The 69,318-nt window shown below is 59.7% G+C and overlaps 1 protein-coding gene across 1 annotated transcript; it reads left to right on the top strand.

The window, feature by feature from the left end:
- Window positions 1–16,305: 16,305 nt before the first annotated feature.
- Window positions 16,306–52,098, top strand: FOXO6 (forkhead box O6). The gene is made up of 2 exons (XM_014881334.2): window positions 16,306–17,198; window positions 47,524–52,098. Exons 1-2 carry the CDS (start codon window positions 16,770–16,772, stop codon window positions 48,937–48,939), a joined length of 1,845 nt encoding a protein of 614 aa, XP_014736820.1. The 5' UTR covers window positions 16,306–16,769; the 3' UTR covers window positions 48,940–52,098.
- The last annotated feature ends 17,220 nt before the right edge of the window (window positions 52,099–69,318 follow it).

Below are 69,318 nucleotides of genomic sequence, written 5' to 3'. Positions count from 1 at the left end.
TGGGCAGGGTGTGGTGGGCACACAGGGCACTGCAGGGAGGACAGGCAGTGTGTGCACAGAGAGGGAGAAGCTCTGGGGAAAGGCCTTCCCCTTCCTGCCCCTTTGCTCCCAGGGTGATGCTGAGCGCTAGGAAACACTTGCACTTAATAAAAAAATAAATAAAAATCAGTAAGTGGCAGAGCAGGCTGTCCTGTGCTCCTCTGTCCCTGTCCCTGCTGTAGGGGGCTGCTTGGCCTCGAGTGTGGCTCCCACAGCTCTGCCAGGGCCAGCTCCCCCTGCTCCCTCCTGTGCCCGCCTGCCTGGCACGGGCCAAGAACCACGGCAAAGTGAGGAGGTGCCCAGCTCCAGCCTCGTGCCAGGGAAGCCCGTTTGACTAAACAAGTTTTCACTGACACCTTTTTTTTTTTTCTTTTTTTTTTTTTTTTTTTTTTTTTTTCACTTCAGTGGAAGCCTTCCAGCGATTTTTCAATTGCTCTCCGCCGAGTGGAGTGCAGCCAGCTCCCTGCCCGCTCCTGGCTTGGAGCAGACAGCTGGCTCCTGCCCTGAGCTGGCCTGCCAGGCTCGGTGCCAGGCAGGCAGGACATGTGTCCCACGCTCCCATGCATGCCCGTATGGCCAGCGGGTGCCAGGCAGCTGCACAGCTCTGGCATTGCTGCCAGCCCCAGCCCCGGGACAGGCACTGCTCTGCACAGACAACAGCAGGGTCTGGCCCACACCCTTGGCTGCAGCTGCCCTGGGTGCCCTCTGGGAGCCCAGAGGGCAAGGAGATCTCGGTGCCAGGTTCTGGTCACCTCCCTGTTCTGCTCTGCTGGCCCAGCACTGGGGGTCTGCATCCTTCTGCCCACACATCCACACCCAGCACTGCCCCACAGCCCCATCCCTCACTGCAAAGGAGTGTCCCAGGACCTATCCCTGGGATTAAAAACTCATTTTCTAGAGGAAGATGGGTGGGTGGAGCAGAGGTGAGAGGAGCAGAGGCTGCATGGAGGAAGGCAGAAATAACTCTAACACATCTGATGGTTTCCCTTGTCAGCACAGAGCTGGGGGTTCCTGTCCCGCTCATGCCAAGAGTGACACAGGATCCTTCTGCCTGGCTCAGCACAAGGATGGAATAGAACTGGACAGAAGGAATGGAACACCCTGATGTGGAAGGGACTCACAGAGATGATGGATTCCAACCCCTGTCCCTGCCCAGACCCCCCAACAATCCCCCCTGTCCATCCCTGGAGCTCTGGCAGCCTCGGGGCCGTGCCCATTCCCTGGGGAGCCTGGGCAGTGCCCAGCACCCTCTGGCTGAGGGAAGAACCTTTCCCTCATCTCCAGCCTGAGCCTGCCCTGGCCCAGCTCCAGCTCGGGTCCTATCAAGGTTTGGACGTGCAGGATCCTGTGATTCACTGAACGAGCACCAAGGAAAAGAAAGTGTTGAACAGCTTTGTCATTCCAGACACATCATTCCTCCTCCACCGAAGCAGGCAGGAGTGCGTGCTGATAATCTGGGATCTCGTAATTAAATACCCTGCAGCCTGAATATGGATAAGAAGGCACAGTTATGGTTTTGTGGGCTGTGTCACTTGTGGCATTTCTGTGGGTTGGAGTTGCTTTGCTTTGCAACTTAAGTGCTCGTGTAGCTGCTGCATGTGGCACACTATCAATCATGGGTGTGAAAAATCCCCCAAGCCACCAGAAAATGGAAACAATCTTGAATGCTCCTGAAGTGAAAGCGCAAAGCCATTCCCAAGACATTCCTTCAAGAGTGAAATGGCTTTTTAAGGAATTCAGACAGAAGATATAATAAGAGAAAAACTATACAGAGAAAGAAAACCACCCCACCTGCAGCAGCAGAGCACGACAGGAAAATTGAGGGTGGAAGAACTCTGAAAGTCTCTCATTCAACCTTCTGCTCCAAGCAGGATCAGACCAGGCTGCTCAGGGATTTTCTTTCATGATCAGTCAGGTCCTGAAGGCCTTCAAGGACAGAGGCTGCACAGCCTCTCTGGGCAACTTGCTGCCAGGTTTGACCTTCCCCATGGTGAAATATTCCCCCATATCCAGTCCAAAGTTGTTGTGGTTCATGTCTGCTGTCTTTGTTCTCCTGCCGTGGAGATCCTGGCTCTGCCTTCTTGAGATTCCCCCTTTGATGCTTTCTCATCTCCAGTCTGAACAAACCTCACTGCCTCAGCCTCTGCACACTGTGGAACACACTCCAGCCCATGGAACACACTCCAGCCCATGGAGCACACTCCAGCCCATGGAGCACCTCAGTGGCCTGCTCTGGATTCCCTCTGCTCTGCTGAAAGACCCAGACCCAGAGGAGGAATCCAGCTGTAGTCAATGAGTGAGAGGGGAGGGAGGTTTGAACTCTCCCAAGCACCTCCAGCCCTGTGGTCTCCAGGAATGCTCTCTCACCATGTGCAGGTGAGGATGTGACCACAGAGAGCCAAATGGGAGATCCTGAGGACAACTGATGAAAATCCTGGTAGGAGAGAGCTAAAAGCACTATCCTAGAGCCTGGACGAACAGAGCAGCAAACAAAGGTGTCAATGCCACTTCCAAAGGAGGTGACAGCTTTCTTAGAGCTCCTCCTGAGGGGCATTGGAGGGGCAGCTCCGATCTCTGCTCCCTGGGACAGGGACAGCAGCCAGGGAAGGGCTGGAGCTGGGCCAGGGCAGGCTCAGGCTGGAGATGAGGGAAAGGTTCTTCCCTCAGCCAGAGGGTGCTGGGCACTGCCCAGGCTCCCCAGGGAATGGGCACGGCCCCGAGGCTGCCAGAGCTCCAGGGATGGACAGGGGGGGTTGCTGGGGGGTCTGGGCAGGGACAGGGGTTGGAATCCATCATCTCTGTGAGTCCCTTCCATATCAGGGTATTCTGTGATTCTCTGACAGTCCAGGGAGATCATTTGTCCTCTCTGGGACAGCACAAAAACCACAGCACCTGCCACCCCCTGAAAAAACGCCCTGGGGAAGTGGGAGGAGGCAACACCATCCAGGGTGGAGATGCTCAGTGTGGGGAAATCATCTTGGCTGATTTCTGTGGCAGAGAAAGTGCAGCACCACCCTCCCGTCCCTGGGGCCAGCACATCCCAGTATGAACAGGCAGCTCCAGCACAGGGCTGGGGTGTTCACTGGGGGACACTGCTGAAAGCACCTGAAGAGCTTCCCAACCCTTTTGCACCTCCTTAGAGGTGTCTGCCACCCCTGACATTGCACCCAAGGGACCGTGCCCGCTGTGGTGGCCGGGGACTCCAACTCCAGTAGAAGTGCTTGGGGCAGTGTCTGCTCCACGGTCCCACAGGTACTGCCAGGACTACACCTGCAGCAGCTGAAAGGGAAGGTCCGGGGGGTCAGTGAGCAGCCTTTGTCATCAATTTAGAGTTAATTCAGAGCTGCTGCAGAGGTTTCAGCAGTGGCTGCAGGGGGTGTAGTGCTTGTCCCCCTCCTCACTGTGCTATAGCCATCACTGTTACAGCCCCAGTGACAATGTCCCCCCGAACCAGCACAAACTGGGCTCCTGTAACTCTGCTGAGTCTGTGAGCAAAGCCCCGGGAGTCTGACAGCAGCTGAGTGCACACAGGGGCTTGGGGGGTATGAGCAGAGCTCTGCAGGGTGGAACACACTACAGCACTGCTCCTATCCCTGTCTGGGGGTTTGGATGCCACCTGCAGCAGGTACTCTGGTGTTCCTCTGGTCCTCTACACCTGCTGAAGGCCTGCAGACACTTGCAGAGATTCCCACTGCTGTCCTTCAGAGCCCTCTGAAGTGTCTTTGTGCTCCCTGTAACCCTCACATGATGAAGCAGATGATCTGCAGGACCTCTTGTTCCCAGTGCTCACCATTTGGACCCATCAACTGGTTCTGACCACGTTCTGGGATCTCCTGGGAGTGGGGCAGGTCCTGCTGTATAGGGACACCACACAAGTGTGAGACAGATTGCAAGGGAAGAGGACAGTACCTGTGGTGTGGGGCTCCTCCTCAGCTGTGCCAGGAACCCTAAATAAGGCTGCACTGGCTCAGTCAGACCCATCCTATTGTGAGAAATAGGGAAATGGGTGGGGTTTTGCTTTGCCTTTTGTGACAGAAATGTGGCAGTTCTCAGATTGTGCCAGAGGATGTTCAGGTTGGATACTAGGAAAACTTTCTCCATTGAAAGAGTGCTCAGGAACTGGCACAGGATGACCAGGGTGGAGTCACCGTCCCTGGAAGAGTTCAAAACACCAGCAGATGTGGCACTTTGTTACATGGTTCAGTGGGCATGGTGGGATTTGGTTGAAGGATGGACTTGATGGTCTTGGAGGTCTTTTCCAACCTTAATGACTCTGTGGCTCTCCCCGGACAGGATGAGTGACCTCTTGGCATGTGCCACCAGCTGGGGGCTGCCCATGCCTGAGCCCTGAGTTTCCCCTGAGTGAGGACACAGTTCACAGCAGCCCTGTTCATAGAGAGGGATTTTCCTGTGGATTCCCTTCCTGAAGTCTGACACAAATGAGGGAGCATGTGGGCGTTGGGGTGGAGGCACAGGAGGTGCAGGAGAGCTTCAGGAGTGCTGTTGAGAGTAGGAGTGGGGATGTTGGACCTGCTTGGTTCAGGGCAAGACCTGCAGAGCAGGGGCTCAGTGCAGCTGGCCCAGGTGCTGCTACAGGTGCTGGAGAGGGCAGGAAAGGCTCTGGGGGATGCTGGGGCAGGGGTCCTGGCATGTGCCTTCCCTGCCAGCTGCTGAACCAGTCTGCCCACAGCAGTCCAGTTCCTTCCTCTTTATCCTGGGGCAGAGGTGCTGCAGTGTTTAAATCCAGATTTACCTGGCAGAGAAACAGTTCATCCCACATTCGCTGGTGCTTAAAGAGTTCATAGAATCACAGAATCTCAGACTGGTTTGGGTCGAAAGGGACCTCCAACCCCCTGCCATGGGCAGGGACACCTTCCACTATCCCAGGTTGGTTCAAGCCCGGTCCAACCTGGCCTTGGACACTTCCAGGGATCCAGGGGCAGCCACAGCTTCTCTGGGTACCCTGTTCCAGGGCCTCCCCACCCTCAGAATAAAGAATTTCTTCCCGATATCCCATTTAAACCTACTCTCTGTCCTGTCACTCCAGGATGATCAAGGCCACCTCAGCAGGGCAGTGACTCCATCACCTTCCAAACCAGGAAGAGTTCCCCCATGGCTGCACCCCTGGAAAGAGCCCCAGGCAGGGCAGGAAATGGTGACCATGGCACCCACATTTCCTGGCCCTTGGCTGGAGCCCATAACCCCAGAAATACCTGGCCAGCAGCCCTGTGCGTGGGAGAAGGGCGGGTGAGAGAGGAACACTGGCTCAAATCCAACAAGAAGGATTCCATCCGAGTCTGGCTGGAGGCGGCGCTTCCCAGAGGTTGGGTCAGGAATTCTGGGTCCTTCTGACCCTCCCCTGGGCTGTGAGATGCTCAGGGTACATCTCCATGTGCCTGGGTGCCAGGGGCTCACCAGGGGATCGAATGGGGCTGGAGCAGGTGTGAGGTGAGCAGGAATTCAGGAATTCTGTCACCCCTCTGTGCTCCAGCAGAGCCCTCCTCACCATGGCCCTGCACCCTCAAACGACACCAGGCTTAGGGGAAACTGAGGCAGGCAGGAAAGCAGGGGCGGGGGATGGCAGAGGGTCCGAATTGCTGCAGGTTGGAAGCAAAGAGCAAACAGCAGGAGCTGCCCCGGCTGTCCCCTCCCCACAAGCTGTCAGGGAGCAGGTGACCGCATCCACCGTGTCCCTCTGGGCAGGGTGGGACCTCCCTGCCGAGGCCGGGCTGTTTGCAAAGAGGAGCTGGTGCTGAGCTGTGAGCCACGTGTCGGCCGGGGCTGGCTCCGGGCTGGGATTTCGGCACATTTTGGGAGGGGTGCCTCGTTCGCGGCTGGAGCAGAGGATGCTGCTGGGAGCGCCCGGGGAGCTGAGCTCTCCTCCGGCTCTCTTGGACAGCGCCGAGGTTCCTCCTCCCCGTGGGCAGAGGCCGGGAACGGCACGTCCTGGCTGGCCGACCCCTCCGGCCGGGTCAGCAGGTCCCCGCTGGCCCGAGCCGCAGGAATGCTGCAGCACAGGCTGTTCGGATCCCGCGCTGCTTGACTTCAGCTCGTTTAAAAATATCCTCTGACAAATACCTGTACAAACAAGGAAAAAAAACCCACAACAAACCCACCTCACACTTATTAAAAAGGGAAAAAAATAAATATCTGTAATTTTCCACACAGCCTTTGGCCTCGCAGTGCCTTGCCCAGCGCCGTGGGGGTCGCAGCCCCCTGTGTTGGAGGCTGGAGCGTGTCCTGCCCATTGGGGTGAGGCTCCGGAGATGGGAGCATCCGCCTAAAGCTTCCCGGCAGGCTCTGGCACCCGGCTGAGCTGAGCTCAGCCTCACCCCGCTCTGCTCCTCGCTCGGGGCTGCTCGGCAGTGCCGGCCCTGGGCACCTCAGCTCCCTCCCATTCAGGTGCAGAAACCACCTGGATGCCCTGGGAAAGGTGGGCTCCCTGCAGGAGGGCGGCCCTGAGCCCAAAGTGGGGCTTTGGCAGGTGAGGGATGCTCCCCGGCTGGAGCCTGAAGCCCAGGTGAGTGGTATGGAAACAAGAAATGCCTTCCAGCACCACTGCTGCCTGCTAAAGCTCTGGCTGGGTTTCACAGCAATGGCAGATACAGAGGAGAAACTCCCAAAACATCCACAGGCTGCCCACCCAACAGGGAAAAGGAGGGGAAGGAGTGACTCAGCACAGGGGGAGAGTGCAGCCCAGGTGGGGACCTGGGACAAGGCTGATCCCCCTTGCTCTGGGCACAGGACTCAGCTCTGTTGGCTGAGCTGGAGGCAGCCCCAGTGGGGAGAATCTCCTCTCTCTGAACGTGCAGCAGGCAGGGCTGGGCTGCACACAGCAGCTCGATGGGATGGGCCCAAGGGCTGTCCCTGCCATGGAACTCCTCACAGAGGGGTCCTGAGGCACTGGGAAGCCCCCAGCCCTCCCACACCCAGCACTCTGTGGCCCCAGCTCAGGCCCATCCCTGCTGCAGGCTTTCCTGGGGCTGTGGCCTCACTGGCTGCATCTTTGCCACTGGAAGGACTCCCCCACCCACGCCCTGTCCTGCCAGGAGCTCCTGCTTTCCCATCAGGGCTGCCCAGGGAATGCTCAGCACCCACGGGGGGTGTGGGCATGGGCACAAACCCATTGCAGGGTCCCAGGAGTGCGCAGACCCTGGCCAACCTCCCCTCTGCTTCCCTGGGATCTGTGCAGTGCTGCTACAGGGATGTTGTCAGCTCTGTTACCTCGGGGGTGTCAGACCCACCTGGGTCTGGTGCTGTGGTCGGGGGGGACTCCCTTGGTCACTGCAGGAGCCAGGTTTGAGCCTTGGGTGGCAGTGACCTGCCCTTTGCAGCACAGTGTCACCTGGTCACACCGGGAAATGCCCCAAAATGGCTGGACACTGACCATGCTCATGTTGTCCCCACATCTTCCCCCACCCCTCACCCCTCACACCCCATGTTGCCCCACCACAGAAAGTGGCAGCTCTACCTTCTGCAGGAGCTTCATTCCTGCCTGGAGCCTTTCCCTCCAAGGGGCACAGGGACATGGCTGGGCTGTGGCTGGCACCGTGTGGCACCTGGCCAGTGCTGAGGAGCAGGGGCAGCCCAGTGCACTCCTCCAGGGCTCTCCAGGGAAGCCTTGGTCCTGTGTGAGTGGCCACAGGACTGGCTGTCCCCATGCAGTGGTCAGCTGAACACTGCAACTGGGTGCTGGGTGCTGGATCCCAGCTTGTGCAGAGTTGGACAAGGCTGGATGGCTGTGGAAAGGCACGGCAAGTTCTGAAGTGAGGGTTCTTTGCGGGTCTTGCAGGATTTGGGACATTCCTGTCCTGCTGTGGGGCACAAGATGCTCTCTTGGAGCCCGTGGACGGGAGGGCTGTGCTTCCAGAGGGGGCTTGATGCTGCTTCCAGAGGGAATTCAGCTCTGTTTTCAGAGCAGGGGTGCCTGGGGTGGACAAGCAGGACATGCTGGCTGGGGAGTGGAGCCTGTCCCAGCTGGGAGAGCTCTGTCCTCGGTGCAGGTGTGTGTGAGTGCTTGCATGAAGCATGGTGTCCATGTGCATGGACAGGTACGTGAGTGACACCTGAGCCCGTGTGTGTGTGCCAGCAGGTGTCTGTGTGTGTGTTACACTTATGGCTGTGCCTCTGCCTGTGCTCCTGTGTTCTGCTCTCCTCCCTTCTGGGCAGGCAGGGTGAGATTAACCTCCAGATCCTTCCTACCAGCATGTGCTCCTGCTCTCTCCCTTGGAAATGTGGTTATTTATATGAGAAAATATGGAAGCGCCTTCAGTCCCTGCTCAGTGACCTTCAAAACCATCCAGCAAATTGGGCTTGGACGCCGAGCCCAGCCAGATGGCCCTTGTCAAACATGCTGGCCGTGCAAACGGGGCTTTACTCCTGGATCCTGCTGCAAGGCAGCCTCGTGAAATTCAGTCTGTGCTCTGGGAAAGCAGCCACGACGGCCCGTGCCGAGGAGGAGGCGCTGGGGCTGGGCCAGCCTGGGCTGGGGAGGGACAGTGCTGGCAGCCCAGGGGCTTCGGGTGGTCATTGGTTTGTGAAGAGTTAAGAGTTGAGTGGGGAAGGGGTCCCAGACTGGAGGGGAGAGGGGTGGATGTGAGCACCTGGGGCTGTCAGTGCTGTGTCTGACTGGGATGGCTGTGGAGCTGGAGGGTGCTGGAAAACACCTCTGGTGCTGGTGGAGATGAACCTGCAGGAGTGATGGGATGGCAGGGAATGGGCCCAGGCCAGCGGGGACTCCTGAAGGCCAGGAGAGGAAAAAGAAAATCAAAATAAAGTCAGGGAAGGGAAGGGAAGGGAAGGGAAGGGAAGGGAAGGGAAGGGAAGGGAAGGGAAGGGAAGGGAAGGGAAGGGTTAAAAGCCCTGTCAGAGCTGAGCCTCTCTGGAAACAAGGGAGACAGCTGGAAAAGATTTAAATATCTCTTTTCTGTGTGTCTGGGAGCTGTGGGTGCCAGCGAAAGGTAGTCTTATTTCTGATAATATCTGGTCTGACACACTCAATGTGTTTAACAGTTTTCAGTTCACTCAGGCAGATGAGCCTAACGAGGAAGCGACCACGCAGGGATTCCAGGATGCTTCATTAGCATGCAATCTGAGGAGGAGTGCTCTGCCTCTACATGCAAAGGGAGGCTGAAGCTATTGCAGAAGCTGTGACTGAGGGATCCATCTCCCAAATTCAGGGCTGGCCAAGCCTCTGGCACGGATGCCATCCTGCAGGGATGTTGGGGACCCTGGTGCAGTGCCTGGAGGGATGCTCGGGCTGAGGGTGCTTTGTCACACTCCCAAATTGGTGACCAACAGCACCAACCTCCCCAGGGTCACCAGCAGCACCACCTGCCCCAGCCACTCCTGGTGTCTCACCAGTCACCTCCCTTGTGTGTCCTTGGTCACCAAGGAGGGGCACTGGGGGAGTGGGATGATGCTGGTGGCTGCCTCCAGGTCAGCAGCACCATGAACATGGGGCAACTCCTCCGCAGAGACCTGGGACATGGAGAGGGGTCCTGAAGGAGCTCAGCTGCCAATAAATATTTTCCAATGGGATTGGCATGGCCCTGCTGCTGACCTGAGCCTCTGGGTCACCAGTGCCAGGAATCAACCACATCCCCTAAGGGCTCTTGCCCAGGAGGTCCTCCCTTGGCTACTGGGAGGCTGGGGACTGTGACAAGTGCCTGTGAGCTCCCAGGGTGATGCTGAGCTCAGAGGAGCTGCTGCAGCCTGTTGGTGTGGAGCAGGAAATCGTGTGCTGGGCTGCAGATTTCCCTGCCCTTGTGCTTGGCCATGGTGGCTGTGCCAGAAGGGGAGATTAGAGGGTGAATGAACTTGTTGCACGACATGCACGATTTTCTATGCAGCAAAGGTGTGTTTAATCACATGGAATTGCTGCCAAGAATTAGCATTGAAAACTATTATTAGGCATTGCTATTATTAAAGAACAGATTTCCCCCTAAATGCTGTTCTGGAGCAAAATCCAGTACCTAGAGTGTGCACCAAAGGTTGATCAGAAATTTTCTGCCAAAGGTTGGTCAGCAATTTCCCACCCCACCGATGTCACATGAGAAATGAAGCCATCAGCTACCTGAGACTATTCCTAAAGTTACCTGTCTGTTTTTCAGCAAAACTCAAAATGCAATGTGATTTGGGTTTTCAACTAAAAAAAAAAACAAAAACAAAAAGCTCTTGAAATTTTCCCAAATGAAAGTATGAAAATGTAATCCCACTGTCATGCCCTTAGTTTGATCGATGTGACCTTGAGTGTGTCCATGAAGAGAGGACAAACTCTGCTGTTGTTGGGCACCTGTGCCTCATGCATGGACTGAGGGTTCAGCATCAGTTCTTGTGTAATGGTGCAGAATCCAGCCCTGAGATCCATCCCATCCCATCCCATCCCATCCCATCCCATCCCATCCCATCCCATCCCATCCCATCCCATCCCATCCCATCCCATCCCATCCCATCCCATCCCATCCCATCCCATCCCATCCCATCCTCCCTTTCCCAGCAGGATAAAGGCAGACTGCCTTCCCTGATATGTTCTGGGGAGCCAGTCAGGTGCTGGTCTCACCTGGAAACCTGTTCTCTGCACAGGGCTGAAGGGCTCCCTGGGATGGTTTTCCATCAGAAAACAGGGGTTTATTGAAATCAAATCTTTCTCTGGGAACTTGTCGATCTCGCTGCCATTTTCCTGGGAAGAAGCCTCGCAGAATCACTTTGACTTTCTTGTTTCAGCAGTGTCAAAATGTTTATTCCAATAATGTCAAAACATGAAGTTCATTTCAGGAAAGTAAAAATATTTCATTTTGACTTTATCATTTCCTTCACTTAACTTCCACTTTATGTTCTGTGAAAGTACTTTTTAATAGGCGCTGCTTGAGCTCTCCTCACACCACGACATCCCGGGGAGGAAGCGATGTGGGAATGTCACACGTGGAGTTTCTGAGGTCTGAATTAGCATTTGGGGGAATTTTCATTTCACATGACATGCTGCACGTGTGGCTCTGCCTCCCAAAGGTGCCTCACGCGCTGCTGGGGCTGTGTTGGTGCTTCCTCCTCTCCCAGCACTTTCAGGCACCCAAAAGCTGCTCTGCTGCTTCCCCCGAGGTTCTGCTCTGCACCCTGGAGCTGCTGGGATGGTGAAGGGTTAGGGGGCTCCAGGAGAGCCCCAGGTGTCAGTCAAGGGGGCTGGGAATGATAGAAGGTGTCAGCATGGGATGTTGTGGGAAACAGTCAGATGGAGATCCTGCTGGGCTGCTGGGGTGGGATGGGAGGTGACACCAGCACCAGGTGAGGACACCGAGCCTTGGCTGTGCCCAGTGGTGCTGGGGGAGAGGGCCTCAGTTTGCTCTGCCCTCCTGGGACCAGGGCTGTGAGGAGATGCCTGGAGCAGAAACTCTCCACATCTCGTCCTGCTCCTCCTCTGGCTCCTTCTAATTGAACAAACCTCTCCCTTCAAGTAGGGGCGTGTGATCCCTCAGGTCAGCCCAAACCCTGCTCTTCCAGCTCCCCCTGCCCCCCTAACCCTAACCCTAACCCTAACCCTCACCTTAACCCTAACCCTAACCCTAACCCTAACCCTAACCCTAACCCTGACCCTGACCCTAAGCCTAACCCTAACCCTAACCCTAACCCTAACCCTAGCCCTAACCCTAACCCTAACCCTAACCCTAAACCTAACCTTAACCCTGACCCTAACCCTAACCCTAACCCTAACCCTAACCCTAACCCTAAACCTAACCTTAACCCTAACCCTAACCCTAACCCTAGCCCAAACCCTAAACCTAACCCTAACCCTAACCCAAACCCTAACCCTAACCCTAACCCTAACCCTAACCCTAAACCTAACCTTAACCCTGACCCTAACCCTAACCCTAACCCTAACCTTAACCCTAGCCCTAAACCTAACCCTAGCCCAAACCCTAAACCTAACCCTAACCCTAACCCAAACCCTAACCCTAACCCTAACCCTAACCCTAACCCTAACCCTAACCCTAACCCTAACCCTAACCTTAACCCTAACCCTAACCCTAACCCTAACCCTAACCTTAACCCAAACCCTAACCCTAACCCTAACCCTAACCCTAACCCTAACCCTAACCCTAACCCTAACCTTAACCCTAACCCTAACCCTAACCCTAACCCTAACCCTAACCCTAACCCTAACCCTAACCCTAACCTTAACCCTAACCCTAACCCTAACCCTCACCCTAACCCTAACCCCAACCAACCCTGACCCTAACACTGGGTGGCAGATGCTGAGGAGCTGGAACTCCTCCTGTTCACAGCACTCTGATACCATTCAGACCAGTTTTGCCAAGATACTGGAGCATCCACCATCCACAGGCACTGGAGCATTGGAGCATCCACCAGTCCATGCATGCACTGCTGGTGGACACAGCTCCAGTGCTGTCTGGGGTAGAGACAGGGCAGATCTGCCCCCCCTTGCTGCCACGCTCACTGGCAAGGAGCAGGATGTGTTGGATCTGCCCACTTCATCTCCCCTGAGCTTCCTTTTACCCTTTCAGCCTCATTCTTCCCACCATGGAGGTGCTGGGCCAAGGTTGGGCACATCCATGTCACCCCTTCCCTCCCTCTCCTGAATTGTGAACTTCACACAATAAACCAAAGTGTTGAATGGCTTCATTGTCATCAGGAGCAGAGTGGTTTTTGCCCCAGAGCTGGGGGACAGAGGAGCCCCATTTCCTGGCCAAATGGACAGAGAGGGTGAAGCACAGCACTCCAGGGACCTTTGTCCAGGTGCTGCTGGAAACCACCAGGGAAAGGATGGAGCAGGGAGTTTCATCTGGCAAGGGTTGCCCTGGCATGGGAAGGATCATAGAATCCCAGAATATCCCAAGTTATGGACAAGGAACCTACAAGGATCATCGAGTCCAACTCCTGGCCCTGCAGAAAACACCTCAACAATCCCACCCTGTGCCTGAGTGTTGTTCAAATGATGTTTGAACTCTGCCAGGCCTGGACTGTGACCATTCCCAAGGATGCAGGGGATTTGTGTACCCAGACCCTGCAGCATCAACTGCCCATCACCTCCTTTACTGCTTCTGCTGCTGCCCAGCCACCAGCTCTGCTCTTTGCCCCTCTGTGCCCATGCTCATCCCAGCCTCTGGAAAAGGGCTGCAGCAGCAGGTGAGAGGTGTAGGAGGGTATTGACTCAGAAAGATCTCTGCAATTCCAGGTCTTACCCCACAGAGCTTCCCCAGTGGGCACTGGCATCTGGGATCAGGCAGCTGGCACCAGGGTGACCCTGGGCTCTGGGGGACAGAGATGGCAGCTTGGTGCCCCCCAGCTCTGCCCCCTGGCCTGTCTGTCCCCAAGGGTGGTGGCTGAGGCCCCGTGGCAGTGTGCAGCTGGCTGGTGGAGATGCTCCTGCCTGCTGCCAGCAGGTTCGGTGATAATGAATTATTCAGGTGCTTGGGAAGGGGTGGCTGAGCCAGCCCCGTGTTTCTGCTGGAGACAGAGGATTCACCATCCCTCTCTGGGCATCCCAGACCTGTGTGTGCCTTACACGCAGGAATGGGGCCACCAGCACCCAGGAATGTGCTGCTCCACATCCATGGGGATGAGTGAGGAGGTCAGGGATGAGCCTTGGGCAAGCCTGGGATGGGAGCACCATGGGATGGGAGCAGCTTTGGTTGTGAGAAGCCACAAAGCTGTCCAACCTGTCACCTTCCTCGCCACTGCCTGGAGGGGCTGGCCCTGCTGTACAGGTGGGGAAACTGAGGCAGCAGGTGAGTGAGACCAGCGTGTTTCTGAAACACTGGGAGCTGCTAAAGCTCCAGGGTGACGTGGCAGTGTGGGCAGGGAGGTGTGAGCGCCATCCCCAAGGGGTGAGATGGCTGAGGGTGAGGGCAGGGAGAGGCACCTGCTGCAGCAGAGGAGGAATGGAGCAGCCCCAGGAGGGAGAGGCACTCACGGAGCAGCACGGGAAGGGCTGTGCAGGCTGGGACCCTCGGCTTGGCTCTGGGGAGCTGTGCTGGGAAAACAAGGCTGGGAGAGAGGGTGAGAAATATGGGAGGGTTTTGACTAAGAAAGGCAAGACTGAGGGAAGAAAAAAACATCGCTGGGCTCCAAGTGGGCAAAAGGCTGCGAGAGAGGAGGGAACGGCCGGCCCTTGGGCAGAGGAAATAGGTCATGGGTGTAAACCACAGTGAGGGAAATTTGGGATAGATCCCTGGAGAAATGCTCTGGGGAGGAGGGAGGCTCAGGGAGATGTGGGGGACCACTCAGGGGACTTTGGGGTCAGGTCTGTCCTGAGGGTTGCTGTGTGAGGGTTGCAGCCTGGCTGAGCCTCCCCGGAGCAGTGAGACCAGGAGATGTGGAGCTTGGCCAGCAGGTCCCCAGCTGCCTGGCAGGGGCTCAGGGAACACACCCCCAGCTGCTGGGATGTGCCTCCAGGGAGGCTCCAGCTGGAGCCTCTGCAGCCATCACTGTCGATGTGGGTTGTGAAACAGAGCACTTGTCAAGTCCCGCCTGTATATTGTATTATATTTATTATATTATATTGTATCTATTAGATTATATTATACTTTATTATATTATTAGAGCTGTCAGGCCGAGCACTTCCAGGCTGGAACCATCAGCTCCTTAGTTGCTTGGGTAACCTCAGGCCGTCCCTTTGGGCCAGGAATGGGGCTGCACGAACTGGATTGCACGTGACTGTGGCATGAAAGACGCTGTTACAGGAACAACTGGTGGCACCAAGGGTGACAAAGACCAGAAGGATGCAGGGAACTCCTCCTGAGTGACAGCGTTACCCAGGAATGGGTGCTGGGCAGGGACAGATCTGCAGTGGGGACTGAGAGCGGGCAGTGTGAGGCAGGACGGTCCCTGGGGTGGTGGGGAAGGGACAAAGGTGGGGGACACAGCGCTGCTGCAGACAACTCTGTCCCAGTGCGTGCAGTGCCAGGGGCGTGTCCCCAGGGGATGCACGAGGAGGAGGAGGATGTTGGGGTGCCGGCAGTGAGGTGGATGCAGCGGCCAAGGATCAGGCGAGCGTCCCCAGTGGGTGCTGGGTGAGAGCTGCACGATGAGGGGTTTGCACCCTCGTGGGTGCCGGGCTGTGCGTGGCTGAGCAGCGTGGGCAGCGCGCCTGAGTCGGAGGAAACAGCGCTGTCCTCCCGCCCTGCCGGGGCAGCTGGGCTGCGTGTGCCCGAGCCCAGCGGGGACATCACCGGGGAGGCAAGCGGCGGACGAGCCCGGCGGGCTGCGGGCAGGACAGGCAGCGGGGGGACCGGGACCGGGATCGGGATCGGGGTGGGGACCAGGATCGGGATCGGGATCGCCCCCAACGTGGGCGGGGGGCGTGGCCGGCGCGAAGGGGGCGGGGCCCGCTCGGGGTCTCCCCGGCCGCGCTGCGGGGGCGTGGCCGAGGCGGGGGCGTGGCCCGTAGTAAAGGGGCGTGTCCCGCCGCGTTGCCCCGGGTGACGCGCGGATGCAGCCGGCCAGCCGGCACCCGTGACGTCACCCGCGGGGCCGCTCCCCCATTCATCCCCCCCGCGCGCGGAGCGTCCCGCCGGCGCTCGTCCAATCAGCGCGCCGAGGGGGCGTGGCCACCGGGCCCCTCCAGCCAATGAGGCGGCGGCGGCGGCCCGGGGCAACAATGGGGGGCGCCCGGGGCGCACGTGGGGCCGCGGCGGGGCCGGGCGGGGGTCGCGGCCCGGGCCGGGCGGGGGGAGCGCGGTGCCGGAGCGCGGTGCTGGAGCTTTCCGCTCCCCTCCGTCCCGCCCCGCCGCTGCCCGCGAGGCGCGGGGGCACTCCCCTCCCCCGCCCTCCCCCCGCCCCTCCGGGCCCTCCCCCTGTGTCACGGCGGCGCCCGCATTCGGGAACGGGCACGGCGGAGGGAGGGAAGGAGGGAGCGAACGAACGAGCGAGAGAGCGAGCGAGCCGCGGCCGCCCCAGCATGTGGCCCGCCCGCGCCGTGGCGGCAGCGCGGCGGCGGCGGCGGCGGCGGGCAGGTGCGCGGCCGCTGAAGCGGAGCGGGGGGGCGTAGGGGCGGGAGCCGCCCGCCGCCGCCCTCGCCGGCGCTGTCAGGTGCGTGCCGCCCGCCAGCATGGCTCCGCCGCGCCGCCGGACCTAGCGCCGGGCCGCCCGCGGGAGACTGCGCCCGCCGCGCCGAGGGCTCCCCACTATCTCCGTCCCGCTTCTCCCTGCTTAGGTGCCCCGCCGTCCGGCCCCGGAGCCCGCCGGTCCCCGGCCGAGGATGCCGCCCGCCGCCGCTCGCTCCGGTTCATCTGTTGCTGCGTGACCGCGCCGCCAGCCCGATGGATGCGGCCGCCCCCGCGCCCTACCCGCCCGCAGCCGCCCCGCTGGCTACCGAGCCGGGAACAGCTCCAGAGCTCCGCGGCTGGTAAAAACCAAACCAAAACCAAATCCGAACCAAAAAACACCCCCCCTGCTTCGGCCCGGACTGGAGAGGCGGCCGAGGACCATGCAGCGTGTCCCCCGGCTCGGCGCTCCCGGCGCGGCGCCGGGCACAGCCGCCTCCTAGAGCCGCCGGACCCGGGGCTCCCCCGGACTCGGGGCTCCCCCTGCCAGGACCCGCGCACCGAGCGGCTCCTCCTTCTCTTCTCCTCTCCAGCCGGGCAGGGAGCCCGCCTTCGCACTCCTCTCCCTCTCGAGATTTTGGGTTTTTTGTTGTGTGTTTGGGGTTTTTTTTTTGGGCGGAAACCGCCCGTAACTCCGGGGGGGGGCTGTGGAGTGGCAGCGGGGAGGCGACCATGGAAGAAAAGCTCCAGGCGCATCAGGTGGAGATCGACCCGGATTTCGAGCCGCAGAGCCGTCCCCGCTCCTGCACTTGGCCTCTCCCCCATCCCGACTTGGCGGCGGAGGAGGAAGATGGGGGCGCGGGGGGAACCCCGGCGCTGGCGGCCGGCGGGGACGGAGCCGAGAACGCGGCGGCCCCGGTGGAGCGCAGAGTCGCCGCCGCTCCCCCGCCGCCTCCCGGCGCGGATGTGGGGCAGCTCCGCAAGGCCAAGACCTCCCGGCGCAACGCCTGGGGCAACCTCTCCTACGCCGACCTCATCACCAAAGCCATCGAGAGCTCGCCGGAGAAGCGCCTCACCCTCTCCCAGATCTACGACTGGATGGTGCGATACGTCCCCTACTTTAAGGATAAAGGAGACAGCAACAGCTCCGCCGGCTGGAAGGTACCTGACCCCCTGACCCCAACCCCAGCGCAACTTTGCCCTCTCTCCCGAAGGTGTGCCGGAACATGGAGGTTTCTCCCGGGGCAGCCGCAGCTTGGTCCTGGCGGGGAGGTTTGGAGGATCCCCGCCGTCCTCACAGTCGGGGAGATAAGGGCTCGGTCAAGTTTTGGGTAGAGCTGGTGCCTCGTGGTGTTGTGTTTTGGAGCCGGGCTGAGCTTGTCCCTGTGTCACCCGCCGGGCTCGGGCTGAGGGTCGGAGCGGTGCCGCCGTCCCCCCGGGAGGTCAGGGCGAGGGATGGCGACAAGCAGCGGGGTCGCGGGCGGCTGTCCCCGGTGAGCCAGCCCTGGGCTACAGTGAGTGCCAACCCCAAGTACCGGGGTACAGCGAATGCTAACCTCACCGCCGCACCTCCCCTGGCCCTGCCGTGGGGACCCCGGCCGTGCCAGGTCCCCGCGTGCCGGTGGCGTGGCCGGCAGGACAGCCGGAGGCAGGGCTGTTCCCAAGCAGCTGGCTCCACTCTGGCTTTACCCAGTGCGTCCCCGCTGGCTCAGCCCCCGCCTTCTCCGGGGCCGCGTCCCCCTCCCGGGGGGCCGGGCAGGCAGCGCACGGTCCCCGCGGCTCCAAGCTGGCATTCCCTGGCTCTGTGCTTGGCTGGCACTGTGGGCTCGTTAGGATTCCCTGGCGCAGGCAGTATTCCCCTCTCTGCCGCTGCGAGCTGGGGATCCATGGCACCGGCCATCCCAGCACCCGCGAGGGCACAGAGGGGGCTGGGTCTGGGGTCACCGCAGCCCCTTCCCCTCTGGCTGGGCTCTGCACTGACAAGGGGGAAGAGATCGGCTATGTCCAGATGGTGTCAGTAAAAAGGAGCCAGTTTCTCTTAAGTCCTCCCCTAAGCCCTGTCACCTCCAGTGTGATTAGTGTGTTACCAGGCTCTGGGGGCTCCCACACCACCCAATAGCCCTGGCACGCGTGTCCTGGCTCCGTTGGTGGCAGCCAGATCCGGCCCACCCCGGGGGGGTCCTTCTTGGGTGCAAACGGGGCTCTTTTGGGGCTGGATTATATGGCACCTGTATCCAGGCTGTTTGTGGAGGAGGGCTGGGGGCAGCTGGTGTCCCCCCGGTGTGGGAAGGGTGTCAGGGCTGTGGAGGTGGCAGGAGGTGGTGCCTGTGTGGGGCCTCTCAAACCTCCACCTGGGCTGAGAGCTGCACAGCCCAGGCACGTGCTGGGGAAAAAGGGTCTCTCAATGCTCACACTAATGGGGACAGCAGGGGACATACACTGATGGGGTCGGGAGATGTGTCAGGGCTCTGGACTCGGGGCTGGGATGAGGAGTGAAGGGATTCCCAGGCAGTCACACGTGTCATTGGTGGCTCCACATTGCGTGGTGAGCAAGGAGGAAGGACAGGCTCAGAGTCCAGCTGCCGTTGGGCAGCAGGGTCATTTCCAGGGGCTGCTTGCTCGGGTGGGCTCCCCTGTGTGCACTCTGTCTCTCCTGACCCATCTCTGGCTTGGAGCGCCTCTGCCTGGGCTGTGGGCAGGTGGCTCTGCTGCTGCAGGTGCCCCTGCTGGGGCTGCTTCCCTCCTGGCAGCCTCCCTTGCACTGGGATTTGAATCCCCCAGCTGGGCTGAGGACTGCCCCTTGAAGGGCCCTGCCTACCCTGCCTGCACCCTGGGCTGGGCAGAGCAGGGTGCCCTGGAGCCTCTCCTGGTGCTGCAAGTGCCCAGCTGGTGCTGGTGCTGCGAGGGCAACAGCCCAGAGTGAGGAGCAGAGACCTCATTTTCATCAGACACCAGCATGTCAGGGGTTAAACACCTTCCCCACAGCCTGTGGTCCCTCCTGGCTGTCCCCTGCCCGAGCCCCCCGGTGTCCCCTCGCCCAGGTGCCACCTGGGCAGTCGGTTTTCCCTCTGGCCCCAGGCCTGGGAGAAGCAGGGCAGGGCTGCAGCTTTTCATTGCTCATCCCGGCAGTCGAGCAAGGTCTTGGCTGCTTCTTTGATTGGTTCCTTCACAGCCTCTTGGTGCTGGACACAGCAGGATGGGGGGTCTGGGGGGGTCTGGGGGCCCAGCATCCCCACGGGCATTGGCTGTGCTGCTGCTCTGGCAGTACTTTGTAGGATCATGGAATGCTTTGGGTTGGAAGGGACCTTAAAGACCATCTCATCCCATCCCCTGCCATGGGCAGGGACACCTTCCACTATTGCCCAGAGCTGTGTTCAACCTGGTTTTGAACACTTCAGATCCCACTCTTGACTTCTCCAAACCCTCTCTGCCTTGCTCCAGCACTGGAAGGATCTTCACAGCCAGACCCCTTCCTGCATCCAGCTGGCAGTGGGGATGCTGAATGTGCACCTGGCTGTGGTGTCTGATGTGTGTGTCAGGAATGTGTGCCCTAGGCTGGTGGTTGTCTCTTGAAAGGGAAGGCTGTTGGCAGGGGTTGCATTTTGGGGTCAGGCCTCTCCTTCCCCACCAGGCTGTGCATTGCATTACATGGTTTTGTGAAATCATACACTCTTGGAATGGTTTGGGTTGGAAGGGACCCTAAAGCTCATCTCATTCCACCCCCTGCCACAGCCAGGGACACTTTCCACTATCCCAGGTTGCTCCACGCCCTGTCCAACCTGCCCTTGGCCCCTTGCAGGGATGGGACAGCCACATCATTGATGGTGTGGTAAACTGAGGGACAGAACCCAAAAACCTCGGCCATGCCCAGCCTCGGGAGCAGGACTACGACCTGTCTGGGTCTGGTGGAGAACACAGTGAGGATGCTCTGGCTGCTGATCCTCGGGAAGTGCATCCCCCCACAGGCTGAGCTGGCTTGTTGGGCTTGTGCACCAGGAGCTGCTGCTGCTTCCCGATGCAGGGCAGCGGGCGCCCGCTGACTGACAGTTCTGCTTAATTAGGGAGTTGTTATTTTATCAATTCCAAAGCGCTTCAAGTTTTCTGCTCCAGCTCACGCTTTCCTCTTGTTAATGGGAAACCAACACCCTCCGTCAGAAAGGCAGCGGCACTGATGCATTTTAAAGGGTTCAGCTTGCTCCGGTTTGACATCCAAAATATAACAATCAAGCCATCAGCTGGTGGATGCCTGTTTGATGCGGCTCTGACAGCGCTGAAAACCTTAATTTCCCAGCCCTCCCTCCTCCTCCTCCTCCTTTATATTGCCGGGTCTGTAGCGTGGCGGCCGTGCCTGCCACGGGGGCCGGGGCTGCCATGCAGAGACACCCCCCTGCCAAGTGCCAGCGTCCTCCTGCAGGGCAGAATGGAAATGAATTCGGGGGAAAAAGGTGTGGAAATGGTGTGCGAAGGGGAGCATGGTCAGAGTTCTCATTGCTGCCTGGGGGTTTGGGGTACCAGGCTGCTTCCTCTCTCTGCTGCTCTGTGGACCCCTGAGCTATGGGCAAGAGGGAGGGTCCTGCTGGGCACCCCAGAGGATCCTTCCAGGGAGCAGCTCCTGGCTCTGTGGCTCTCTCACTGGTGCCACCCCCTGCCCTTCCTCTCTTGGACGGGGACAGTGCCTCTGGAGCCTTGCCCAGTGTGGCTGGAGAGGCTCCAACCCAGCACCTGGGAGCGATGGGGATGACTCTCCTCTCCTGGAGGACAGCCCGAGTACCACCAGGGCGTGGGTGCTGCCCCTGGGGGTGGCACAGCAGTGAAGGGTGCAGTCACAGGGAGGATGGGGTGACCTGGCTCTCTCCTGTTTGTGCTGGTGTCAGCAGTGTGGGTAGCACCCAGCTCAGGGAGCTTGGCAGGGCACGGCCCCAGGACCCCGGCTCAGTGTGGGCTGGCTGCTCAGGGCTCCCCTTGGGCCAGTTTGGCTGGGCTCAGCTCGGTCACAGATCCCATCCTCTCCATATATGGAGATTTTTCCAGCAGCAGGGAGAGCCTGATGCTCCCCGGAGTGCTGCCCTGGGCTGGGAGCAGAGGGGGGGGAGAGCCAGGTCAGCCTGAGGAGCATTGTAGGGCTGGGGGGAGCTGCAGGCTCCTTCACCTCGGGGAACCCCTCAGCTTCAGCTCCACAGAGCTCCTGGATAAACCACCCTGGCTCTCCTGTTCCCACAGGTGCAACACCCCTGGGATCCCCTTATGTGAGAGGACCCCCTCACCCTTTGTCCAGCACAGGCAGGGTCCCCCTGGATGCTGGGATGGAGTTTCTGACCCTTCAGTACCAGCGGGAGTCTCTCCACCTGTCCCCAGCTTCGCTCAGGGATGGGGGAACCCACTCACATCCCCCTGATGTGCTGCAGTGCTACTGCTGGTGTGGCTGGGAGGAATCCCCTTTCTTCCTTCCCACCTCATTTTGCTCTCTCCTTTTGGAGGTTTTCATATTCTAATTTTTTTTTTCCCTCTCTCCCTTCTTCTGGAATCGCTTCTCATGCAGCGCTAACTGCTGAAGTAACACAAACCTGCTAAATGGTCCGGCTTTATGATAGCATAAAAATGATACTACAGAAGCGAGTGGGGCTTTATTAAACCCCAGGGAAAGGCTCCAAATGAACAGCTTGCTCTGCTCTTAGCTTCCTCCCCCTACTTCCCCCTTTATTTTTAATAACCACTGGAATATAAACTACAGTTAAGATCCTGTGGACTAGAAGAGCACTTGCAGCCTGGCATTCTCATCATCCTTGCCCCGATGGATCCCTGTGTGCATCCCTCGCTCTGTTTCCTGGTGCTGGGATGGGAGGAGGACCACCATCCTGGGCTAGGAAATGGATTTAGTAATGACAAAGCCTTTAAAATATTTTTTAGGGAGGCTGTGGATCGGGCCAGCTATGTTTTGGGAGTGAGCTGGGGCTCCTTGGCCAGGTTTCCCATCCCAGTGAGGCCCTCACTGGGATGCTGCTGGCAGTGGGAGGCCCTTGGGGCTTAAGAAGTGAGGTTAGACTCTTGTCACCTCTGGGTCCTTGCACGGAATTTGCAGGAAGAAGATGAATGTCCCCTCCCCATGCACCAGCAGGGTCTGGGCATGGTTGGACCCCCATCCCCAGGCTGTCCCCTCCATCCCTGGGGTTCATCCCAGGCTTCACAGCCACTGTGTCCTTAAGTCAATCATGGGGATGTTATAGAGCTGGAGCTGGCTCTCTCCTTGCCCTGACACCCTACAGCACCCCGACCCTGCACCCAGCACGGTGGGCTCCCTGCTCCCAGCTCACATGACTTTTAAATATCCTGACACTTCCCCCAGCTCCAGCGGAGGTGCCTGATGAGTGCCGGGGTGAAGGGCTGAAAGGCACTTTGGGTTACGGAAGGACACGCGGAGGCTCGCCTGTCGGCTGCTGAGGCTCATTTTGGACAGCATCTGTTCATTATTATGTGGTGCCTTGGCCGGGTGCCAGCCAGGGGAACTGAAAGCCCCGGCACAAAGCTCGCTTTCACCCGCTGCGGGGAAGAGGAGGAGGAGGAGGCACCGGGCACTGGGCGGGGTGTCCGGGGACCCCCAAGGGAGGCTGGTGCCTTCCCTCCCAGCAGGGATGCTTCAGCATCCCAGGGCATCCCGAGCTGCTGCCTGCTGGGAGGTGTCATAGAATCATAATCAGACTGGTTTGGGCTTGAAGATCATCTTGTTCCAACCCCCTGCCATGGACAACTTCCACTAGGAGATGTCCACCCCTGAGACTGCTGCTGTCCTGTGGGGTGGGGGTCAGCAACAGAATGGGGTGATATTGGGGTCTGTGTGGCTGGTGTCCACTTTGTCAGCAAGGGACTCATTCTTCCCCTCCCCAGGACCCCCGTGCCAGTCCGTGCATACCCAGAGCAGGGTGGCTCTTGGGCTTTTCCACTGGGGTTGGTGGCACTTTGTACGCACTGAGCCAGGGATGCAGCAGTGATGCAGCCCAGCTCCTGCTCCCTGGGAGCCTGCAGGGCCCAGGAGGTTTCCCAAACAGCCCAGGATGCTCCTGGGGTGGGATGGCTCCCCCCGGCTCCCCTGGTGCTGACAGACACCTGCCTGTGGGGCTGGGCAGATCCCAGGGGTGCAGGCAGTGATGCTGCCAGGCACCTGCAGTCTCTACGGGCACGTATTCCCTCACATGTTCCCGTGTGCGTTCCCTCGTGTGTTCCTGTGCCTGTGCCGGGCTCCCCACGTATCTCAACCCACGCCTTGCAGGAGGATTCACGTCGGGTGTGCCAGGGCAGCACAGGGAGGACCCTCAAACACTTCGGGCTGGCTCCTGCTGACTGCTGCACCTCCCTCCTGCGAGCATGGGCTGCTGACAGTGTCCCCCTGTCCTCGGGGACGTCGGGGGGACATTATGTCCTTGGGGACACAACGTGGTTGTGCTTCGGGGTGCAGGCACTGCGGGCTTTTGAAGGCTGTGGCTGCATGGGCAGGGGTAACCCAAGCTGGGGCACTGAGTGCCTTTGATTTACTTGGGATGAGAAAAAAGAAAAGCCCCACCAATTCAAAAACACACAAACCAGCCCACCAAAAGAAAAGAGGCAGTGGCACGGAGGAGAAGAAAGGCAGGGGTTGTTCGCAGGCGCCTGGCGCGGTGCCAGCGCGGGGACGCTCCGGAGCAGACATGCCAAGCTGTAATTGCAGACAGGCTCATTTCGAGAGACGAGACGGTTATTTTTAACTCGCGTTAAGGTAATGCACTGATCTCCTGCCTGTGGGTTCAAAAGTTCACCCCCCCCACCCCCCCCCCAAACCCCCTTTGCTCGCCCACCCCATGGGGGTTCCTCTGGTCAGGCTGTGAGTGAGCCCTGGGCAGCACATCCTGGTCCCCACAGCCCTACACCCGGGCAGCCTGGCACTGCCGGCTCCTTTGCCCTCCTCTGCGGTGTCTCCCGGGGAGTCCTGCTCGTCTCCTGCAGGACTGGGAGGAGGCTGCAGCCGGGCTGGCCCCGGGGTGTGGAGGAGACGGGCATTCATGGTGCTGTGCCAGCTCCATGCCCAGCCCTGGCGCTGCTGAGATCCCCAAGGAATGTGCAGAGCATGGGTGCTGCTTGCCAGGGTGCCAGGTCCTGCTGGGAGCCTGATGGGAAAGCTTTGCACTGCTCTCAGTGTCTCACTGTCCACTTTCCAGGTCCCCAAGCAATTTCCAGTCCTCGCCACATGCACTGGTGACAGCCAGGGATCGCTGGCATCTCCTGCAGCAGCCAGACTTGCAGGAGTGACAGGGCACTGTGGGGGTGGCAGGACATGAGTTCCCCCCTCCCCTGCCTCGCTGGGTGTCCCACAGGAGCACTGAGCCTCCAGGCCACCCCTCTGGTAGGAGCAGCCCACGAACTCGATGCTCTCAGTGCCATTCATTGAGCTAGGCTGAGGATGTGTGGCCATCTCAGCTCTGTTTTTTTCCTTAAAAGACATTTCACAGTGCCACGAGGGCATTGGGGACAGCTTTCCTACCCTGGCACAGGGTGTCACTGGCACCCATGCAGTGCCAGGCTGGGGAGCCCGGAGATGAGCCTGGCACCTGCTCCCCAACCCTCTGCCCAAACCGTCTGAAGGGAAAGTGGAGCAGAAACGCCCCAGAATGTGTCAGGTTTGGAGCTGTAATAGCTGTGATGAATCCTTTCCCCCCTGCCCAGCCTCTCCCGGGAGCTCAGCAGCTGGAGCCGGCGGGAATGTGGCCCCGGGGTGCTCCCGAGCAGGAGCAGCGTGTCCTGTCCCCTGTCCCCAAACGCCCTCTCGCCCTGCTTGGTGGCGTCAGCAGTTTGCCAGACGGCCGGGAACTCCCTGCACGCTTCAGATGGCTTTTGTCCTCGGCTGTCGCATGGCTGGGGCCGCCAGCTGCAGGTGCTGCTGGGCTCGGCTCGGCATTCCCCTCCCCTCGCACGCCGCTGCTTTCGGCAGCAGCGCTGAGCTGCGCGCTTTGGGGGAATCCAGGGGGAGCTGAGGCTTTCTGAGCTCGTTCCGTGGCATTTCGCTGCTCGTCCCGGCTCGCTGCGGCCGCCGGAGCCGATAAATCAGGGAGCAGAGCCCGGATGAATTGCGGTGCCATTATCCGTGATGAGTTCAGCGGGGATGGCACGGCAGGAGCCGCGGGGAGCCTGGCACAGCCTGAGCCCTGGGGAGCCTGGCCAGGTCATTCCCGGACTGTAACCCTGGCAAAGCCGAGCCAGGGGCATCTCCCAGCCCGGCAGGCGCTGTGGGAGGGCACAGGGCCACACACGTTTTGTGCAGTGCCGGGAGATGGGAAGAGCTGCCCGGCATCCCTGCACAGGGATGGGGAATGGGGGGACACCATTGGCTCCATGCTGGCATTGTGAACGCTGGTTAGTGAGCATCACACCATGGCACGATGAGGTTTGGAGCATCCCCAAGGCCTGCAGGGTTGATAGTGCAGGGTTGGAAACATCCAGCTGTAAGGATGGGAGAGCTGGGACTGGGACCGTGCTTAGGACCCTGCTTAGGACCGTACTGCGACCTCCTTTAGCAGTGGCTGCTTCCTGCCAGGAACCATCCCCATCCCCATCCCATCCCATCCCATCCCATCCCATCCCCAGCTGGAGCTCTGGTGGCTGCTGGGAGTGGGTTCCAGCAGGGTGAAGATGGGTAAGTGCCCGTCTCTGCCCAGCCACACCACCAGCTTTGGGCAGCCAGAACACCATCCATCATCTCCTCCCTGCATCCTGACCAGAGCCACCCTCACCTCCCTACCCCGGCTGCAAGGTGTGTGTGGGATGCAGGGGAGGGATTCACAAGCTTGTGGAGCAACAGACTTATAAATTTTGGCTTTTGTTTCGAGGCTGTCAAACCTATGCCTGTCCCAGGGATGTAAGACAGCATTTTATTGCTGCCTGCTTGATGGTTGTTCCCTTCTCCTCGGTGGCTGTGATTTATCTCTGCACTTTGTGCTGATTGGATTAGAAGTTTAAATGCTAAGGGTGCATAACAATATATTTTTCTTATTAATATTAAAAAATCATTATTGGATTTTTTATAGTTCTGTTTTGAATTGAATCCCCTTGCTTGATTTATTCTCTCTCCCAGAGTAGAATTTAATGCTAATAGGAACAATCATTGCTTTGTTTTGAATCTTTGACTGTTTGGAAAACTTTCCGTGCAAAGGGAAATTACAGCATTATTAAGAGTCCATTAAAAGAGGGTTTGCCCATTCCTGGCTATTACCTGTAAGCTGGAGGGAAAACAAAAAAGCCAAGACAAGGAGTCTCTTTTTCAGGATTTCTGCTCACACTCTTGCCGACGTGTAACACAGTGATGGCGCTGGTTGTTAAAATCGGCTCTGTTCAGTTGCAGGGATTAATTTTGGGTCCTGTTGGGCTGGTGAAGGTGTGTGTGGCAGAGAAGTTCACAGGTGAAAGGCAGGAGGTGACGCTGGGACTGGGGGACAGCTCCACTTCCCACCAGATTTCCTGTTTTTAAGGAAAGTAGGAGATCCAGGATGGCAGCTCCCGGCTAACACAGCGTGTCCCCAGCACTGCGGGTATCAGCGATGGAGGATGCTGAGATCCTCCCTGTGCTGCCCTTTGCCTTGGGATGCTAAACCCTCTGCCCATGCGTGGGGACCACCTAGTGCCCACCCAAACTCTGGGACCCACCACATCCTTGTGGTTGTGCCCATTGTGCCCATTGTGCTGCCTGGAGCAGCGCTGGGGAGAGCCCCACGGGCAGCCCTGGGGAGCAGGGACAGGCAGGTGGGATGGGGCAGGTGGGATGGGGCAGGAGCCAGGCAGGTGGGATGGGGCAGGTGGGATGGGGCAGGGGCTGGGCACACAGGGCCAGGTGGGTGGGATGGGGCAGGTGGGATGGGGCAGGGGCTGGGCAGGTGGGATGGGGCAGGGGCTGGGCACACGGTGCCAGGCAGCTGGAGACATGCCTGGGGCAGGTGAAGCAGCAGTGGGGAGCTGTGCCAGGCTTAGCACGCAGCAGCAGGGCTGGCAGGGCATCAGAGCCTGCCTGGGCACGGCGGGGCAGGCCTGGGCACCCACGGCCCTGCAGCACCGGAGGAGCAGGAGGGTGGGGTGTGGGGTGTGGGGTGTGGGGGGCATAGCTGGGAGAGGCAGGAATGTCGGCCCCAGGCATGCAGGGGCTGCATCGTTGGCATGAACTTCCCTGCAGGGATGTGCTGTGCCCAGGCCACCACCCTGCACCCCAAAAACTGCACCTGGCACCCCTCACTCTGCTCCTCAAAATCTGCACCCACTATCCTGCAGCTGCTCCCCATGCCAAACCTGCACCCCTAATCCTGCACCCTGCACTCCATGCCTTGCTCCCCACGCTCTGCACCCCAGAATGTGCATCCTGCACCCCTCACTCTGCTCCTCAAAACCTGCACCCACTGTCCTGCACCTGTTTCTCGTGCCTTTGCACCCTGCACTCTGCTCCCCAAAATCTGCACCCCAGAACTGCACTCTCGTCCCTTCAGCATTCATTGTGCTCTCTGATCTCTGCTCCCCAAAACCTGCACACTCTACCCTGCATCCTGCCCCCCAAACCTGTAGCCTGGACTCCCTCCCACCTGCACCTCCTGCCGTCCTGCACCTGCTCCCCCCGTGCACCCCATACCCTGAACCCACACAGAGAGAAAACCCCCTGTGCTCGCTGGAAACCCCATACCTGCACCCACTGCCTCTGCCCCACACACCTGCTCCTGGGAGAGCTCCACACCTTGGACTCCACGCTGGGGCACTGCTGCCTGCCCTCGGGGGGGTTCCCAGTCAGCCCAGTGCACTGTGAGCACTGGAACACTCTCCTTTGCTGGGACTCTGTGCCAGTGCCCACAAGCCCTGATGTACTTGGCTCACCCGTGCTCTGTGGGTTATGGGGTGTCACCTCCTGGCCCTTCTGTGCTCTGTGGGTTAGGGGGTGTCAATGGGGGGAACCCCTGAGCCCCTGGCCCCATGGGACACCAGCAGCAGTAGTTGGGATGGATCCCAGATGGCTCTGGGGGTGCAGTGCCATTCCTTGCTGCGATGGGGTGAGGACTCCCAGATTGATTCCCAGATTCCCAGATTCCCAGATTCCCAGTAGCATCTTCTCAGGTGTCCTCCCACATGCCAGGACTTCCTGGCTGAGATTTCCCACTGCCCATTCCAGGCCAGGCAGTTCTGGGATCCCAGCAGGATCTGCTCACCCCCTGTGATTTTTGGCTGACCCTCTCTTGTTTTCCCTTCCTCCTGGAGCCTCAGTGCACCAGCCAAGGAACAGGAGGCTCGTGCCAGGCCCCCGTGCCAGTGGTGACACTGTCACTGACTGGGGGGCTGTGAGGTGGGGACCCAGTGTGGGGGGACATGGAGTTACCACCAGGATGCACAGAGGTACCTGTGTGCCTGCCCCTGAGGTCAGGGACACCTCTCTGCCCGTGTGGGTCTCAGGGGATGACCCCACAGCTGGGGATGGGGCAGTGAGGTGGGGAGATGTGGGGTGCAGTGCTGTGGGAAGGCTGGGCTGGGAGATTTGGGGTCTGGACTGTGCAGTGTGAGGTGCAGGGCTGGGAAGTGGCTGCTTGCAGGGGGGCCAGTCTGGCTCCTGGTTTAACCAACAAGGTCCCAGCAAGGTACCCAGCAGCAGGGGTCTGGGGCAGGACCCCCCAGACAAGATGCTGGGATGGCTCCTCAGCAGGGGAGAGATGCCTGGGGTCCCATCCTGCCTCACTGGGGCACCTCCATGGTGACACATCCCTGGGCAAACAGGGCCAGCAATGGTCCCTGGGACCCCCCTCCCTGTCTCCAGCCCTCCCCACAGCCCAAATCCTGCTCCTGCATGTGGAGAGTGAGTAGAACAGGGGGCTCCAGCAATTATCCTCATGCCCTGAATAATTCATGGCTCCAGCAGAGCCTCTCCCTGCTCTGCTGCCCCCAGCTGCCCCCCCAGCATTGCCTGGCTTTGGGGGTGCTGTGGGTGGGGGCAGTGGGGTGGGACAGAGAGGGAGTTTGTCACCTGCAAGCTGCTGCAAGGGTTGGGGATGGAGGGGCAGGTACCCCCAGCACCATCGCCCTGCCTCTCCCCCACCCCTGTGCCTCAGTGTCCCCCTTGTCACTGTGCCGGGGATGAGGGACTGAGCTGGTTTTACTGCCTGGCTCAGGACACCCCATCTTTTAGGGGGTCTCTGCACAAATGCAGCTCTTCCTGCAGGGCTGGATTTGCTCCAGGGCGGGTCAAGCCCCTCCATCCAGCCGGGATTTGGCTGCGGGGTCGGGAGCAGCGAGGGGTTAAATGCACTAAAGCCGGTGTGAAACTTTTGGCTGGGGAGCTGCAGGCAGAAAGTGCATTTGTAGCCGCAAGTGGCTGCCTTGAAGACGATCCAGATTTGTCTGGGAGCCGTCTGCTGCTAAAACCCTTTGATCCACTTACTTCTCCCCGGGGAGCTCCCTGCAGCTCTGGTGCTAATGCCCCCGTGGCGACAGGGGCTGAGCTGCCAGACGGATGCAGGGGAGACCCCCCTCCTGCTGCCAGGGAAGAGAGCAGCTGCAAAATAACGAGGGGGGGGCAAGAATAGAAGGGCTTGGGGATACAGGAGTGATGCCACCAGGCTTAATCAATGGGGTGGAGGGACTGGGAGAGGGTTTGGCTATTCCTGGGCTGTAGGGAGGGATGGAGGATAGAGGGGTGGGGACATGGAGGGGGAAGAGATTCAGGGATGGAGGGATGGAGGAGGTTTGGCTGTGGGCAGGGATGGAGGGAGCACTGCCAGGTGATTCCCAAGATGCCAGAGCTTGGGGGGATGGTTTTGGTGTTGTGGGGAGGGTTTGCATTGTTGGTGTAGCCCCAGGATTACTGATCTGGGGGGGTCCCAGTCCCAGGGCTGACTGCCCCCGTGCTCAGTGGGCAGATCCTACTTGGCAGCCAGACGTGCTGGGTCAGGGGACTCAGGTGGTAAAGTGGCTGAAAGGGGAATGCAGGAGAAGGGCAGGCAGGAGGCAAATCCAGTGGTTAAATGGGATACTGGCAGTTTGGGATCATAGGGGCTCTTTTGCTTTTACCATAAGAAATGTTTAAAGATCAGGAAGCTGAAATCAGCTTCTGTACTGGACCTCAAATCACAGAATCCCAGACTGGTTTGGGTTGGAAGGAACCTTAAAGCTCATCCAGTGCTGCCCCCTGCCATGGGCAGGGACACCTTCCACTATCCCACGTTGCTCCAAGCCCTGTCCGACCTGGCCTTGGACACTTCCAGGGATCCAGGGGCAGCCACAGCTTCTCTGAGCACCCTGTGCCAGGGCCTCACCACTCTCACAGGGATGAATTTCTTCCCAATATCCCATCTATCCCTGCACTCTGGCAGTTAAGTGGAAAATTCCCATTTTCCAGTGGGTGACAGGATTGAAGGCTGTGCTCTGTGTGAGCAGCTCCATCTCCCACCCTCCCCAGATCCCCACTGTGGATTGGTGTCACCCTGTGGCTCTGGGTCTCTGCAGGTCCTGGCAGGCCAGCAGTGCTGTACAGCTGGGACAGCATCAGTGGTGGGGCTGGCACAGCACTGAGCCTGGCACTGTGGGGGGACATCCCCCCTGCACCCCACAACACCCATGGGCGAGTGTTGGACCATCACCACAGGCTGCCAGTGTGTGCCCAGAGCAGGATGGGGCTGTGGGCAGGGTGAGGGGAGGGACTGTGACCTCCCTGCTGGGGCTTGGCATCTGGGAGCTGCTCAGGAGGGGTTGGGAAGGCGCTGCCAGCAGCCCTGACCGCACTCGTGGGAAGGGGAAAATCCCATGGAGGCGCTGGAAGAGCCGCAGGAGAGGCCAGGGGACGGTCAGGGCTTGGGGACAGCCAGGGCTGGGACGGTCAGGGCTGGGGACGGGGACAGCCAGGGCTGGGGATGGTCACGGCTGGGACGGTCACAGCTGGGGACAGCCAGGGCTGGGGACGGGGACAGCCAGGGCTGGGACGGTCACAGCTGGGGACAGCCAGGGCTGGGACGGTCACAGCGGGGTCCCGAGGGCTCTGCGAGGGCTGCAGGGGTGGGATGGAGGTGTGAAGGGAGGCGAGCGGGGAGCGAACAAAAGCTGCATTGAGTGACAGAGCCCGGCCGCCAGCGGAGCAGGAGCCCGGCCAGGAAAAACAGGGCCTGGAGCGGGGAGCAGCACATCGTGTCCCTGGCCGCGGCCGCCGCATCTCGGTACATTCTGTAGCGGAGGGAGCTGGCGCAGGCACGGCTGGCTCGGGCTGCCAGGGCGCAGCTGACCCGGGCACAGGCACGGGGGGCTCCCCGGCCTTCCTCATCCTCCTCCTCATCCTCCTCCACAGGGCTGTGAGCCCCCCCGGCACCGGCCGGAGCCTCGGGGCTGCCGGGGCTGGCTGAGCGCAGGGAGGGGGGCCGGGATGCAGACAGGGAGCGGGCGCCGTGCCCAGGAATTCGAGGATGGTTTGCAGGCGGCGCTGCCCGGGCAGCAGCGGCTAATTCAGGATAATTCAATTACAGCTCCGTGTCACGAAGCCGGCGGGGCGTGGGGGCGGCTGGGGGCCCCCGGGTAGGGGTGGCCACTGAAGGGCTACCCCCGGGCATCGGTGGGATGGGGGGGGCGGTCCTGTCGCCCCCACCTCTAGGGACACCCTCAGGCAGGGTGTTGTACCCAGACTGGCACCAGAGGCAGGTGCCCAAAGCCTGGGGACCCCCAAATGAGGGGTGCTGAGGTGTGACCCCCGGTGCTCAGACCCCTCAGGATGGGCTCCCAGAGGGAAGGAGTGGTGAGAAGCTGCTTTCCTGCAGGGATGTGTGAGTTCCTGTGGCTTCCACACCTCCTCCCTGTGCCTTGTCATCCTCCATCCCCCGCCCTGGCGTCTGCTCCAGCCCTGTTGCAACCCCCACCTCCCAGGATCACCCTAAAATTAACATCCAGGGGGGGCTGTGGATGGGTTCAGGCTCCTGGGCCCGGGTTCAGGGCACTGTCACTGCAGTCCAGAGCTGGTTTGTTCTGGTGCTCTGAGCACTGTTCCTACTGCCCGTTTTTGGGCATTTTGTGACCCCCACCTACCCAGACACCTTTTTTGATAGTTTTATTTCCACATATCTGATTCCTCTGACTGACACACAAACCCCCCCTGGCAGCGTGGACCTGGGGAAGATCCTGGGGCCATGAGCTCCTGCCATGGTGATCCCACAGCCCAAGGCATCACTGCCAGTTTGTAGGGGACAGGTTACTGGGGGCTCTTGCTCCAGAGAAACCCATCAGCAATAAAAAACAGAACTGAGGGTGCTGCAGGGCCTGGCCCAGAGCATCTCCAGTGCTCGGGATCTGAGTGGCCCCGTGGGGCCGTGGCAGTGCGGGGTGGATCCGGATCGTCCCTTGAGCAGGACCAGGACCGGCTGCCTCGGCAGCTCTGGCTGATGTAATTTTTGCCCTTACAGGTAAAACTGCTCCACCTCGGGTGGCAAACTCCCCCAAGGCAGGCAGGAGGGGGTTGTTGTGTTCCTGTTGCTTTGCAGCAGCCTACAGGGATCCCGCTGCCTCCCCAGGGTGACCCCAGCCTGCTTCCTCTCCTCCTCCTCCTCCTCCTTGGGCTGCCTGTGCTGGCTGAGTCCTTCCCAGAGCCGTGCTTGGGGGTCAGAGGCTGCACCACGAATTGCCCGTGCCCCAGCAGCCCCCCTGGGTTGTTGTTCCCCCTGGTCTTGCTGAGCTTGTGCCTGGTCTGGCAGCATTCCTGCATCCTGCTGCCTGCCCGTGGGAAGCTCCCCTGTGTCCTGCCTCAGCCCGTGCAGGTGCAGCCCAGGGACCACTGCAGTGGCAGAGCTGTGGCTTTCTTGTCGCCCTGTGTGATCAAACAGCGCTCAGAGGCAGAGGGACACTCTGCCCAGGGTAATGGTGCATCCCTGGTGATAGAGTTTGGGACACTGGGGAAAAATCTTGAAGTGTTCCTGGTGCTTCTGAGCCCTTGAAGGGAAAAACAGAGGCTGTGATTGAGCTGAAGGTGGCAGGGGATGCAAAGCTGCCCCTCCCTCGCTGTCAGCCCCTGCCCATGGGCTGAGGGAAGGAGCTGTAGGCAGGGCAATGTTGTTTTGTGGAGGTCCAGGATGGGGGTAGAGAGCAGAGTGACTTCTCTGTCCCTGCTCCACCAGCCCAGCAGAGCAGCCCTAGGCAGGGTGGCAATGTCCCCAAGGGGAAAGTCCCCTCCTCATGGCCTCCTCCTCAGGGGGATGGCAATGGAAGAGCCAACCTCAGTACCCTCAGTGCCACAGGACACAATCCCCAATCTGCTGGACCACAGGCAGGTGAAGCTGGGCTGCACTGCCAGGCCCCCACCCCAGCACCCACCTTACCTGCAGGATGTCGCCTGCTGTTTCCCTGGCAACGGCAATGGCATCCTGCACACCTCGGGCAGAGTTTCCCTGCATCCCCTGCGATGTCAGCCCTGTTTCCCGGGTAACCCAGCATCCAGGAGCTCTGGCAGGCAGGTACTGGGGGTCCCCAGCTGCCTTCTGCTGTGCCCAGCCACTTGCCACCTGACAGCACTGGTGGGAGGGCCGTGCTGGTGTGGGGCCCGTGGTGGCCTTGCGTGGTTGGGGACAATCTGACAAGTCCCAGAGCTGCTCTTTCTAAGGTAGGGATGGAAGGATGAGGCACGAGGCTGGCAGATTTGGGGGAGCAGGCAACCCTGCCTGTCACGACAGAGCTCAGCCCACACTCTGCTCACTGCAGGTGCCGAGTGTGGGGAGCCATGGGCAGCTCAGGAGTGGGAGCAAAAGCAAGGCTTGGGGACTCTGTGCCTGTACACGGGGCTGGGGACTGTGTCTGGGCGTGTGGGCAGTTGGTGTTCCCAAGGGAAGAGTAGCCATGGGATGCTGGCAAGTGTCCAGCACAGCTGGTCATTCCTGGGCTTCCCTGGTCACCTCGGGGTAACTTGGCAGGAGGGCACTGGTGGGGTGGGTTAAGCATCCCAGTACAGGCTGGAGTTGGGGTGCTTTCCTGCAGCTGATGATGCCCTTCATGCTATGAGCCCATCCGGGGGTGAGTGTCAAGTGTCCCCCATGCTCTGTGAACAGCTTTGCCCTGCCCCACTCCCAGTGGCATGGCCCCCGCTCCCAGTGGCATGTCCCCCACTCCCGGTGGCATGTCCCCCGCTCCCAGTGGCATGTCCCCCACTCCCAGTGGCATGTCCCCTGCTCCCAGTGCATGTCCCAGGGGGACCCCCTAAGCCCCGTGGCATCAGGGCTCAGCTCCCAGGGCGGGGGAGGCTGGGAGCCTCCCAGGATGGGCAGTTCCAAGTGCTGCTTTCTCCAGCAGTGGGTGCAGAGCCAGGAAATTCCCTTGCCGAGGCGGCAGCGCTCAGCCCTGCCCAGGGAATGTGTTTGGATGAAACTGGAGCCTGCAGTGCAACACTGGCCAGGATTTCCCCGTGGATCCTGTGCTGTGCCCCGTGTGCTGGGCTGGGAGCTCCTCTGGGGTGTTTTTTGGGAGCCACGGCCCTACTGTGGTTTTTGGGGAGTCATCCCCTCTCCTGCACAGACCCCCTCGGGAGCACCACGCTGCCAGCACTGAGGGGATCCAGCCACCCCATCCTGCTGAGCCCCCCTTTTCCCACCCATCGGTGGGGCTGTGCTCACAGGGCTCACAAATGAGTTTGTGGGTGACACCAGGGGTCTGTGGGGTGGTACCAGGAGCCCAGGTGACAATAGGGATTGTGGGGTGACACCCAGGATCCACGAGGTGACACCAGGGGTCCACGGGCTCAGCCACACGGGTCACGGGCAGAGCTGTGCTCAGTGGGTGCCTGGAGACTGCTGGGTGCTGGCAGTGCCTGGGGGGCCCTGGGGTGTGTGACTGTCCTGCCAGGGAGGGTTTTATCCCTGGCACAGGGCCCTGCACATTCTGGGGCACAGGAGGGGGCCTTCAAGCCCATCCTTGGGCAGCTGCTGAGCATGAGGGAAGGCTCCCCTCCTCCTCCTCCCCTCCTGCTCCTCCTGGCTCCCTGTGCTGTGAGTAAGCACAGGCTGGTGGGACACCAGCCCAGAGCTGCGGGGGCGGCGGGGGGGGGTGTCTGTCATCAGCAGGTGCAGAGCAAAGGAAACAAAAAGGGGTCAGCTGAGTCAGCAGGGCTGGCAGGGGACAGGGAGGGGGGACAGGGGGGCTGTTGCTTTAGGTGCACGTTGTGCCATGAGGGTGTGACTAGAGCAGTGTGTGACACCCCACCGCAGGGCTGTGACCCACCCGGGCTGGTGCAGGGCTGGGGGTTGTTCTTTCAGCCCCTGGGATGTTTTTTTACACGTACCCTACCACACCTTTGCCTTTGGCTCCTGCCCAGCACCCAACAGGGGCTGAGAACCCCCCCAGGCTGTGGGTGCCACCCCAGGGCACTGCAATGGGGGCTCCTCGGGGCACAGCAGGGATGGGTTCCCCATCCCTCTTCACCCCCTGGACCCTACACAGCAGCCACCCCACCTGCCATGCCAGTGACCCCCCACCCTTGGGGAGAACCCCAGGGTGCCATCACCCCCTCCAGGGTGGGAAGGGGGGTGTCTGCAGTGGCCTGGGCTGGCCTGGGGGGAACAGCAGGTGGCCACCACAGGGCTGGCTCCTGCAGCACTGTCCCTCTCTGCCACCACCCCCTCCCTGTCTCAGTTTCCCGTGTCTGCAGCAGTCCTGGGCTGGGTGGAAGGACGTGGTGTCCCTCCTTCCCACGGGGCTGGAGTTTCAGAAACATCCCTGGGGCCTTGTGGTGACCTTGCCCCACTTGTGTGCCTTTGGCTGGTGTGGGTGTGCCCTCTGAGATGTGAGGGGTGTGTGACGTGGGCTGGTGGCAGGAGGGGTCTCTGTCACCCCCCGTGTGTCACTGTCTCTCCCAGCAGGGTCTGTGCAAGGCTGGGCATGCACAGAGCAGCACAGGCTGAGTGACACAAAAGTCTCAGCCCTGCTGGGAGTGCCCATCCCCACATCTCACCCCAGGGTCTGTGTGGGTGTGAGGCAGCTGAGCCCCCCTCTCTGTGAGGGGGCCGGCAGAGGGACCCAGGGGTCAGCACTGCTTTCCAGGGCTGCTCTGGGGTGTGTGATGTCCCTCAGATGCTGTGGCAGAGGGTGCTGCACTCGGGGGCATCTCAGCTGCAACATCCCCCTGTGGGGCCGTGACACAGAACCTTTGGGCCAGGAGAGGCAGCAGCATGAGGCACTTCCCTCTGTATTTCTGGCCATGCAGGGACATGGTGACACCGGTGACAGCTCGTGCCACCGCCTCCTTGTCACCATCCCTTGCCAGCTCCAGGTGGGAGTGTTTGCCCCTCTGCCAAGGGGGTGACCCTGGGGGTCTCCACTCCCTGCAGCAGCCAGATCCTGCCTGTGCCAGGGGGGCTGTGCTGGGCACATGGGGCTCCTGCCCTCCTTTTCCTGTGCACAAGTGCAAAAAATTAATGTGAAAGTAGAAAAAAAGGGAGTTATGTGGTGTTTTCACAGCATCTTGTTTTGGGCTTGAAGGGATCTCAAAGCCCATCCAGTCCCACCCCGTTCCATGGGCAGGGACACCTTCCACTAAACCAGGCTGCTCCAAGCCCTGTCCTGCCTGGCCTGGAACACTTCAGGGATGATTTGAAGGATTTTGGAGGTTTCAGTGTGTGCTGGCTCTGGCCCTGGCCAGGGGGATGTGCAGTCCCACAAGGCTGAGTGAGGAGGGGGCCCACGGTGTGTGCTGCACTGGGCTGGGCTGTCAGCACTGAACAGCACCTTGGGGACAGCAGGGACAGCCCAGAGCCTGCTGGGGTGCCATGGGCTTCACCAGATGGACTCAACCCCACCATCGGCTGGAAACTGCTCCTTATTTTCAGAGATGTTTTTTAAATAGTGCTTCTTGCCACATTTCTGCACAGCAGGTCCCCGTGGTGAGGATTTTCTCCCTTAGAGGCATCACTGAACCCTCCCCTGCTCCACCCTCTGGGCCTGGAACCTGCAAACTGGTACAAACATTCGTTTGCTTGAGCAACTGGGAATTTTTTTTTTTTTCGTTAAATAAAACTGTTCCATGAAGAATCTCTCAGCCAAGGGCATTTGGTGGCAGAGATGTCCCTGCTGTCCTGGCCACCCCTCTTGTCCCCATCCCCCTCAGGGCTGAGAGCCCTGAGTTCTCCCAAGCCTTTGCCATCTGTGCTTGCTGGTGGTGGGATGAAATCTCTTGCAGGAAGAAATTCCTCCCTGTGAGGATGGGCAGGCCCTGGCACAGGGTGCCCAGAGCAGCTGTGGCTGCTCCTGGATCCCTGGAATTGTCCAAGGCCAGGCTGGACATTGGGGCTTGGAGCCACCTGGGACAGTGGGAGGTGTCCCTGCCCATGGATGGGGATGGAAAGGGATGTGCTTTAAGGTCCCTTCCAACCCCAAACCATTCTGGGATTCTCTGTTTGAGAAGCAAAAGGCTTTTCCATGCACGGCCAAAGCAGCTCCTGCTCTCCAGAGCTGCCCCGAGGCCACGGGGAGCCTGTCCCTGCTCCAGCAGCCAGCACAGTCCTGTGGGGCTCCTGGAGGGACACAGGCGTTGGAGAGGCCTTGGCTCTGCTCCATGGCTCCTTGAAAGCTCTGTGGCTGGAGGCCACAGCACAGAGGGACTCGGGGCACCCCTGTGGGGCTGCTCCCAGGGGAGAGGTGAGGATGGGGGGCACGGGGGAGCCCCTGGAGCAGAGTCAGTGCCAGGGAAGCCGTGTGCTCTGGTGCATGGCTCCCTGCCCAGCCCTCCCTGCTCTGCTGGGAACAGCCTGGCTCTGAGGCAGCTCCCAGGCTGGAAACCAGGACAGCTCCATGGAACAGGCAGAGAGGGTGGGGCTGGACTCACCGCCCCAGATCTGGGGTTCCTGCTGGGCTGTGTGCTCAGTGCACTCGGACAGGACAGTGACACGAGGGTGACATGTGGCTGTGTCCCTCCTGGGGAGCCAGGTGGCCCAGAGACGGTGTCTGATGGCACCACACAGAGGGGACACCCCCCATGGGTGTCTGAGCATCGCTGTGGGTCAGGGGACGATGCAGGCTGAGTCTCCTGCTTCCCCCTTCCTCCCGCAGGCGAGGAGGAGGAGCTGGGCAGGTTCCCTTATGGGACCAGCAGCTCCTCTGCCTGCTGGGGCTGGAACCCCCCTTGGGGGCTCAGCATCCTGCTTGGGGCACCTCCTGCATCCCTGGTGGGTGCTGGGCCCCCCTCGGCAGGATTTGGTGTGCCTTGACTTGGATTGGGAGCAGCTCTGGGTTCTCTCAGTGCCTGGGGGCTCTGGGGCACCCGCTGTCCCCAGGCAGCCCCAGCCCCAGTGCCAGCAGAGGGGGGGCAGCCAGCAGGGAGATAAAGTGGTACCCGAGGAAAAGGGAGTGCAGCTGCTTTAATGATTTGGCTGTGGTGAGAACTTGGTGTGGAGGAAATTGAACTCAGGGGAAAAAATCCTGTAATTTCATGCAAAAATTACATGGCAGCTCTGGGTGATTTAGAGCAGCTATTTTGGTGGCCAACTCTGGGGTGTCATTAGAGCATTACAGGGTAAGTGACTGCTGCTGGAGAGGGTCTTCCCAAGGCATCTCACCTGGCCTCACCTGTTGGAGGGAGTCTGGATGGGCAGGGAGTGCTGAGGGTGGGTTTTGTCCCCAGAGTTGGGGGGCTGATGTCCCTTAGCTAGATGGGGCACCTTGCAGAGCAACTCTGGCTGTGGTGGCACCTCAGGCGAGCTGGGCTGCTGGGGCTGGAGCTCCTGCTGTGAAGGGAGGGGCAGAGTCTGAGCCTGTGCCCCCCTCTTGCTCAGCACCCACTGCCCCACAGCATCTCCGTGGGGCTGGCTGAGAGCTGGGCAGGCAGTGGGATCTGGCACGAGTCCCCAAGGCAGTGCTGTGCCTGGTGGCACTGAAAGGTCCCCTGGCCAGCTGCCCAGGGCAGGTGGCTCAGCTGCTTCCAGCTCTGAGGGTGAGTGGGTGCCCATGCCAGGGCTACAGAGCTGAGATGGGCAACCCACCAGCTCTGCTGGTCCCTAACCCCCTTCCCTCTGGCAGCATTCCAGGCAGGGATACAGGACACAAGGGGGGCAGACAGGAGGTGGGCAGGGGTCCTGGCTGTCCCTGCAGGCAGGGACCCCATAGCCAGGGAGGGTGTGGGGCCAGCCCATCTCTGTGCCCCTGGGCAGTGTCCCTGGGATATTCCTGGTGCCAGGGAAGGTTGCAGCTGGGTCCTGTGTGCCCACAGCTCTGTGGGGCTCCTGCCCCTTTGCAGGGAGTGGGAAAAGGCTGGGCTCTCCTGAAACATCCCCCAGTCCCACAGGGGCGTCCCCAGCTCCCCAGCCCTGCCTGTGTCCCCAGAGGGAATCGTGTGCCTGCTCATTATCACAGCTCTGCTCTGATCTAATGAGCCCTTTGAGGAGTGCCTGGGGCAGGAGGGGGTGCTGGGGCATTCCCAGGGGTGTGGTTCTGCATGCAGGGTGCCCAGGGATCACTGCCTTCCTCATCACCCCCGGGCTCCTCTTCTGCCCCTTCAGGTCACTGCTTCAAGGGTGGTGGGGCAGGACACTGTGGGGTGGTGGGACCTCTCCCAGCTGTGCTGGGTCCAGCTCTTCTGGACCCTCCTGTCCTGAACCAGCCTGGGAACTGCTGTGGCTGGAGGAGAGGGTGTCACACAGAGCCCCAGCACAGCCAGGGAGGGTTTGGGGCTGTTCTGGCCCCATCAGGAGAGCCCAAGGCAAGGGTGTGCAGGCTGTAGTAGCTGGATTGCCAGTGCAGGTGTACCCCAATACTGAAATCACTTAATACCAGTCCTAATTCTGTCTCTATCCATCCATCCATCCATCCATCCATCCATCCATCCATCCATCCATCCATCCATCCATCCATCCATCCATCCATCATCCATCATCCATCCTCTTCCCCCTGGGCTGCATTTGGACAGCGCTCTGGGCACAGGTTAGGATTTTTGGGGTGTCTGCAGGGCCAGGAGCTGGACTTGATGATCTTAGTGGGTTCCTCCCAGCTTGGGAGATTCTGTGGTTTTCTGACCCATCCCCTGAGCCACCTCACTGGGACCTGGTGGCTGAACTGGTGTGAGCCCCACTGACCAGAGAGAAGATGCTGGCGCTGTGTCTGTCCCCTCTGGGCTGCAAGGAAAAGCCATTCCACAGGGATGGGCCCTGCAGGTGTCCCTGGGCTCTCCCCAGGGCAGGGAGGATGCTCCTGGTTTCGAAGGGGACATGGAGTGATGGCAGCTGGCTAAAATAAAGCAGCTGCCATGGCAACAGCAACAGTCCCAGGGCTGGGAGAGGGGTGCTGGGTTGTGTGTGCCACCTCTGCCACACACACTGGCATTCTGGTTCCAGCCTGGGCATGAGGGGTGTCCCCGTGTGGCCAATGTGCCCTCTGCCAGCTCCCTCCTGCCTGGGGAGGTGCAGGGGGTCTCACCCCTGGGTGCTGATCCAAACACCCCCCGTGGGGTGTCCCCCTGGGATTTTGTGCCAGCCCGGGGGGCGGGGAGGCTGCAGTGTGGGGGTGCCCTGGTGTCCCTGGGGGGGTGCCAGGCGAGTGCTGGCCATGGGGGCTGCTGGGGGCATGGGGAGCCGTGGGTGTTTGATGGGTGTCAGTCGTGTCTCTGGTGAGTTTGGGAACTGCTTGTGCTCAGCAGGGGAAGGGAAGCACTGGGACAACTGGAACAACCTCAGCCGCCAAGTGCAGAGGGGTGAGGGGCAGCTCCGTGCCAGGGGGTGCAGGGGGGCTGCACTGGGGGGTGCACCAGGGCTTCAGTGGGGTCAGACCCACTGAGAACCACCGGGATGTGCGGTGGAGATGGGCCAGGACCAGCATGGGGCCAGTCAGGGAATGGGCATCACCCCAGGGACCCATCCAGTTCCACAGCACCTGTACTGGTTCTGAAACCAGCCTGGAGCCCGGGCAGCCACAGCCGGCGCTGTCTGGATTTGGGGGTCGGCATGGGGCTGGCAGAGGGTCAGGGTGGTGGTTTCCTGCCTGGACCTTCTCTTCCAGGAGAGGCTGGTCTGGGACACGCCATCCTCCAGCCGCGGGAATGGCAGAAGGACGTGGGCAGGGGGTGGCACACCCTGGCCCCATGATGTGAGATCCCGCATTTTAGGGTACAGAGCTTGTCTGGAGCCACATGGCATCGCGGGTCTGCGTGCCCCACAGAGGCTGGACCCCTGCCCGCTCCCCGAGGGGGTGGCTCAGAGAGTGGCCTGGGGGGATGCTCAGGGAGGTTTCAGGCTGAGCACGGGGACCCCGCCAGCCCCAGCTGTCCCTCGGCTCTGCGCACTCCTCGGGGGTGATTAGCGGTCCCTAATGAGCTGTCGGCGGCGCTGGGAGCGCGGGGGGGAGGCGGGGATGCTCCGGCCGTGCCGCCCCGGGCTCCTCGCGTGTCAGACACCTGCGCCGGGGCCGGGCGGCCGCGGCCCCTGGCGCCTCTAATGGGCATTTGGTTCAATTAGCAGCACGTCAGCCCCGCTCTGCTCAGCCGGAGCAATGACCCGAACGCGCTGCCTTGCGCTCGCCGCCGCCGGCGAGACCCCCGCGGCGGGGGCGGCTGCCTCCCCCTACCCCTGCTTCCTTCTGCCTCCCCCTGCCCCTGCTTCCTTCTGCCTCCCCCTGCCCCTGCCTCCCGCTACCCGTGCCTCTGCTTCCCTCTGCCCCTGCCTCCCCCTGCCCCTGCCGTGCCCTTTCCGGAGGCACCGCGCGGCCCCTGCCCCGTTCCAGCCCCGGGCAAGGACGTGCCGGGGAGGGGGGGACGGCCCCGGCTCCCGACGGGGATGTGGCAGACGGGACCTGAGCATCAGCTGCTGGTGGGGGGCTGAGACAGAGCGAGGGGCTGGGGGAGCTTATGGGGCATTGAGAGGGGCTGAGTGCGTTACGGGGCATTGAGGGGCTTGGAGATCTTATGGGGCATTGAAGGGATCGGGAGCTTATGGGGCATTGAGTGGGTGTGGCTGTGAGTGCCATGGGGCACCAAGGCGCTGCTGAAGCCGTGCAGGGGGGTGCTGTGAGATGCTGTGGGGCACAGCGGGGCTGCTGCGGGGTGCTGCAGAGGGCTGCCATGGGGGTGTGTGTGGGGCAGTGCCAGGGGCTGGCTGTGGGTTGGCTGTGTGAGCACAGGGCACCGTGGAGGGCAGCATGGTGGCTGCTGTGGGGCAGTGACACCCTGACAAGCTGTGGGGCGTGGCAGTGCCCAGGCTGCAGAGGAGCCCTGTGCCAGCAAGGCATTGTGTGGGATGGGGGGAGCTCACAGGGCTGCTCACAGCAGAGAGGCTGGTGGGGTTCAGTGGGGCTGGGGTCCCGGTGTGGGGCTGGAGGAACCCCAGCACACATTGGGCTGAATTTACAGCCACCCTCTGCCACCCCTTGTCTGGCTCCATGGGCTTCCCCTTGCTGGGTTCACCCGTGTGAGTGTGAGGTCAGGATGGTGTGGGGCTGGTGTGGATTGGGCTGCTATGGGTCGGGCTGATGCCCCAGCAGGCACGGGGGGGTGTGGGGTCTCATACTGCTGCCTGCCTGTGGCACAGCACGGGCTCCACTCCTGTCATCACGGGCCATCCCTCCTGTCACGAGCATCCAGGGTGCCTGCCATTCCCAGCGTGTGCCAGCTGCCACCTGCTTGCCAGACAGGCCAGGGTCCCACTCGGGGTGGCCACATGCCAGTGCTGCAGGGCTGTGCTCAGCCACCGGCTGCTCCGGGCAGGGTGGTGACACCAGCGCAGGGAGTAGGGCTGCCCATGCCCAGGGGATGGTGCCAGGAGGTGGCCGGTGACCACAGACAGAGGCATTTTTAGGGTGAATATGATGTTTTTGGTGCTGTCACCATTGACGGTCCGTGTACATCATCCCCAGGGATGAAGCCCCATTGAGGCTGTTGGCAGCCTCTGCCTTCTGGAATATTTCTTCCAGGAGTGGCAATTTTTATGTGCAAGAAATGAATAAGCATCAGTTGACCTCTGGAGCCGTCCTTGTGCTGCTGGCAGAGCTTTTGTTGCCCTGTCCCCGTTTCTGCTTCCTCCTGTGAACGGTGTGAGAATCTCCCCCAGGTAACAACCCACGGGCGCCTTTGCTGGATGGCCCAGCAGCCTGGACAGACAGACAGACAGACAGACCCTGACCACGGGGGTCTCTGAGAGCAGGGCTGCCAGGTGTGGGATGTGTGGTGAGTTTGCTTGGAAAACCCTTGGTGCTGGACAGACGGCACGGAGGGGTGACAGTGGTGGGGACAGCAGAGGGGTGCAGGGGATGTGACAGGGATGGGGGGGACACAGACACCTTGTTTTCTCTCCCCAGCTCTGGCCAGGGCCTGTTCTGGCTTGAATTGCCCCTTTTTCCTGCACCCTGCTCTCCTCAGGGCACGCAGAGGGGTTCAGCCCCACTCCCTGCACCCCGACTCTCATGGGCACCCCAAGGCTGGGGTGGGACCCTGGGAGCTGCTGCTGGGGTGGGGATGGGCAGCGCTGCCTGTTTTGGGGTCCCTTACCTGTCTGGTGGCTCATTTCGGGGTCTGAGGTTCATCTCGGGGGTCGATGCTCATTTCGGGAGCCCGGCCTCGGGGAACGGCTTCCGGCTCCCACCGCATCATCATCATCATCATCATCGCTGCCAGATGCCCATTGACAGTCAAGTCACTCTCCCAAACAATGGGTCCGGCTAATCCTTTTACAATGGGACTAATTGCTAATCAGACCGATTTCACACTGCCTGTTCCCCTGACAATGAGGCTCGCCGGAGGAGGGCTCCGGGAGGGGGGTGAGGGGCTCTGTGGGTGCCCACAGCCCCCCGCAGCAGCACCAGCCCCCGGCAGACGGGCACCGCCATGGCACTGGGATCTTCCAGCTTGGCAAAGCCTCCGGCAGCTGCTGGCTGGGGGCTGGCACGGGCTCAGCCTCGCCCTGAGCAGCGGGTCCGGTGCACCTGCAGCCCTGACGGCACCTCCTGCTCCCCAGAGCGTCCCCGTTCCCCTGGCAGAGCTGCGGGGGAGTGCGGGGCTCACCCTGGGGTCACCCCTGGCACGGGCTGGCTGTGAGCTGGGGACCGATGCCCTTGCCCGGTGCTGTTTGGATTTTGGGTACCGGGGGTGCTCGGCCGTGTGGGGCCGGGTTACAGAGAGGGGCTGAGCCATCGGAGCGGGCTGGGGTGACACGGGGACAGAGGGGACGGGGAGGGAGGCACGGCCGGCCAGCCCTGCAGTGGTACAGGTCGCTGTAAGAAGCGCTGCAGGGCACGGACTGGCACCGGCACCATCCTTTCCTGACCCCAGGGCACCCCTGCCAAGGCAGCTGCTGTCACGGGGGCTTGCCAGCCCCGCTGTCCCCTGTGTGTCCCCACCCGTGCGTCCCTGCCAGCGGGGCTGCGGGACTCTGGATGCCCGGGGGCTGCCGGGGTGGCCGTGGGTGACAAGTGCCTGCCTGGCTGCTGTTAATCAGCTCCTGGCCCGCCCAGCGCAGCCCCCAGCCCTGCTCCGTGTGCCCCGAGCCGCGGCCAGCCGAGCATGTCGGGGTGCTAATGAGGAGAGAGCCGGGTGTGCTGCACCTTGCACTTAATTGCTGCTGTCTTCTGGCTCTTAATGAAGCTCGGCTGCAGGAGAAGCAGCAGCCTCCCCTTCTCTCCCCTCCCTCGGGCAGCCTGACCCTGCCAGCCCTGTCCCCTGCCTCGGGGGGTGCAGGGTGCCCTGTGCTCCCTCTGGGGTGGGAGGGGGCCGTGGCAGAGGATGCTGAATGTCACCCCCATCCAGCTGTGACATCCCCAAAGCCCATCCCCTCTCCCCGTGCTCTGCATGGCAGCTCCATCCCTGCTGCACAGGCTGCAGCATCTCCTGCCTCCCGTGCTGAGCAGACCTGGCAGTGCTGGCAGGGAGGGACTGTGGCCATGGGGGGGGTCCCCACTCCTGCCAGGGGCCCAGCAGAGGCTGGGCATCACTCCAGCAAGCCCAGCTTTGGCATCCCCAGCTCCCCACGGTCTGTGGGTGCAGGGCAGCGCCGTGGGGCTGAGCTCGCTGGTGGCCCTGGCCCTGCAGAGCAGTGACAACCACGTGCTGGGATTCTGTCCCTGCTGCTTGAACGGTGGCTGGGTCGTGGATGGGAATTTGGATCATCCTGTGGTTCAAGGAGAGGTGCTGGAAGGGTCAGGGGACTCTCCCTGCCAGGAAAGCTGGCCAGGGCCTGATTTGCTCTGCTTGAAGGTGGTGAGCATTGGTTGGGCAGCTGCGTCCCAGCCACCCCCTGGGCCCCCTCCCCAGCCGTGCAGGAAGGGGTTAATGGCTGGCCCATACCTGCAGTTGCATTTTAAAGATGTGAAATTAAAGCCCGTAATTTATTCTCCCCACACACGAAGGAGCAATTAGTTCTAAACACGGCTTAATCAGTCAGTGCGAGATTGATTTCTGTAGACTTGGATTTGGTGGCTGCTGGCGAGGAGCCAGCCTGGGAGCAATCTCCAAATAAATGAAGTGCAGAGAAGTAAGCCATTACATAATATGATAGATGAGGCTGGAGCTCACTTGCCTCTTCATTAGTATTCCACTGTACAGCACACCAGCACCAAACTTTCTCCCCTGTACCGTGGGTTCCTCCCCGTCCTGGTCCTTGTGTCCCTCCTGCAGCTGGGAAGGGCTGGGGAGGTTCCTCCCCTCTCCAGCAGCCCCCGGGCAGCCCCGAGCCTTGGGGCAGAGCTGGGGGAAGGGTCCCTGTGCTGCAGACTGAGACTCCTCCCTGGGCTCTGCATCTTCCCTTTTTCCTCTGGGGAAACTGAGGCACAGGGAGCTGGGGTGGCATCCCATGAGCTGCATGTCAGCAGAGAAGGGAGGGGCCAGAGAATCTCACGCTGATTTGGGTCGGGAGAGACCTCAAAGCTCATCCCATCCCATGGGCAGGGACACCTCCCACTGTCCCAGGTGCTCCCAGCCCCAATGTCCAGCCTGGCCTTGGGCACTGCCAGGGATCCAGGGGCAGCCACAGCTGCTCTGGCAATTCCATGGCAGCCCCTGCCCACCCTGCCAGGGAACAATTCCTTCCCCAGATCCCATCCAGCCCTGCCCTCTGGCACTGGAAGCCATTCCCTGTGTGCTGTCCCTCCATGCCTTGTCCCCAGTCCCTCTCCAGCTCTCCTGGAGCCCCTTCAGGCCCTGCCAGGGGCTCTGAGCTCTCCCTGGAGCCTTCTCCTCTCCAGGGGAGCACCCCCAGCTCTCCCAGCCTGGCTCCAGAGGGGCTCCAGCTCTGGAGCATCTCCATGGTCTCCTCTGGACCAGCCTTAACAGCTCCCTGTCCTTCCTGTGCTGGGGATTGCAGGGCTGGAGGCAGCTCTGCAGGTGAGGGTCTCACAAGAGCCAAGGGGAAGCATCCCCTCCCTTGCCCTGCTGGCCTCTTCTCTTTTTTCCATCCCAGGAAGGGGCTGGTTCATGTCCAGCCTCTCACCCACCAGAACCTCTGCAGGGCTGCCTCTATAGGTTCCTCTCCCACTCTGCACTCGTGTCCTCACCCCCTCTCTTCCCCAGGCCAAAGCTGCAGAGTGCATCGCCCCAGGGTCACCCCAGCCTGTCACCCCGTGGGGCAGGGACAGCTGGGGATGCTCTGTCGGGATGTGCCCCCTGCTCCAGCCAGGGAGCTGCTCAGAGCCAAGGCTGCTCTCAGCAGGAAACCCCGAGGTGCTGGATGTGGATGAGGGAGCCAGAAGTGTCCAGGCTGGAAGCAGCCCCCAGCCAGTGTGATGGGTTTGCAGACCCACAGTGCTGTGGTACCCGAGTCTCCTGGGCAGGGGATGTGTCCCTGTCACCAGAGCCAGACATGCAGGGAGCCACAGCCTCTCCCTGTGGGCCCCCAGTCCTGCTCACACGGGGTGACAGGCCTTTGGGGACAGGGTCCTACATGGTGCCAGCAGGTTGTTTTGGACTGTGGTGGTGCTGATGTGCCCTGCACAGCGTGGAGGAGAGCACATCCTGAATGGTGCCAGGCAGGGGAAGGAGCTTGGAGTCCACTCCAAAGGGTCGGTGCCCAAAGGGATTCCCTCTGCCTGTGGAGCTGATGGGCTGGGATCTCCACAGAGGCGCTGGCTGTGCTAGGAGCATCCCGTGGGGTGTGCTGGGTACGCAGTGGGGTTGGGCTGGGAGGGATGGAGAAGCCCTGGACCTGTGCGTGGTCCTTGTCACTGCATTTGTTTCCTCTTCACCTTGTCCCTTTGCAGGCTCCTGCCAGGGAACGAAGGCCCCCTGAGAGCTGGCCCTGGCTGCTGCAGGTCCCTGGGACATGTGCTAAAGAGACTCCCTGTCCCTGCCACGACAGGAATTGTGCCAAAGACAGAGCTGGGAGGTGCAGCAAAGGGCTCTGACCCACGGGATGTGGGAGGGACCTGCCAGCTGAGCTCTCCCAGCCCCAAACCCTCCGGCTCAGACATCCCAGGGGATGGAGCCCAGGTGTCCCACGGTGCCCCATGAACCCCCCCAGCCCCGTGAGCATCCCTTCCTTCGGGGGTGCTGTCCCTGCTGCTGACCCTCCCCCTGTCCTTGCTGTCCCTGCAGAACTCCATCCGGCACAACCTGTCCCTGCACACCCGCTTCATCCGCGTGCAGAACGAGGGCACCGGGAAGAGCTCCTGGTGGATGCTGAACCCCGAGGGCGGCAAGACGGGCAAGACTCCACGGCGGAGGGCGGTGTCCATGGACAACAACAGCAAGTTCCTGCGCATCAAGGGCAAGGCCAGCAAGAAGAAGCAGCTGCAGGTGACGCAGGAGCGTGGGGAGGACAGCCCGTCCTCGCAGCAAGCCAAGTGGTCCGAGAGCCCCGTGTCCCACGCCAGCGACGAGTACGATGCCTGGGCGGACTTCCGGACGCGGGCCAACTCCACGGCCAGCACGCTGAGCGGCCGCCTCTCGCCCATCATGGCCAACCACGAGCCCGACGAGCTGGAGGAGGATGATGGTACGCCCTCATCCCCGCTGATGTACCCCAGCCCCTCCAGCACCATGTCTCCTTCCCTCAGCACCCGCTGCTCCGTGGAGCTGCCCCGGCTGACCGACCTGACCGGCACCATCAGCCTGAACGAGAGCCTGGGGGAGAGCATGCTGGAGGACCTGCAGGATGGCTACAGCATGAGCCCCTCTCAGCAGCTCCCCCCGGCCGCCCTGCGGCAGCGCAGCTCCAGTTTCACCTTCAACTCCAAGTGCTCCAGCATGGGGGCCGCCTCCAACACCTACTGCGGGACCATCTACAGCCAGCCGGCCATGAGCCTCATGCGCCGCCTGCCCATGCAGACCATCCAGGAGAACAAGCAGGCCACCTTCTCGCCCGTCAGCTCCTACAGGAACGCCTCGCTGCAGGACCTGCTCTCCTCCATCTCCTACGCGCACAAGGAGAGCATGGTCCCGGGGGGCGACCTGCCCCTGCCGCAGGCCAGCCCCATGGTGCCGGCCCGTGGCCACAGACACAACCCGCTGCTGTGCGGGGGTGGGGAGCAGGGCTTGTCCTCCTACCCGCCCCACCCGGGCTCTCTGATGAAGAGCAACGCGTTGTACCACCCGTCACCAGCCGGCCACCACCCTGCGGTCAACACCAGTGCCTTAGCTAATCCCGTCAGCCTTATGAGCCTGCCCAGTGACTCGTGCAGCATGACGGCCATGCCGCACCACGGGCACCTGCATTCCTACGCTAATAACCAAGGGGCACACATGAGCTTGCTGGATTCGCTGCAGGGCCCCTACCCGGGGGCCGTCCACCCCCCCGTGTTGGGCCAAGACAGGTTCCCAGCAGACCTGGACCTGGACATGTTCAACGGGAGCCTGGAGTGCGACGTGGAGTCCATCATCCTCAATGACTTTATGGACAGCGATGAGATGGACTTCAACTTCGACTCGGCGCTCCCGCCGCAGAACGGGCTCAACGTGCCCGCGCTGCCCGGGGGGCCACAGCCCACGAACCAGAGCTGGGTGCCCGGGTGAGCCTGCCCTGGCACAGGCTCGCCACTGGGAAGCCACGAGGGGAACATTGAGACTAACTTTTTTTTTTCCTTTCTCTTCTGCCTTTGTTTGTTAAGATGGGCGAGAGCCATCGGTCTGAGCTTGAGGTCGAACACGGAACACAAACCAGAGGGTCAAATATTGAGATGGGGGAGGACCCCCAGCCCCACGTGTGCCCGGTCTGCAGGTCCTGCCAGCATCCTCTGGAGGACACAGGGCAGGTGGGTGGGAGAGGCAGCTGGAGCCAGGCAGATCCAGGGGGGGAGCAGGCAGTGAAAGCCTTTCCAGACAGTCCCAGTGCCCCATGGCAATGGTGCCAGTTTGATTTGCCCTTGGGCTGGGTGGCAGAGTGGTGATGGCTGATGGTGTGGTGATGTGGGACCCTCCCCACATGGGCATCCCCCCTGGGAAGGGACTCTTCTCTGAGCCACCTTGGGAAATGAGTCCTCTGGGTAGAAGTGTCAGGAGTGGGGACCCTGCCCCAGGGCAAGGGGGGGCTCATGACCCCTCGTCCTGGTGGAGATCAGAGCTCTGCCGAGCCCACACCCCCAGGCCACCTCCCCTGCAGGTGTCCTCGTGTGGCTCCGGGCAGTGACAAGGGGGTGGTGATGATGTGCAGTCAGCAGCCCTGGGAGCAGCATCTCAGCAGTCCCCAGGACCTGAGGGTGCCAGGCGAGGGCTGCAGCCCCTGCCAGGGACAGGGTGGGCACGCTCCAGGGGGGTCCTGCTGGGAGCGAGGGTCCCCTGAGCTGGAGGCTCAGGGGCAGCTCGCAGGGGCGGGGAGGGGGGCATATTTATTTGATTTCATGCACTCTTTTGCCATTGAGTTTTTGCATTGGAAGGAAGAAAGGGTTGAGCTTCGGGAGAGGAGAGAGAGGCCATGGGCAGTGCTGATGGCTGTGTCCCATCACATGGCTCGTCTTGGCTTGGCTGAGGGAGGGTGTTGGGTGATGGGGTGAAAGCTGGGGGGCTGTGATGTGGGTCATCCTCGAGGAGGGGCTGTGTGTGTGTGAGAAGGGGAGGGATGTGGTGGCCAGGCCTCTGGATGCAGTGTGGGGTCCCTCCTGCTCCAAGCTTGGGTGACCCACATTGCTAAGGGAGGTGCCACAGGGCCCCCAGCCAGGGCTGTGGGGCTCCTGGATGGGTCAGTGCCACCATGCCTGTCCCAGTGTCTCACTGCCCACCCCTGGTGTGCCAGGAGAGCTGATCCAGGAGCTGTCAGCAAGAGGGATGCACCCACCTGCCAGGGGCTGGAGCTCTGTGGGGATGGGGACCACGATTCACACGTGGTTCTGCTGTGTGTCAGGACCTCAAACTGACCCCACTGCTCCCTGGGGCAGGAATGGGACACGGATGTCCCTGCACAGCTTCCAGGAGCAGCAGGGTTTTGGAGGGGTTCAGGCAGGGGGGCAGCAGGAGCATGGAGATGATGGAGGGGCTGGGAGGAGGTGGTGGGAGCTGCTGCTCTGTCCCGTGGGGTCTCTGCTCAGCCCTTCTTCCTCCTGGGCCCCACAGGCTCTCTCTGACCCCCAGCCCAGGTTTGCAGCAGGGTCAGTGCACTGAACCAGCACATTTTCCCAGCCCAGCTCTTCCCTTGTTCTTCTGCCACGGAGCAGGTGCTGGGTCCCAGCCAGGCACGGGGACAGCGTGGCTGCCCTGAGTCAGGGCAGGGGGACCCATGGGTGGCACCTCCTGCTCCTCTCCTGACCCACACGACTGTGGCAGAGCGTGACAGAGGAGCCCCATGTGCCACCACTCACCTTCACCCAGGGCACACGGCAGGCACAGTCTCTAAAGACATTCTTACAAGTTAATTAATTATGTTTACATTATTTGATCATGTACAGAATTTAATATATTCTATTATATATAATCTTTCTTGAATGCTTTTTTAAAAAGGATTATTCTTTGGTCAGGATCATTACCGCATTCCTTTTATACACCACCTCTCGTTTCAGGCATCTTTCAAATCCTTGGAAACTGATTACAAATGGCTATTTAATCCCTGACCCCCCCAGTTCAGCACGTGGGTGTGAGGGACCCAGAGGCAGGAGGAAACAGGGGCCTCTGCTCCCCAGGAATGGGAGAAAGGGAAGGGGACCTGGCTCTTCCAGGCCTCACATCTCCAGGCACAGATCCAGCAGCACCCCATCATGCCGGGCAGCAATCGGGCATTTGGAGGTGGGATTCCCCCAGAGAGGGGTCCCTGAGCCCCCTTGGGTGTCACACACACGATCACCGTGCCGGGGGAGCCGCCCCAGCAGCAGGAGGACAGTGTCCCCTTGTCCCGTGCCCTCCCCATTGCCCCCACGCCCCTGCCCCGCTGCGTGGGCACGGCCCCTCGCCAAGCTGTCGTCGTGGTTCGTGACCGTGGGGTTGTCGTGTGTGCGGTGCAGTCGTGTTGGTAACGTCGTGTGTTCTGTCGTCGTGCGGGGCGAGGGGTGGCGGGGCAGGCACGGACACCCCCGGAGTCCCCGGTCTGGGACACCCCGGAGCTGCGGGGACTCGGGGACAGGGGGGCTGCAGGGACAGGTGGCACAGGCTGGCACCACTGCAGCACCCTGGGGATGTGGGGCTGTGGTGTCCAGGCGGGTGGTGCTGATGGAGTGGGGGTATTGGGGCTGTGCCTGTGGGGGTCCTGGGGGTGGCTGGCATGGCTCTGCCCCCCCCCGCCACTGTGAGTGTGGAGAAAGGGACACCAGGGCTTTGTGTCACTGTCCGGGATGGCTGAGGCGCCAGGTTCCCTCTCTGGAATCAGCGAGGCCACCTCATGTCCCCTCACTGAGCTCCATCCTCCCCTCTCCATCACCCCCTCCCTCCATCCCCCCAGCCCCTCTGGGGACCACGAGCTCCCTCTGCTCCCACCCTGCCCTGCCCTGCCTGGAGCTGGTGTGGGGGGACACCGAGGGCCCCCCAGCTTGGTTCCCCCGGTGGTTTTGGGTCAGTCCTTTCCCTCTATTTATAACTGTACAGACTGGGGGGGAGGGTCTCGGAGGCGTCATCTCTCACACGCATCTATCGTAGGCAATGGTAACTTTCTTGGTTGTGCTATTAGAGTTTGTGTATGTGGCAATGTAAAGAACTGTGTATAGTGCATTGTACAGCATATTTTCATGAATAAAATTGTTTTAAATATTACAAGGTGGGGCTGCTGCTGCCGTCAGTGCTTGTGTGTGTCTGGGCTGTGAAAGGGGGGATAGAGACCCCAGTGAAATTGAGAAAGGGGGGATAGAGACCCCAGGGAAGCTGAGAAAGGGGGGATAGAGCCCCCAGGGAAGCTGGGGAACCTGGGGAGAGTTACCAAGGGGATGATGTGATGTTTGGTGAAACTGAGCTTGCACCCAGAGCATGGGGGTGTTTGGGCTGTGGAGGTCACAGAACCATAGAATCATGAAGAAAAGTCCTCTAAGACCAGTGAGTCCAGCCATTTCCCCAAACTCAACATGAACCCATGTCCCCAGGTGCTACATCCACACGTCTTTTAAACTCCCTCAGTGACTCCACCACTGCTCTGGACAGCCTGTGACTTAGAATCCTTTCCATGAAGAAATTTTCCCTAAAATCCCCCCTGAGCCTGCCCTGGCCCAGCCTGAGGCCGTTCCCTCTCCTCCTGTCCCTGTTCCCTGGAGCACAGCCCGACCCCCCCGGCTGTCCCCTCCTGTCAGGGAGTTGTGCAGAGCAGTTGTGGTCTCACATGGACACAGAGCTCTGGACACTGTCCTGGGAAGTCTATAAATAAATGTATTTACTGACTTCTACCAATGTTTTTTTGACACATGTCCTACCTCAGGATCACTGCCTGGTGCAGTGGTTTGGGGCAGTGCCCAGCTCTGTGGGTGCTCGAGCCCTGCACCCAGTGCCCCAAGCCCCTTCATTTCCTGTGAGGCTCCCTGGGCATGGCCCCCGGCCACTGGCCTGGAAACAATCTGGAAATCCCCCTTTCCATCTGCTATTGGAGCTGTTTGAACTCAAACTTCATCTGGTTAAATTTATTTCCTGCCCAACCTCATTCCATCCATCCCTGCCATGGGCAGGGACACCTCCCACTGTCCCAATGTCCAACCTGGCCCTGGACACTGCCAGGGAGCAGCTGCTCTGGGAATTCCATGCCAGCCCCTGCCCACCCTGCCAGGGAACAATTCCTTCCCCAGATCCCATCCAGCCCTGCCCTCTGGCACTGGAAGCCATTCCCTGTGTGCTGTCCCTCCATGCCTTGTCCCCAGTCCCTCTCCAGCTCTCCTGGAGCCCCTTCAGGCCCTGCCAGGGGCTCTGAGCTCTCCCTGGAGCCTTCTCCTCTCCAGGGGAGCACCCCCAGCTCTCCCAGCCTGGCTCCAGAGGAGAGGGGCTCAAACCCTTGGAGCAGCTCCCTGGGCTCCTCTGGGCTCTGTCCAGCCCTTTCCATGGTGAGTTGATGTCTGGTGCTTGCCTCTCTGCAAATCACCTCCTCCAGCAGCACCAGTGGTGTCCCAGCAGGATCTCCCAGTGAGGTGCTGGGACACAGCCCCGTGTGTCCTCCCCAGCACTGGTGGGACTGGCCAGGGGCAGAATCCCCTGCAGGGTCAGTCTGTGCCTACTCATGAGCTCCTAAATGTGGTCCTAAACCACCCACACCACATGGCTGGTTGGGTTTTCCTCTATTTTTTTATAAGAAAGCACACTACATCGAGGTGATCTGTTGCTTTACCCATGTCCTCAGCAAACCTCACCTTACTGAAGAAACTTGTAATCCTGTTTTTAAACAGAAAAAAAAAAAAAGAGAAAAAAAAAAAAGAAAAAAAAAACAGGAAGAAAGCTGTCAAGTTGATTTAACAGGATCTATTTTCCATAAATCCCTGTTGATTGGCATTAATTATATCACCCTTTTGGATTCTTTATCCCTTGTGTTCAGGATCAGCCGTTCCACTATTTTCTCCAGGATCAATGTCAGCCTGTCAGACTTGAAATTACCCACGTTGCCCTGTTTCCCCTTTGGAAATATTAGGCCAAGCTCCACTTTTCTCCCAAGGCCCCAGAAATTCCCTTGCACCCTGCACCAGAATTCCAGAATTCCAGAACCCAAGGGCAGCACTCCAGGGTGATCTGGTTCTGCTCCCTGCTCTGCAGCCCCCCCGTGCTGGGCATCACCAGACAGCTCCTGAGCAGAGCTGATTCCTGCATCCCATGGCTGTCCTCCCTGCAGAGGCTCAGCAGAGCTGAGTGCTGACAGCCTGTGCCTGCTCTGCACGCACTGACCTTCTCCCAGTGCCATCTCTGAATGCCACCACGTCCCCAGGAGCCCGCCAGCCTCATGCAAGCCCTGTTGTGAGAGTGGGATTTGATTTGTGCCAAGAGGTTGGGCAGGAGAGGTCAGAGGCTGTTCTGGTCTGAGCTGTGGTCCTGGCTCAGGGACATCCCTCCAAAGAGGAGCTGCTCTCCTGCAGCAGGTTTGGAGCAATCTGGTGTAGTGGGAGGTGTCCCTGCCCATGGCAGGATAACTGCATTGTCTTTAGGGCCCTTCCAACCCAAACCATTCTGTGATTTGCATCCCACCAGCACCTCAGCCATGGATACCCAGGATACAACCAGCCTGTGATGCACATTTAGGAATTGTGGCTGCTGGTGAAGCCCTGGTGTCCTGCCCTTTGGAAATGCCTTCCCGGGCACAAGCCCAAAGCCACCCTGCAAATGGCCAAGCCAGCAGGCAGGCACGGTCCCCAGCAGGGCTCTCTGGCCATGGCTCACCTCCATGGCCTGCTGTGCACATGTCCCACCCCGAGTCCTGCTCTGGGCTTTGGCAGGAGATGGGGGAGCAGTGCAAGGTCCTGAGCCAGGAACAGCTGCACACACGGTGCTGGCACTGCCCCATGGCCACAGAGGGGCCATGACTGCCACTCTGCCAGCTCTGCTCGTGTCCCACTCTGCCACGATGTGCTGGGATGGTGCTCAGGGGATGGACACCAGCTGGAGGTGGCAGAGCTGGGCAGAGACCTGGGCTCCAGGTCAGCTCAGGGCCTCAAGAGGAAAGCTCTGGAGACACCAGGAGCTGATCCAGCTCTTTGGTCCACGTTACACAGGACTGCCGTGGCTGCCCAGTGAACCCTTCAAAAGGTTGCACAAAGCCCATGAGGGACTTCCCTCCCCATCCCAGCTGCCCAAGAGAGCTGGATGAAGCCAGCAGGGCTGAGCAGGTCAGCTCAAACCATGCCTGGGAGACTCCAATTAATGGCACTGGAAGGGGATGCCCAGGACCTGTGCTCCAAAGGATGTCCCAAACATCCCATCGAGAAGGCCTCCTCAAAGAGCAGGAGGAACCTGCTGTGGAGCTCAGAGCACCCACACAGAGCTGAGGGATGTGGGGAGGTGGAGAGGGACTGGAGCAGGTGGGGGCAGGAGGAGTTTGGGGAGATCCTGGTGACCTCCTCAGAAGAGAAATTCCCTGACATGAGGAGCTCTGGGGTGTGAGGAGCTGGGGGATGGGGCAGCCCAGACAAGGAGCCCCTGGTTCCCACTGACCCTGATCACAACCAGCCTTCACTGGGCTGCACTGGGTGCCCCAGGGGAAGGGAGGGGATTCCAAGCACCCTCCATGTTCACACCCCACGGCAAGGCACCATTTCCCCATCCCATCCCTACAGACAGAGCTGGCCCAGTGCAGCAGCACAGGGAAGGAGGCTTTGGGGGCTGAGGGAGGCTGAGGACACTCAAGCAGAGCCCCAGGAGGGTTCTGCCTGTTGGTGGGAGCGGGGCAGTGCCTGGTGGGATGTGCTGCTGCTGAACAGGAGGGACAGGCTCACCCCACAGCAAAGCTGAGCCCCCCAGGCACTGCCTGTGTCCTGTCCCACCCCAGGAGGAGGACAGGGAGCTCCAACAGGACCCAAGGAATGGGGAGAGGCGGAGATCCAGCATCTCCCCTGCTGTCCCTGCTCTCCTGCCCCGTGCCAGCTCCACTCTGCCTGCACGGCAGGAACATCCCTGAGGGACAAGGGACACATCTGGAGCCACAGAGATTTGTGTGCATTGACAGGCTCTGAGCTGTGAGCAGGAGGGTCTCTGGCAGCAGGGGGTGTGCCACTGACCCTTCACACCCCATCCCACTGGGACACGGCTGGCTCCTCTCATGGGCACTGAGAGGATCCTCTGACACATTTCACTGTTCTGTCAGGTAACTCTTGAGAGGCTGAATTGGAGAGCTGCAGTGTGCAGCTTTCTGCCCCTTTGAAGACAGCAGTCCCTGTGTGGCCACCAATGCTCTCTCTGCTGCACCAGCTCCCTCTCCATCTCCCCTTTGTTCCATTAACTCAGCTCTGGGATGAGCTGGAGGGATCCAGCCCACAGGCACTGTGTTATCCCACAGGTCCTGAGTGGGACAGGAGCTCCCTGGGCCAGGAGCCAAGCCCGTCGGCAGCATCCCCCTCCCAACAACCCCATGGGCAGATGTCCCCACAGCTGCCCCTGGAGCATGTGGAAGAGGACAGGGACAGAAGGGTGCAGACAAATAAGGAGGAAAGCCTTCAGGAGCATGTGTCTGTCATAAGATACTCCCTTGCAGAAATGTTGGAAACCTTAGAAAGAGTTTTAGCTCAATGTTATTAATTAAGGCAAAAGAATCCCCATATGGAAAGAGAAACAGTCAAGTTATATTTTTGCTAAATACGCGGCACCATATGGTAACATACAGAAAATTGGCCACATAGGCAGCCTAGAATATATGTTACCATATGTTCATATGTACTTTGTAATTTCTTTGTTTTTGAAAAAGGGCATTGTCTTATGGGGCAAAAATGAGCAGCCCACCCCAGGGAGGAGCAGAAACAGCACAAGCTGCTTGTGCTGAATGAAACCCAAGGAAGCAACCCAGCCACCTGGCCTGGGGGCTGCCAGGAGCAGCCAGAGCGAGGGCAGGCAGAGCTCCTTCCCTGCTCCTCATCCTCCTCGGCACCCCTCGGCACGGGCTGCATGGCTGGCACACCGTGGGCAGGCTGGGGACAGCCGAAGGTGGAGGAGGAGGAGGAGGAGGCGCTGTCCCCAGGAAACCTTCATTTCCCTGCAGCAAAAAGAGAGGGAGGGAAGGATGTGCTGGGGAGGTGCAAAGATCCTGCACCCCCATCACACCAGAGCAGTGAGAGCAGCACTGCACTCCGTGTGTGAGGGGTGTGTGAGGGGTGTGTAAGGGGTGTGATGGGTGTGAACAGTGTGTGATGGGTGTGTGAGGGGTGTGTGATGGGTGTGAGGGGTGTGTGATGGTTGTGTGAGGGGTGTGTGATGGGTGTGAGGGGTGTGTGAGGGGTGTTGAAGGGTGTGTGATGGGTGTGTGATGGGTGTGTGAGGGGTGTGAAGGGTGTGTGATGGGTGTGAGGGGTGTTGAAGCGGGGGTCTGATGGGTGTGTGATGGGTGTGTGAGGGGTGTGAAGGGTGTGTGATGGGTGTGTGATGGGTGTGATGGGTGTGTGATGGGTGTGAGGGGTGTCACGGGCTGTGCACACCCCTGTGTCCCCAGCTGGGTGGCTCTGTGTGTGTGTTCTGCACAGGTGTGGTGAGCCTGCAGCACACACCCCCCGGGGGATTTCAGATCACTCGGCTGCACCTCCCAGCCCCCCAGGTGAGCTGCCAGCTCAGGAGCAGCTCACACGGAATGCAGCTCCAGCTGCAGCCCCTGGCACCCGGTGCTGGTGACTGAGTGTGCCACAGCTGCAGTGCTTGGCACAGGGGGGCTCTGGGGCTGTGCCCACCTCTGCTGAGCTTGTCCCCCAAAATAATTGGGCAGAGGGTCTCTGTCATGTGCGTGTGCACAGGGAGATGTCACTTCCTGCTCGGGGGGTTGGCAGGATGTCCCCAGAGAACAGGGTTTGATAGAGCAGAGTCCCAGATGTCCCCAGGGGTGGAGGGCAGAGCACTGGCACTGGGGGCAGCTGGGTAAAGCTGTCCCTGCATGTGGCCCTGCTCAGGACAGCCCTAATCATTGAATGGGGAATGCTCTGGGTTGGGAGGGACCTTAAAGATCATCTCATTCCATCCCCTGCCATGGCAGAGACATCTCCCACTAGCCCAGGTTATTCCAAGCCCCATCCAACCTGGCCTTGGACATTGCCAGGGATGGGGCAGCCACAGCTGCTCTGGGCAACCTGAATATCCCATCTAACCCTGCCCTCCTGATGTGCTGTGTCCCAGTCCTTGTCAGAGGTCACTTCTAACTGCCTTTCCCCTCCACCTGCCCTTCATCCTCCTCCAGGGACAGGCTGGAGCTTTGCCTTTCCCTGGCCTCGCACAGCCCCAGCCCCAGCAGCACTGGGGTTTGGGGAGCAGCAGCAGCTCCTCAGGAATCCAGGATTTAATCCCAGCCCCAGAGCAGGGACTCGGTGCCTGTGGCTGCTGATTCACAGCCCATGAGTCTGTGCTATTCTGGCTTTCCCGAGTGCCCTGCGGGTTCTGGGATGCTGCAGGAAGCTCTGCCAGGCTGGGACTGTGCTGAGCACGGCAGGTGCTGCTCTCTGAGTCCTCCTCCCCAAACCCATCAGCACCAAGCTGGACCCTCAAAAATCATTCCTTGGGAGGACCTGGGGTCCACCAGGGGCCACAACCAGGTGGGCAAGGCAGAGGTCGCTGCTAGCAGACACCTTGGCTCCTGTCACTCGCCTTGGTGACATCCCAGGCGGGGCTCTGCTGCAGACACACCTGGCAGGTGCTCAGGCCCTGCTGGGAACACAGAGCCCTCTCCCTGCTGAGCACCGGCTCCTCAGCTCTCCTGGTGCCACCTGCCCTGCCCTGTGCATGGAAAGGACTCGATGACAAACACGTCCAAGGTCCAAGGAAGGTGAAGGCTGCAGTGGAATTCTGTGTCCCAGCAGGGAACGAGGGCTGCTCCTGTCAGAGTGTGAGCTGAGGGAATGAACCCCAGTGTCCCCATCCTGCACAGCATCCTGAGGGCTGTCCCCACCCGACTGTGGGGCTTTTCTCCAGCCATGTGTCAGGAATCCTTCTGTCCAGGAGCATCTCACGCTCTGTGCGGGCTCTGGCACCTGGTGCTGAGCTCAGAGGGTGCTGGGGAGCTGTGGGAGCTCTGCCCAGCCCTGAAGGGAACTCTGTGAGAACTCTGTGGGATCTCTGCCCAGCCCTGAAGCCCTTTGAAGGTTCCCACAGGCTTGGCTGATGCAGGGGATCGTGCTGGTGCCCCCAGCCCTGCTCTGCACCTTTTGTCCTGCGGGAGATCCAGGAGGTGCCGGGGCTGGGTGTGAATCCCAACCCCGCCCGCTGTAGGATGAGGACGGAGATCGCCCTGCCCCACACTCACATGGGACGTGTTTTTAAGGGGATGAGCTTTTCCTCACTGATTTCCAGATAGAGGAGGGTGGGCTGTGCCTGGGGGAGAGGGGCTGGGGTGGGGTGTGGGGAGCACAGGGAACCTGACCCTGAGCAAGGCAGCTCCAAACCTGCAGCTCTGCCTTGATGTGGGTCCCTCTGGGTGGTCCCAGCCGCAGCAGGGAGGTGGGAGGGACCCTTGGCAAGAGGAATGGGTGAGGGAATGAGGGGGGCGCCCACCTGCCCGGGGAGAAGAGACCCTTTCGAGGGGGAAAAGCCGGGTGCAGACACAGCCAGGGCTGAGCAGAGCCCGGGCCACAGGCGGGGTCCCCACCCTGGCAGGACCTCCAGGATCTCCAGGACCTCCAGGACCTCCCTCCTTGCCCTTCCCTGCCCGAGCAGCTGCGAGAGAGCCTTTGTGCGAGGGCTGCGGGGCTGCGGACAGACCATCCCAGTGCCCTGCCAGAGCATCCCAGTGCCCTTCCAGCCCAGCCAGACCATCCCAGTGCCCTGCCAGAGCATCCCAGTGCCCACCCAGACCATCCCAGTGCCCAGTCAGAGCATCCCAGTGCCCAGTCAGAGCATCCCAGTGCCCAGCCAGAGCATCCCAGTGCCCTGTCAGAGCATCCCAGTGCCCTGCCAGAGCATCCCAGTGCCCACCCAGACCATCCCAGTGCCCTGCCAGAGCATCCCAGTGCCCAGCCAGAGCATCCCAGTGCCCTGTCAGAGCATCCCAGTGCCCAGCCAGAGCATCCCAGTGCCCTACCAGCCCAGCCAGACCATCCCAGTGCCCTGTCAGACCATCCCAGTGCCCAGCCAGACCATCCCAGTGCCTTGTCAGACTATCCCAGTCCAGTCCCCAGTCAGACCATCCCAGTGCCCAGCCAGACCATCCATCCCATCCCATCCCATCCCATCCCATCCCATCCCATCCCATCCCATCCCATCCCATCCCAGTGCCCTCCTATCCCTCTCCACCACCTATCCAGCCCATCCCAGTGCCCTGCCAGCCCAGCCAGCCCTCCCCAGCTCCCTCCCAGCCCACCCAGCCCTTCCCAGTGCCCGCAGCCAGCCGGACTCCACACACAGGAAAGGCAGGGTTTGCTTCCAGCCCCACTTCTGAGCTCCCCCTCGGCTTTGGAGCAGCTTCATTAAAAGGAAACACAAACCAGAAGCAGAAGGAAGCACTTTTAAGTTGCTGGCAGCTTTGCCTGTCTATGAGTTATGAGGTCTTGCTTTATTCATGGGGCAGGAAAAAAACGCTTATCTCCTCGGAGTCCATTATGTTTCATTTGGAGCCCGGGTGCAGGCGGTGCTTTGGCAGAAATATCCCGCTGCCCGCTCACCCTCCCGAAACTTTATCTCCCTATTTCATTACTGCGAGTTGCACTCACCCTGGTTTATCAGTGGTGATGGAGTGGATTGCTGACTTCTCTGCTGTCCTAGCAAAAATGAGGATGGAGACATTCTGCTCCAGGTTCCTGCTATTTTCAGAGACCTTGGCTGCATGATTTATTCATAAAAAAGCCATTATTTATGCCAAAGAAAGAAGACAGAATGGGTTAGCTTTTTAAGTGCTTATAATGCATTATATGGTACCTTAGCCTGCCAGACATCATTTATAATTGTAGAATCCCTTAACCTCCTTTTTCTGTTTTCCCTACCCTTCACATCAGTGCAGAGGGTGATAGCAAACTCGGTAATTAGCAGAAGTTGACAGATGTGGCAAGGAGAGGTAAGGTGAAATATCATCGAAGGAGACGTTTCTCCAGCACCTCAAGTGAAGAAAGACCCTCCCTCCTCCCAGCCTTGATCTCCCAGCACAGGCACAGCCGGCAGTGGAGCAGCAGCACAGAGGATGAGCTCGGGGGCCTGGCTCTGGGGTCCATCCAGGACTCTGCATCCTGGCCTCCCTCTTTTCTGATGGCCTGCACATCTCCCAGCTGCCTCCTGTCCTGAGAATCCCATCCTAGACACAGCCTTGGGCTGCTCCAGGTCCCTGCTGGTGCCACAAGAGCTTTGTGGCCATCAGGGCAGGGATCTGCTGTGTCACAGCTCCCTGCTCCCCCCCACCTTCAGCCCCAAGCCCCCTGTTCTCCTGTGTTCTCTTGCACAATGAGAACAAATCTCAGGACAGCATCAGCCGAAAAAAACAAAAAATAATTTTAAAAAAAGGCCCAGACCTGTAACTGTGATGGAATTGAAAAGCAGAGAGGCTGTGGGCTGAGGCTGGCAGAGCTGAGGGCTGGAGCAGCAGCAGGAGCTCTGCTGCCACCAGCACAGCGCCAAGGCCACCTTTTGTCACCAAGCAAGGCTGTGTTTGTCACTCTCCGGGCTGTGCTCTGCTTCTCCAGGTGACAGCAGGCCACAGCTGAGCTCAGCTGGGCAGGTCCATGGCAGCCAAAGGGCTCCTTGTTCCCCATCACGAGGTGGGAAATGCCTGCACCACCACCTGCCTCCAGGGATGTGTCACCTCCCGAAAACAGGGCACTGAGGGGCACTTCAGACGTCTCACAGAGTCATTAGGGGTGGAAAAACCCTCCAAGATCATCGAGTCCAACCATTAACCTGCTGCTGTCACGTCTGTGTCCCCTCAGCACGGCTGAGGGTCTCATCAGGGCGGAAAGCAGTGGCAAAGGGATTTATATCCCAGAGGAGAGCACAGCATTCCCAGTATAACCCATTCCGGAGTGGGTGCAGATACGATTTTAAAACCAAATTTAAATCCCAGCTTTATCAAATCTGAGTGTTTGGGACAGGCTGGAATACCTGAATGGATGGAGGAGGGAAGGGGCTGTTTTTCCATGTTTTTCCAGCGTGGTCCCCATGGGGTGCAACGTGATGGGCACAGAGCCCCCCTCCAGGTCACCCCGAGTTTGGGGGGGTTGTGCTGTGCTTGTTCCCACCTGGAATGAGACACCCATGCTCCGGAGTGTGAGACAAACCACCAGAAAAACAATTAGTGATTGGAGGTGAGAGGCAGCCTTCCCCTCCGGGCTGCTCGCCTGGGCTGGATTCAAGTAGGAGAAAATCCCCATTAAAAGGCAGTGCCATTTCCAAGCTTCTCGAGTTCAAAAGCAGAGACAGAAATCTCAGCTCTGATTTTGCTTTTTAAGCCTAAGATAAATAAAAATGTAAGAGACGGGAAATAATGTAATGTAATCATCAAGGAGAAGAGAAACCAAAGGCTCGGCTCTCACACACACACGCAAATATAAACACACACGCAGAACACATTTTAAAACCAATTAAAATCCCTTTGCAGAGAAAGCTCTTTCACCCACTCTCCAGGATACAGGCTAGCTGCTTCCTTGGCGCGCTGGATATGAATAATTAAAAGCTAAACATATGTTAAAAAATGCAAACAGTACATGATCCTGGAAACTTCCTCTCCTTATTATTATTTCCACAAGAAAGCTGTTAAATGGTTATAAAACTCGTGAAATGCGCCAACCTTGGCATCTCATGTGATTCCTTGCTCTGTCTAGGAAGGAGTTAAAACCATTTGGCAGAGACTAACCCATTAGGCCTAATAATTATGAAATTATAGAGGTACTCAGGTGACTGTTAATTTCACACATACTGTTCAGCTCGGTGGCTAATGAGAGCCTGAAGAACTCAAGTGCCTCATCTTTCTTGTTGAATGGTGACCTGCAATTAATGAGCTTCTGCAAGAAAAGGCAGCATTTTGCACTTGGGGCTAATAAGATGGCTTTTGTGCAGCAGCATTGTGATACCAGGAGCTTTCGAATGAAGATTAAGAACTTTTCTCCTTATTTATTTATGAGCTCTATGCAGTCCAAGAGACCACACATGCAGAGAAGCGGCCCTGGTGTGAGTCTTGGAAGAAACTTAAGAGCACAGTTGCTCCGAGGCAATGGCAAAAATCCTCCTTCTCCTGCACTGGGTTGTAATGAGAGGGAATTGCAGACCCCCATCCCTGGAAGTGTTCAAGGCCAGGCTGGGTGAAAGCAGCCTGGGATGGTGGAAGGTGTCTTTGCCCATGGAAGGGGGGTGGAATGAGATGAGCTTTAAGGTCCCTTCCCACCCAAATCAATCTGGGATTCCAGGATTCCCTGAGCTAAACAGCTGAAGGGTGATCACCTGCAGTGGGGAGGATGGGGCAGAGTGGGTCTGGAAAAAGCAACAGGCCAAGACCCCCTTTTCCACACACTCACCCACCCCTGCCACAAAGACCCCACAATAAATCCCTTATGTGACTGAGCACAGCTCCTGCCTTCGTGACAATTCCCTGTTCAGAGCCTGAAATCAATCCCAGAGGTTTGCAGAGGCACCAGTGCATTTTCTGCTTGTTTCTAGAGTTGCATAAGTGCTGTGAAAAGTGCCTGGCTGGGATAACTGTGCAGGAACCCCCAGAGCTGCAGAGCCCAGGCCCCAGCCAGACCTGCCCAGCCCAAACAGAACCACAGAATCACAGAATCACAGAATCCCTGAGGCTGGAAAAGCCCTCCAAGACCATCAGGTCCGACCTGTGACCAACCCCCATGTCTTGGGGTGACCTTGTCACAGCCCAGAGCACTGAGTGCCACCTCCAGTCGTTTCTTCTCCAGGGATGGTGATTCCACCACTTCCAATGGCTGACCACTCTTCCCATGAAGAAATTCTGCCCAATATCCAACCCTGGCCCAGCCTGAGGCCGTTCCCTCTCCTCCTGTCCCTGTTCCCTGGAGCACAGCCCGACCCCCCCGGCTGTCCCCTCCTGTCAGGGAGTTGTGCAGAGCCACAAGGGCCCCCCTGAGCCTCCTTTTCTCCAGGCTGAGCCCCTTCCCAGCTCCCAAACCCAAACTGGCTGCAGCTCTCCAAGCACAGACATTTGTCAGAACTCAGAACGTCCCTGCCCTCTCTCTGCCAGTGTTTGCACAGTTATTCTTGGTGACAGCATTATCATAATCATTATTATTAACACCAATTTTATCTTTAAATGCCTGCTTGCATTGACATTTGCTTTATGCTCACACACGGAGCACAAACCCCCCCAGCTGAAGCCAACCAGCCCCTCTGGGTGTTCCCACCATGCCCTGTGTTAGGGCAGCTCACAAATCCTCCTCCCACAGTCCTGGCCATTGCTCCTCCTTGAGGTGACCCTCTGGCTCTTCCTTCACTCCAAGGCTCAGGCATTCCCTGAGAGAGGAGAAGCTGGAGCAGGACAGGTGTGTGGAGCTGGGATCCAGCAGGCAGGGGCTGCTTCCATGGTTCTTTTCCATGGGCTGGGAGCCCATCCTGAGGAGATCTGGTGGTGCCTGGCTCTGGTTTATGCTCCTGTCACTAAAAACTGCAGCCTCTCCATCCTCTTGGAGGCTCCAGCTGATCTGCCAAGAGTTCCCCAGACAAAAGTCTAATGGAGGAGATTTCTGAACACCCCAGCAAGGTCTGTCCCCTCTTGCCAGGTGGGTCCTGGTTCTTGTGCTGCTTTTCCAGAGTGAGCTAAAGATGGTGGGTCCCAAGTGTGTCTCAGTCCTTGACAATGCACAAAAGAAGTTTTGAGTTTGAAGAGACCTTAAAGATCACTGACAGAAGCTGCTGACCCTGCTCCAGCACATCCAGGCTTCTCTGAAACCACTGAATGCAGCTGTGCTTTCCTTGGCCCCAGTTTGCCTTTGAGGCTGCAGACAGAGCACTCAGGTCCTGGCAGGTGCCCCCTCACAGAAATTCTCTGCCATCATTTCCACAGTTCATTCTGCAAGGGCTTGAGACAGGAACAGACCTCTGCCCATGGCACAGAAGAGCCCATGGAGCCCCATGCTGGCCAAGGATGATCATCCAGAAGAACCTGCAGCCAAAGCAGGACTCCTCTCTGCAGAAAGCAGGTGCAGGACATGGAATCATGGAGCAGTTGGGGTCGGAAGCCCCAAAAAGGATCATCTAATTCCATGGGCAGGGGTGTCACTCACTAGAGCAGGTTCCCTGTCCCTGCAGAAGCTTCTCCCCTGAAACATTGCCCATGTCCTGCTCTGGCTGGCACTGGGGGCTCATCCTGGCCTGAGGCACCAGGACTCGGCTGCTCCAGCACCACCCCACAAGCCCCAGCTGTTCCAGTGAAGTGTGGAGTGAAAGGGGTGTTTGGGGAGCTGAGGGAGGTGTGGGGGGCACTGCTGGAAATTGGGAATGGTTGGGATGTGGAAAATTGGAAATTATGGGAAATTGGGAATGGCTGGGATGTGGAAAATTGGAAATTATGGGAAATTGGGAACGGTTGGGATGTGGAAGGGGCTTGGGACGGGGTTGGAAAATCGGGAATTGCGAGGGAGAAGAGAAAGCTCAGCCTGACCCAGCGAGATGCTCACCCTGAGGTGGCTCAGCCTCAGCTTCATCCTGTCCCCCTCCCCTGGGGACGTGGCTCCTGCCAGCTGACAGAGACAGAGCAGTGTCACATCATGCACTGTGACAACATCAGGGGCAGCTGTGCCGTGCTGACGAGCTGGGGAGGACGTGGGAGCTGTCAAGAGCTGGCACTCAGCTTTCCATGGGTGGCCTTTGGTTGTTTCCTTCCTCTCTTCAGAGTCGCTCATGCGGCCAAGAGCGAGGCACCCACAGCGGAACGGAGCAGGAGAGGCACTGGGATGGATGTGACAGGGGGGTGACACTGCCACCTCACTGAGCCTCGGGGGAGCCAGGGCAGGGCAGGAGGAGCTGGGAGAAGGTCTGAGCCCTCAGCCTGCTGGCACAGGGAGGGCTCAGGGGATGTGGACACTTCCCAGCCCTGCCCAGCATCCCCTCCTTCAGCCAGTGCCAGCCTCTGTCCCTGCCTGTCCCCCCTCCTCGGCTCACCTGTCTCTGCTCCCTGGCTGCTGAGTCTCTCCCTCCTCCAAAAAACCCTTCTTCAGACATTGTGCTTATGTGTGCAGTGACTAAACGAGCACATGCATCCAAGTCCCTAAAAACATCTCATTTGGATATCTTGTGTTGGAAGCCCAACATTGTCAATGCTTTGGTGGGGTAGGGACAAGCTCCTTTCCACATCATGCGTCCATTGCCTAAAAACTGAGGTGTTCAGATGGAAAAAATGTTATTGTAGGAGTGTCTGGAGGGCCATGGGAGCCCTGTGTAAGTAGCTGCTCTCCTGCTGTCATGCAGGGGTGAGTCTGGGCTCTCCTTGGCCAGAGAAGGAAGAGCTGCCAGTGTCCAGGCTCGGCTGTCCAGCAGGACTGGGGGCAGGTCTGGAGGGTGACCCTGGGTGCAGAGTGACCAGAGATGGTCCCTAAAGTGCTGCCTGAGCATCTCAGGAGGGATGATGAGGCTGGACAAGCTCCCCTTGTCCTTGGGGCTTGCTGCCCACAACATCCCCTTCTTCTTTGGGCTCAGTCTATTTTGGACAGGGTTTGTTTAACCTGTGGTACCCAAAGCCCACGGCTCCCTCAGCAGAGCCCGAGCTGGGCTGGTGCATCCCACAGGCTGCACATCCCAGGAGATGCTTGGCCATGCTGTCCTGTAGGATTGCTTCTGATAGGTTAAGAGGCAGGAGTCCGAGTTTGTCTTAACTAGTCAGAAAGTTTCTATAGAACAATGTACATTGAAAAATCTGCTGCATTTTGCCATTGCTTTTTACCACTTGCTTTTCATGCCATTGCTTTACTTTGCTTTTACCTTTGAAACTGATGTGCTTCTACAATTAACAACTTTATAGAAACTATTAACTGCTTGGCTCATTAAAAAAAACAACCTGACAAGTGTGAGTACCTAAGAGCATCCCAAAGACCTAACCTCACAAGCTCACTGTGGGGTTTGCCTCCATGTGCCCCCTTCCTTCTTGCATTCCCATGAAGAAAAAGGTGCAGTGCAGGTAAAGAGCCAGTGCTAAGTTTCCCAAAACCCTCTCACTGCCCCTCACCTGACTTCTCTCCCATCCATTTTTCCATGACTTGCCTGGGAGAACATCCTTGACCCTGTCAAGAGCCTTGTGCATATCTGGGTACAAGCCACAGCCTCTGCCAGGCCACTGTTCCTGGTGAGGAAATTGGGTTGTGTGACACACTCTGCCCCTGACAAACCCAGGCTGGATGTTGCTCATTTCCTCATTATCTGCTACAGACTTGCAAGAGCTTGTTTGATTCACTGTTCCAGAGCTTTTTGGTCAATCAGAGTTGAGCTGACATGTAGGGAAGTCCTGGCTGTCCTTTGCTGCCTCTGTCCTTTCCCAACCCCACGAACTCTGGATCACCTCCTGCTGCAGCCCCAGGATGGCCCTGTCCCAGCTCTGATGCCCTGACCCCACTGGCTGCTGCTCCTGTGTCAGCCTGAGAGCTTTCCCCACTGCCACCCATCCAGTGGGGATGGAGACACTGGAATCATCTCCTCTGCACCCAGCCCTGCCCTGCCTCACAGAGGATTCTCAGACATCTCAGGATGTAGGGTCTTGGGGGGTGCTCTAAATGGCTCCTGTCCTGCTGTGTTTTGTCCCATTTTCTGGGACCTCAGCACATCCCAGGAAGGGAAGAGCAGGTTTGTGCTGTGCCAGCATCGTGGGGAGCTCCATGCTCCCCCTGGAAATCCCAAAGGCCCTGGGCCATGTGTGGCACCACCGAAGCCACGTCCTGAGCATCTCAGCCAGGGCAGTGTCTTCTGGGCAAGAGAGATGAAGGCTGGACCTGTCTCGTGTCCACCAGCAAACCTGTCCCTTCTCACCAATGCTGGGACATCCTGTGCAGAGCAGACAGCGTGTGCAGCACTGGGGCTGAGCTGCTGGGGAATGAGGTGACAGGGTGAGGTCGTGGCCTTCATCATCCTCGGCCAGGAGCAGAGGCCAGGGAGAGCTGCAGGGAGCTCAGGGGAGCTGGAGATGGGTCTTGATGCCTTAGGATTTTGGCTTTTATATTTCTCATCTATTTGTAACCTTGCAATTCTTTAGTGTTTAACTCTAAACTCCATATCCAGTGTGAGCTGCTGCTTTCCCATTTTATTCAGACACAACAATTCCTCTCCAGGCTGGCAATCAAGGACACCTCACTGCCTCAGGCCTGAGAGATGGGAACAAAAGTGAGTTGGGGGAGCAAACTTGGGGTAAATGACTTCATTACCTGGAGCTGGAATTGGAAGATTAACCCCCAATATGCAAATGGACCAAACTTATAAAAGTCTGAAAATTCGTGACCATTGCCCATTTTGGGTACAGCCCCTGGGGGGCTTTGTCTGCCCTAAATGTACCTGAAGGCCCTTCAATAAATATAACACTTTTTATTCCCTTAATTTTGCCTGGCCTGTGTTTTTAGGTAATGAAAAAAGGCATCAGTCTCCCCCAGCAGGGATGGGCAGGACTCTGGGGGCTCAGCAGAGCAGTCAGTGGGGCTGAGCCCACCTGGGGTTCAGCTCTCTGCACTCCTGTCCCGTGCTGGGGAGGCAGGGAGGAGGAGCAGGACACGGGGTGGCCGTGTCTGGGATGTCCCCTGCACTCCTGCATCCCCGGAGCACACGAGGGGGAGCTGGGGCATCCTAAACGTGCTCTGATGTCCTTCCCTGGAGAGATGGGAGAAGGCCACCCATGAGGCCAGCAGACAAACCCAGCCTGTGTGTGAGTGCTGCCCTTCAGGGGGATCCTTCTGCCTCCTGGTTTTCTGTCCTGGTTTTCTGTCCCTGATAGATCCTTGTTTGCCATCCGGCCGTTTGGGCTGGGCTGTGTCACTGCCAGAGGCAGCAGGGGCACTGCAGCCCCCTGTGCTCAGAGCTCCCTGCCAGCATCTCCTGGGGCTTTACCTGAGTGGGTGACCCCCCTGCCACCTCGGCAGCTCTGAAGATGTGGGGAGCAGCTTGCCCTGGCCCTGTGAAGGAGCTGGGGCACCAGGGGCTCCTCCTAGAACCATGAACTTCCTGGCTGCCCCCTGCCTCAGTTTCCCACCCATGATGTGGGCAATGAGCTGTCTGAAGGGAATGGAGAGAGGAGCTTTACCTGTGAAGTCCTTGCACCAGGCACAGCTGAAAGCTGAATTTCTGTGTGGCCAAAGAACGCTGAAAACAAGAGGTGAGACAGAGAGACCCCTCAGCTGCACAGAGCTGTGCAGGGCAGCACAGTCACAGCTCCAGGGCAAGGGCAAAGCCCTGGGGCAGAGCCAGCCTGGGGTGAAGGAGCCCCGA

Source organism: Sturnus vulgaris, chromosome 24, assembly GCF_052056855.1.
Source record: "Sturnus vulgaris isolate bStuVul1 chromosome 24, bStuVul1.hap1, whole genome shotgun sequence".
Lineage (NCBI taxonomy): Eukaryota > Metazoa > Chordata > Aves > Passeriformes > Sturnidae > Sturnus > Sturnus vulgaris.
The sequence above is the reverse complement of the archived record's forward strand: the minus strand, read 5'-3'. Positions and strand labels throughout refer to the sequence as shown.

What these genes read in the sequence shown, in the direction of transcription:
- FOXO6 (XM_014881334.2), top strand. Translation starts at nt 16,770, where the DNA reads ATGGAAGAAAAGCTCCAGGCGCATCAGGTGGAGATCGACCCGGATTTC. An exon ending in ACAGCTCCGCCGGCTGGAAG is followed by an intron (nt 17,199 to 47,523) that starts GTACCTGACCCC and finishes CTGTCCCTGCAG; the next exon opens with AACTCCATCCGGCACAACCT.